This window comes from Diplotaxodon limnothrissa, linkage group LG12, assembly GCF_057381915.1.
Source record: "Diplotaxodon limnothrissa isolate DT_005_m linkage group LG12, D_limnothrissa_male_GT1.1, whole genome shotgun sequence".
Classification (NCBI taxonomy): domain Eukaryota; kingdom Metazoa; phylum Chordata; class Actinopteri; order Cichliformes; family Cichlidae; genus Diplotaxodon; species Diplotaxodon limnothrissa.
In genome coordinates, this window is record NC_140607.1 from 3174927 (window position 1) to 3241360 (window position 66434).

The 66434-nt window shown below is 41.8% G+C and overlaps 3 protein-coding genes across 5 annotated transcripts; all 3 read right to left on the reverse strand.

Moving 5' to 3' along the window:
• Positions 1 to 217: 217 nt before the first annotated feature.
• On the reverse strand, positions 218 to 3754 carry ccn1l2 (cellular communication network factor 1, like 2). 2 transcript variants are annotated; one of them, XM_085367779.1, is made up of 5 exons: positions 3457 to 3754; positions 3107 to 3316; positions 1539 to 1886; positions 1166 to 1368; positions 218 to 1072 (listed from the first exon to the last, which is right to left on the reverse strand). In XM_085367779.1, exons 1-5 carry the CDS (start codon positions 3752 to 3754, stop codon positions 782 to 784), a joined length of 1350 nt encoding a protein of 449 aa, XP_085223905.1. In that variant the 3' UTR covers positions 218 to 781. The 2 variants fall into 2 exon arrangements, with proteins under 2 accessions (XP_085223905.1, XP_085223906.1); XM_085367780.1 differs by having other exon boundaries at positions 3107 to 3320; positions 3457 to 3578.
• An 11653-nt stretch (positions 3755 to 15407) lies between these two features.
• Positions 15408 to 45218, reverse strand: fkbp15b (FKBP prolyl isomerase family member 15b). 2 transcript variants are annotated; one of them, XM_085367030.1, is made up of 29 exons: positions 45074 to 45218; positions 32033 to 32136; positions 31866 to 31944; positions 31605 to 31674; positions 31438 to 31512; positions 31140 to 31238; positions 30781 to 30930; positions 30597 to 30665; positions 28236 to 28379; positions 27968 to 28110; positions 27837 to 27885; positions 27634 to 27750; positions 25914 to 25998; positions 25738 to 25838; positions 25552 to 25606; positions 25330 to 25439; positions 25134 to 25232; positions 24952 to 25046; positions 24298 to 24400; positions 23040 to 23211; positions 21310 to 21446; positions 21049 to 21204; positions 20796 to 20948; positions 20299 to 20391; positions 19420 to 19533; positions 17840 to 17947; positions 16691 to 17355; positions 16038 to 16146; positions 15408 to 15867 (listed from the first exon to the last, which is right to left on the reverse strand). In XM_085367030.1, exons 1-29 carry the CDS (start codon positions 45121 to 45123, stop codon positions 15790 to 15792), a joined length of 3582 nt encoding a protein of 1193 aa, XP_085223156.1. In that variant the 5' UTR covers positions 45124 to 45218; the 3' UTR covers positions 15408 to 15789. The 2 variants fall into 2 exon arrangements, with proteins under 2 accessions (XP_085223156.1, XP_085223157.1); XM_085367031.1 differs by lacking the exon at positions 16038 to 16146 and having other exon boundaries at positions 15819 to 15867.
• Positions 45219 to 49452: 4234 nt separating this feature from the next.
• On the reverse strand, positions 49453 to 54021 carry fgf17 (fibroblast growth factor 17). The gene is made up of 5 exons (XM_085367781.1): positions 53990 to 54021; positions 53868 to 53904; positions 53450 to 53627; positions 51523 to 51629; positions 49453 to 49734 (listed from the first exon to the last, which is right to left on the reverse strand). Exons 1-5 carry the CDS (start codon positions 54019 to 54021, stop codon positions 49453 to 49455), a joined length of 636 nt encoding a protein of 211 aa, XP_085223907.1.
• Between the last annotated feature and the right edge of the window lie 12413 nt (positions 54022 to 66434).

Here is a 66434-nt window from a genome sequence, read left to right on the forward strand (position 1 = left end):
TAAGTTTTTATTTGACGTACAGGAGTTTACAACCAATAAACTTCTAATACACAAGTGACAGGTGTCAAATATGAAGCTTTAAGAACCAAACATGTATTTATTATATGTACACAGTGATAGACACACGTTAAAAAACACAACGGTATCACACCTCGAAAAATGAGGTGATCCTCGAATATTCTCACTCCACAACTAAGAGTGAAGTCTGTATAGCCTGTAGGATTTTAATCAATATACCAAAGTAGCATAATAAGCACAGTCTGTAAACTCCTTTCTGAAAGCCTGTCGCTGTAAAACAGACACATCTCACACATTTCCCCGTCAGTACTTGTACGGGGAACAGGTGGACTGTATCAAGCACAATCCATGTGAACCAACAATCGATGCCACTGCTCCTCAGCATTTTAAAATGTGGTGAAGAACAAAGATGCATGTCTTTGATAACCATTACTTCCTGTTAATATGCCTGTTAAAAAGCCTTCTTTATGTTTGACAAGTTGTCGTGTCACCCTCTGTGGAAAAGAAAACAAAGTTGAAAATAAATTAAAGTTTCAGTTAAAGCTCTCGGCCTACACTGTGGCATAGCAGTCACACTGTTTTGTGTCGTCCTCGAGACTGCATAGGACGCTGGAGAGGCACCGCCTGTAGCGTGGACAAAGTGACATCATCATGACAGCAAGCTTAAAGTGCAAGCGAGCGGACTCCTTTCCCACCCAGCGGACAGACATTGAGGCAGTGAGTTTAGCGAGGGGGAGGTGCAGAGTCCGCTGATAAGTCAGCATCAGTCTCTGAAAGTGTGGATGTCATTGTAGAGGTTGACGGAGGTGCTGGAGTGATAGGTGTGTTTACCACAGCTCGTACCGCAGCTGCAGCGCTGGATCCACATTACATTGTAGAGGATGTCTCCACTGGGGCAGTGGAAGCGGAGCTGCACGGTGCGAGAGAGAGACGGGGCGCAGCAGCGGCCGTCAGTGCAAGTCCCACAGGTCCGAGGCCGATATCGCTGAGCTGTAGAGCATCCACCAAAGGTGATGCTGACTGGCTCGTGTGGGCGGAAGGTTCGCTGACATTTCTTCCAGGATGACAGAGACAGCCACAGTTAAATAACAAATCTCAGATGTTCCTATCGGCATTCTACATCCATCTCCATTTGAGTATACACTACCTTCTTAGTTATGGGAAGCTGCAGGTCACAGTGCTGGATCTGGCACAGTCTGGTTTCTCTGACTAGCTGACAGTCTGGGTTGTGATTGGTCACACGACTTGAAATGCCCATCCCACATGTGGCAGAGCACTGGGTCCACTCAGTGGTCTGTGGGAAACACTGGGGCTCATGTAAGACCTCAGAGAGGGGGAACGATGCGATCTCTGCGTGAGAGCACAATACAGCAATGAAGTCATGGATGCCAGCAGACAATTAGTCACCTTGTGAGTCACTTCTTGGAGTTCTTGAGGGTTTTGTGAATATTTCACATCAATAAAGTCATCAACTTATTTGAGAGTGCTGCTCTGATGATTTACAGTATTTTCAACTTTACCTCTGAATGTATCTGCTCCGCTGGCAGCTGGGAGGGGATTCTGTCGCTGGACTGGCAGCAAAGGACTGATGTGGTTTGGGTGCAGCTGGCTCTCTGTTGGCTCACTCAGCTCCTCGCTGATGCTGTTGTCATCATCACACACCCATTCTTCACAACAGCCACCCTCGGGCTGCGCCAGCCGGGGCTTTGAGCATCGCCACCGAGGCAGGGGCACTTGGTAGGGACAGAGGGGCATGCAGCCCACCACACCATTCATGCAGGTGCACTGGTGCTGGCAAACGGGCTGGAAGTCCTCACCATGCTGGTACACTCGCCCATTGAATGCACAGGGTACGCCATGAGCTTCAGCTGACATAGAAAACAGGAAACTGAGCTGTTAGCAGACACTTTTGAACTTCATGGAAGGATACGGCAAAAACTTAATGAGTCTGTTTGCTGCGTTTTTGTGTTTTTACCTCTCACTTTGTATGTTGTATAGCTTTTTACGTCTCGCTCACAGGAAACACTGCTGATGAACTACCATTTTGGCTTTTCCATGCTTTCCCTCTGTTGTTTATCTATGTAACATGTGTTGAGGCCATCCTCTAAACACAGATGCTGTCAGCTGCCTCATAGTTCACCATTTTCCATTTTCGTTTCCATGCTAAAGCCACTTTTCTAGCTGAAGACTCAGAGTGTTGCTTTGAGTGTATTATAGTGGCAGCAGCTTCACAACAGGAAAACTGTTAGCGTTATCACGTCTGCAGCTTTGATGCTAACATCAACCAATAATCAAGCATCGTCTGTGTGTTAATGTGCTGCTGTGTCACTTTTTCTGCTTTAGTGCAAATCAAACTGACTTTTTATTTCCCTGAAGGTACATGTGTGAAGGTCAAGATCCATGGAATCAAAAAAAACACATACTCATAAAATCTGTAAAATCTGCTCAACCTTTTACTTTTCTTCACACCAGGCCAGCTGAGCAGTCAAAGAAAAGGTTTCTTATGGAGGACGAGCTAAAACAAAACATTTCTGACTGGAGGTCAAAAGAGATGCTGAAGCAATGTATTGCAAAAAAAGAATAATAAATAAGCATGTAAACATTATCTAGTAAAGTTAACCTGAGTAACCTGTAAGTGAGCCTAATATTGGCCCTTCAGCTAAGACGTCATACTCTAGAGAAATACACCAAGAAATCAAATGGATTTCCTATCAGGGAGATTTCATGCTTTTTGAACAGTTTAATGCTCCCTTGTGATCTGTAATGATCCCACAGATTCATAGCACCTTTTATTTCAAATAAATGTTTGCATTCCTGCTTTTTCATTTATTTATTTTCCAGCTAGACCTTAAGCAGCTCCTCCAGAGCCATTAGAGTCATTACATAAAAGTGTCCAGAGTTCCTTTGAAATGCATCTGCAGGGTGTTTGTGGACAGTTGCTCTGTAATTTCAACAGTGTGCATCTACCCTTGCTGTCTGATTCTCGGTACAGGAGCTGTGTTTTTGTTTGTAGCTTTTGTTCCAACATCAGAATAATTATTCCTTTAATGATTTGAAGCTGTGAGCTTTCAATAAACTCCTTGCTCACCTTGACACAGTCCTCTCTCTGGGTTTCCTCCAGCCCCCAGATGGCAGTGCAGCCCCTTGATGTGATCACAAGGTTCTGTCGTGCTGCAGTCCTCATTAAACTGCCGAGCACAAACTTTGCAGCAGCCACAGTCGTCAGTTACATGACTGACGCCGGGCAGGCACAGTGGAGGCGAGGGGGGGCAGGAACATTCAGCTGGGCATGCACTGTCTACCTAAATACCAGGGTCAGAGGTCAGCTCAGACTGATTTTTATTTATTTATTTTTTAAAATGGTAATCAAAATGTTATCTAAAATAACTATATGGAAGATCACAGAAATAAAAAGCATTTAAAGCCACAGAAACTCACCATTACTGCAGCTCTGCCCAGCATAAACAGGGTGAAGGAGATCCGCTGCAAAGCAACAGGACAAAGCATCCTGATCCCAGCAAATAAAGCAAGCAAACAAAAAGTAGGCTTTCACATCCAGATTCCCAAGAGGAAAGAAGTTATTTTTGCAGCTCCAGGATGAAAAGTATCCAGAGGTGAGTTTGGCACCCAGAGGTAAATTTGCCTGTGCCTCTCCAGCAGCGTGGCTCAGCTCTACTTCAGTCAGAGGTTTCTCTCTGCACTTATAGACACACATGCCCCTGCCCTGTGACATCATTACCGCGCCTCTCAGCAGAGCGTCCAGAGAGAGGAGGAGGAGGTGTGAAACACTTACAGATGTGTTAACGTCACAGTGTAATTATGGATGAGTCAAGGTGTCATTAAAGGTGTCACCAGGAAAACCCTGGTTTACAAGAGCTGCTAAATCCTGGTTAAACTGCTTGTAGTTTTCAGACTGTGTGTGAAAATCGTTAGTTTTCTATGCATGAACACGCTAGAAAGGAAACAGCAGAGGACATACTTAGCACATGAAAAAAAGAAGCCAGTGGTTGGACAGGTGTAATGGAAAACTTAAGGAGGGAATCCCGCTCAGTGAGGCTCAGAATGATTAACTGTGAGAATGGAGAAACTCCCTGTAAACAGCTCTCTTCTACACTGAAGGACAATGTGCTCAGAACATCCTGTGTTCCCTCCGTCTCTTTCCTAATGGGCAGCATTCCAGGAAACACAGGCTTATCCTCGTGTTCCCATGATTGGCAGGAAAAACTCTGCATTCCCATTGTCACCGTGGTGGCACGTAAAGAGTGTTTTGCTGGAGAGCAGGAAAGTCCTTGCATTAAGTTGGCCTAGGCTGTCAAGAAACATGGGAAACTTAATTTGGCTTTCGATAAGGCTGCTGAAGTTTCTCTGGCCTGTTCCTTAAAAGCAGCACTGTGCAAAAGTCCACGATCGTCCCCTTAACGCTTTACATTTTGCACCTCACAGTTTAGTTTGTGAAGCCACTTAACACTGAGCTATGAATGTTTCAAGCCTTACAAAGACACTTAACTCAAGGGATGAACCGGTGTTGTGTCTACACGTAACAGACTATTTTAAATTGTATATACTTTGGACGGTGGGAGGAAGACTCCGGCTTCCTCCCACCGTCCAAAGACATGCAGTTAGTGGGGATAGGTTAATTGGTTAATCCAAATTGCCACTAGGTGTGAATGTGAGTGCGAATGGTTGTCTGTCTCTGTGTGTTGGCCGTGTGACAGACTGGCGACCTGTATACCCCGCCTCTCGCCCTATGACAGCTGGGATAGGCTCCAGCGCCCCCCGCGACCCTGAAAAGGATAAGCGGAAGCGAACGGACAGACGGACAGATCTATACTTTGTTACTTGCAGCCTGTGACAAAAGCACGTCTACAAATAACATGACAAGGATAACACAATTCTGAAATAGCATATACATATCTTGGCATGGTGTGCAGTGTGTCCTTACAAAACTTGAGGAAACTGGACACGCGGAGGACAAAAGAAGAAGCAGGTAAAAAGATAAGCTATAACAAAAACTTGAAATCCTTGGCAGAGCCTCGACTATTGTGATTAGCCTGTTCCATTGATTCCTGTCGTGCATTTACAGCTACACTTTTTTTGAGAGTGAGAGAAAAACACTCATCCCCTGAACATAAAGAATAATGACGAAGAAGAAAAATGTCTCAGCATTTAATTTTTTTCTATTTCTAGGCACCACATTGTAATTCACATGTAATTCACCACACAATAGCATAAATGTGAGCAACGTCAGCCACTTATGTAGGTTGTGTTCTAGGCTCTACAAGAGTTCCCCACAGAACTCTGATTCAGTCCTGAGACATAGAACATGGATGAATGGGTGAATGAGACATATCACATCTATCACATCTATCACTCCCAGCATGTAAAGCGCCTTGAGCATCATTAGACCCGGTTTACTTGCAATATTTAACATGGAGAAGAAAGGCTGCTGAAACATCCACAAAGACTCCTTTCATTCCTGCAGTGGACTATTTTCACTCCTGCTCTCAGGAAGGAGGTCCAGGTGTCTCAGGACCAGCTTTGACCCTGGTGCCAGACACCTGAACTGTGACCCAGCCTGATCACATCCACATGAAACAGCCATGAACTGTCACTCAGTGCAGCTGCTTGCTGGCAGTTATCACTTTTCCATCTGCTAATACTCCACATGCCTATGAAGTTTATGTCATCTTTGGAGGATGCTTTCATTCTTAAACTAGCACAGTCCACTGCAGCTCCTATATTATAGTTATACATGCAAATATATTTTACTGCTTCACTTATCTTGTAATTCTGTTTACCGAAATGACCAAGACATTTCAAGGTGTCAAAGATTTCACATTCAGACGTGATTTGAAGACTCACCCAAGCCTCCCACAGCCCACCCTGAGAGCTTCATCAAATCTGAGCATGCTGCAGTGAGCCAGCCTGTGGCCTTCAGCTCTCTTCCTAACAGCAGGCATTGCAGCTTCAGACTGAAGCAGTCATGTTACTGTGTGCAACATCAAATCAAACACAGTGTCCCGACTTATGCAAGCAGCCACCCAGACAGCCCGGCCAGCTGGCTTGTAAAACAACTGGGACGCTGAGCAGCAATGGGAAAGAGGGGGGGGGGAAGCACCTTGCTGGGCAGCAGCAGGGAGGTGAGCAGTAGTCTGGATTCTTGGCATTCCTGGCCCACAAAGCCAGGATGTGTGCACTGGCCACGATGTGCATCGGACACTGATGCAGGAGCAGGAGGAGTTGAGGGTGGAGAGGTTGCCAGTTTGGCAGCCTGCTGCCCTGACTGTGTGCCAACCATTGTTTGTCAGCCAGGCAAACTTTTCCAGACCACATGGAGGTCAGGAGGCATCAGGGATTTGTTTGTTTTCTCAGTTCAATATCTGACACCAACCACCAGCCTAACTTCCTATCAACTCCTCCAACAAGTCAGTTTTCCTGCATGAATCAAGCAAGGCAGCACGAATGAATCCATGTCCAGCTGTCATTTTCTATCCTGATATTTTTAGATTCTTTCAATGTGAGACTTCCTGGAAATCTGGCAAACCAAATGGCACAGAAAGAGTGGGGATCACAGTTTCGAAGCAAACAGGAAGTATGTGCAGGATACGTGTGGAGGTGCTGTTGCTTCTGACCACAGCGAAACAAGAAAGACACAACAGGGACCCAGACAGGACCCACAGCAGTGAGTGGATTAGACAGAATTTATATATGTGAAAACTCTGCCCCTCCCACCTGGTGAGGGGCGATATGTATATGGTCTCAGTTTTCTGAGAATTTAATTTTAATTGAGCATTACAGAATATTAACCAAAAATATTAAACCCCCCCCCCCCCCCCCCCCCCCATAAAAGCCTCAGGATGCAGGATGCAAGTTTTCACATAACTCCACCATTAAATAGAATATTTGCAATGATTTCTGCAGATGGGTTGTCACTGTTGTTCCCACTTCTTCTTTTTCAGATGTCTGGGTTCAACGTAACCGTTCACATTTTGTGCTACAACATGAAAATGGTAAGAAAAGAGCACACATGAATTTTACATTTTCCCTCAACATGTGGTAGCTGGTAAGTGGCTGAAGGACACTAGAGACATTGTTTGAGACATTGATGGTCATTAAGTGAAACACAGAAGTTTAGTGGAGGTGACCAATGTGAAATGTCTTTATAACCTAAAGCTAGCATTTTATGTCTGGTGCCTGTCTTATCAATATAATCTTCCAGTTCAAAACATATGAAACGTTTTTTTTCATTAATCCAAAAGCCTAAGTGAAGTGGTTCCATAGTGTTGTGGTCTACACAACAACATTTGCCCAACATGTAAAAGGTTCCTGTTTCAAAACTGAGACGAGACACAAATCCCCTGGGGGTTGCATCAGAAAGAGCAGTCAGTGTAAAGGGGAAAGAAGATCATCTGATGTGGTGAACCATGAGGGAGCAGCTGAAAGAACTTCAGTCCTAAAGCCTGAAGAAAAACCCACTGGCTGTTTTGTTGAGGGGCTAACTTGTGGAATTGGGATCTTCATCCCGATCTCACATTTGTAGCAGTTTATTCTGCCCCTAACTACCTTTCATGAACTGGTGTACGCTTTTATAGTGCCAAAGTACTATATAAGTTATATAATATAGTGCCAAAAAAAACCCACATTATTATTTTGGGCAATTTATATATAATTTCTTAGTTTTTACCTCCTTAATTTCTTTTTACATTCATTCATTACAGGCTACAGGATTTAGAAGCTGCTGGATCATGATTTAATAGAAGTTAAACTCTTCATCTAACAGCGTTTGATAAAACAGGAAATGACCATTAAAGTAACTGAATAAAAGTTAGTGAAAATATGGGCTACTCCTCCATGTGGTGTCTGCAGGTGTGACTGTCCTGCAGCTGTATACAAAAGACAGTCATGGTTCAGCTGGCAGCTGCCCAGGAACCAGGACAGAGGGAAGCTGTGGTCTGCACATTCCTCCTCAGCATCTAATAGCAGTGATGACAGCGGGGAGCACAGAGCACTAGCAATAACCTGGCCATTGTGCGTCTGACATGAGCAGGTGTGCTGCAGCTCCTGATGGTCCCACCCCTTCCTCATGGTGCATAGAGAATGCAGCGAGTGGATTTAATCAATTAGTTTTCCTGGGTGCTGTGACTCAACAGCTTCTCTGTGGGCTGTATGTGTAGTCTCCGATGTCTTTAAATTGAGTAACTTACCCTTTTATTAGGTTATATAAACTGGGCAAAAATGAGTGCTTCTCATCGTATCAATGCATAAATAATAAAGAGCATCACCAGGAGCAAATAAGCCCAGAGGGAACTGCTTTTTTTTGTACTGCATTCATGCTATTGACTCATTTAAACCTAGTGATCAGGTTCAAAACCTGAACTTCACAATATAAAAACAAATTAATCAATAAAAATATTATTATCTGTTAAAAATCCATGAGTGTTATTATCGCTCCCACTGCACGTTATGTACACATAACCAAAAAAATTTTCCTACATCGTCATTATTCCATCCACTGTGCAATGCACCAGTACCACTGGCAGCAAAACAGCCCCACAGCATTATGCTGTCACCACCATCCTTGACTGTTGGTGTTCTCACCTTTATTCCTGCAAACATACCTCTTGTTATTGTGGCCAAACAGCTCAATCTTTGTCTTGTCTGATCCTTTGGCTTGTCCATGTGGGCAGATGAAAATTTTAGACAAGTTCGAAGGTGCTGATTTTGGAGAAGGGACTACTTTTTTGGTCGGCACCCTCTCAGTCCATGGCACTGTGGGTCTTGGTGGTTCCTGGGTTGTTCACCTTAACCAGTTTCCTCTTATCTGACAGTCTGGGTCTTCTTCCAGACCTTGGGAAAATGTTGAAACTGATTTTTTAATAAGTGTGGGAGTGTGTTATTTGAGCTTGTATGTATACTTTTAACTATGTGCAAGAAAATCCTAAATACATTTCAAATTTCAAATTATACGCCTTTGACGTGGTATATCAAAGGTGTACGCCATAATTCAACCCTGGAAAAGGAACAATTCAAAGAAATAATCAAAAGCCCAAAATTACATGACATTCATGCCCAAGATGAAAACGTATGTAAACTTTGGATCACAACTGCATGTGAAGCTGAGCACTAACTAAAGAAGGAAAAAAGAACTTTTATCAACTGGCGAGGCAGAGAAATAAAGCTGGAAAGGATGTGCAGCAGGTTAGGGTGTTTACAGATGTACTAACAAACATTTCTTGTTGAGACTGAGAAGAGAGGCCCCGATCAATGAGCAGCAGAATGACTTCTTGAGAATCAGTAAGAGCTCTTACAGATACAACGTTTGCTTTGTGCGTGTCAACAGATAAGTACAGAGAAGTCAGAAGGAGGTGCATAATGTCTGTGAATCTAATGACAGGATATGATCAGGTGAATCAGTAGAAGCAAGACAGAATGCATGTGTGTGAATGAGACAGAGACAAGAGTGAAGCTACAAACAGTAGAGTGAAATGTGGACACGTTTAAATACTCAGAGTCAACTATCCAAAGCAATGGACAGTGCACAGAGAGGTGAAGAAGAGATCGTAGGTAGGTTGGAGTAAATGGAGGCGATTATTAGAAAAACTTTCCTTTACGTTTGGTGTGAACAAACTCCGTAACACACTTCCACTTTTGTTTGTCAGCACTTGGGGAGCTCCAACCGCTTGGGTCTGGAATCCCAGAAAGCACTGTGCCATCCCTGCAACAGGTTTCAGGAGATACAGACAAAAAGGACTCTGGAGGAGTCACGATTCATAATGTCACAGGAGGATAGAAAAAGCCAAGCCAACCAAGTAGCAGCGTGAAAACAGAACTGAAGACACTTGCAGGATTTAGCTAAAAATGACTGAGGCCAGAACATCAAAAAATGCTGCCTCTCCCTACAGCAAACCTGAGGTTATTTGACCTGCACACTGCATATTTAGTACGCTAGAATAAACAAACTGGTATTTCAAAGGAACTTTAGTGTGGGAGCTGGCAAAGTAGCCGACTGACAGACAGTGTCCTGTTAGTGGGCAGGGGAAAGGTGGCACCACCACACAGCACTGCCTGTGATTCAGAGGGGAAAATGTTATCGCAGTAAAGCTGTAAACACAAAATGTTCCAGAACTCCCCTACGGGAACTGGGGCACTAACACATAAAGCTCATTGTGCCCGAGGAAGCTGGAAAACCATGTACACTAAAAGAAATCAAGTCATTTTTAATGAAATGACAGCACATAAGGTATTGTACATGTGAAAAAAACAGGCCTGGCTGTATTTTGTTTCCTTTGGTGAACTAGCAGCATTACTTGTTTACTTAGTAGCTAGCAGCACGCACTAATACCCAGTGACAAATACTCAGTGTTACTGGGAACTAAAATTAGGCATAGGTGTTTGTGCTGATATTCAACTGAACTGAGGTCATTTATTCAAAGGGCTCTTTGAAAGTCTTCAAGGTTTAGGGTGTGAACATTTGGGACCAACCTGAATGGACAGCATGCGTTTGAAATCTGGGTTTGTGTAGCTTTAAAATACAATTTATACAATCAAACCAAGCCAAGGAAACTCACTTGTAAACAAAACAATGTTAGTATTAAAGCTATTCTTGCTTCTGCTGTTGTTGGTCCTTAAACCAGCCGTGGAGAAGAGCAAAGCTATGACACACACTGAGGAGAAACTGAGCTTTAAAAACAATCAAAGTTTTCACTGCAGCCGCTTCCTGTGTTTTTACCTTTTTTTTCACATTTCTCCCACTTCCAGCGTCTCCCAAACACCACCATCACTCCCTTCCCCGTATGCTGTGGCTCTGTACAGGGGCCCATGTGCCACAAACAACCACTCTGGGACACTCTGGTTCTTTTTTGTTGTTGTCAGCCTGAGCCACAGAGAAGGCCTAAGTCATGATATGAAATGGATTTCTTCTTAATGAAATGAAAGCTAATGTTTAAAAACAGTACAAGTGTCCACTAACTGTTTTTCTGACTTGAGCAAGTTTGACTTTGAGTTGAGGCCTCCTTGCCTCCTGCTCTGTCCCACATTTGTCATCTGCATTTATGAAGTGAGAAACAAAGGAAATTGTTACCTTTGACAACTTACTTAGCTCAGGTGGTAGAGCGGGTGACCTACTTACTGGAAGGTTGGTGGTTTGATCCCATTCTGCTCTAGTCTGCGTGCCAAATATCCTTGGGCAAGGGTCCATGTTGCCCACCGATGCATCCATCAGAGTATGAATGTGAGTGAATGTTAGATAGAAGCATGAAAAACCTTAGATAAAGTGCTTGTATGATTGGGTGAATGCACGAGTTGTATAAAGTGCTTTGACTGCTCAGTGAGAGTAGAAAAGCGCTATATACGGTAAGAATCAGTCCATTTACCATGATGAAGCAATGTGATGACAAAGTTCAGTGAAACCTCATGTTGACACCTGGCATAAACCTAAATCTTGTTGCAGTCCACATGGACCATTTCGTACAAAGACCTACTCTGCAGAAGAATGTTTTATGCTGGTTTTTTGCAGAGTTTTATTTTATGATTAAAAGGTCTTAGAGGATGTAATCTTTAAAAAACATTCAAGTCGTAGTTTAACTGTACAAACCTCTCAGATTTCAACTTGAGTGCTTCCAGGACTTTTGGGTCAGTGCTGCACCATAGTGACTCGTACTATATTAGATAGTTTATATTAGGTTGGTTTTCCTGTTGTACCTGATGTGGCTGGATGACAGGAAATGACTTGACAATAACAAGTATGTCCTTTTACAAGTATCCTTGGCATACATGAGAAGCTTATGAGGAGTTGAGACAGAATTCATTTCCAGCCTTCCTGCATGGAGGCCAGGGGAATCAGGAAAATACGTGATCAACAAGCACTCTCTACACACGACACTGAAGACTAAACCCAGCAGTTGTGTTTGTATTAGCACTTTGATCTTATTCCCACTCTCACTGTGCAGTTCCTGCGAGTTGTCCAACTGAATCCCACGTAAAAGACAGTCCTAGGGAGGGTCAGAGACCTCTTTGTGTCTGTGTCAGCCTCTGATTTCTGGGTCAATATAGACTTCAAATGAGGCACTCTTAAGTTGGTTTTTTTTGATAAATATGGTTTTATGCTTTTGATAACATAACAGGATATTAGTGGTGTAGTGCTGTTTTGTTATCTAAGTTTACTGTGGCTTCCCAACTTGTGCAGATTTGGGTTCTTTCACATATTGTCAAATTCCCAGGTGCAGTGTTTTGGTTGGCTTTATGTTTTTTTCACAACCTCACCAGTTGCAGTCCGGAGATGGGTCATTTCTTTCCCTCTACAAGTTTGGCTTACAGTTTTCCATGTACATGTTGCCTGGAAGGAGGCGCTGCTCTAAAGACAGTGTCAGTGCAGCATAAAAAAGATCGCCCAAAAAGACTGTAAAATGAGTGAATGTAACCCTGATCTTTAAGATATGCAATGATTCATCACTACAAGTCCAAAAGTAACACTGTGAGAAATCATGAAGTTGTTTTTGACCAGAACATATCATTCAAAGTGCAAATTAAACAAATATGTTTAATATTTGTGCATATATGCATTTGTGCAACATCTCTAAAATTAGAAAAATCCTGTCTCAGAGTGACGCTGAAAAACTAGTTCATGCGTTTCTTACTTCTAGGCTGGACGACTGTAATTCACTATTATTGAGATGTCCTAACAACTCTCTAAAAATCCTTCAGTTGATCCAAACTGCTGCAGCAAGAGTCCTGACAGGGACTAGAAAGAGACGGAAGATTTCTTCCATATTGTCTTGTCTTCATTGGCTACCTGTTAAATCCAGAATCGAATATGAAATCCTGCTCCTCTTGAATAATCAGGCCCCATCTTCTCTTAAAGACCACATAGGATCGTATCCCTCCAATAGAGCCGTTCAGGCTCATCTTCTGTGCAACCAGCTCCCAGTTTGGATTCGCGAGACAGACACCACCTCCACCAAGTTAGCGCTCCACCTGAACTGTGGACAACCTTATTCCAAAGTGGGTTGAATTCATTTTTCTCCATGAACACCCAGAACACCCCATAATGACAAAGTGAAAGAAATTAGCTTCAAATTCATCAAAATTTATCAAAAAAATAAAAAAAATAAAAAAAATACATGTACATAAGTATTCACAGCCTTTACACAATAATATGTTGAAGCATCTTTGGCAGCAGTTACAGTCTTACGCCTTTTTGAGGATGACACTACAAGCACAGCTTGGTGTATTTTTACTCCCATTCCTCTTTACAGAACTTGAAGCTCCGTCAGATTGGATGGGAGCATCACAACCACGTGCTTCGCCCCAATCCAAGGTCCTGAGGAGGTTATCATCAAAGAGGTCTTAGGTCATTGCTGCATTCATCATTCCTGTACTTCAAATATAATCCACTTTCAATGTATGAGAATAAAATAAAGCAGGATACTTTCTCCTTGCTTCCTGCAGTAAAGCCACTTGGCTAATGGCAGTGCTAGTAGCAGCTTCTAAGAAATATTCTCCATTCCAGTGAGAGAAAATCCCAATGAGCCACTCATCATCAGCCCACCCTGACACATTAACCACAGTGATGGATGGAAACACATCATCTGGTAACACATATATGCTAAAATTAGCCATCAGCCTGCATGAAACACATTATTTCAAAGTGCTGCGGCGGGTTGAGAGATGTCCCCACCTTCATAACCTGTTGCTGTGGCCCTGCTGGAGGAAAAGATTTCACCAGTCCAGCCAAAACGAATACATAACAAGTGCATGTAAACATAAAAGAGGTTGTTGGCAATTTCAATTTTTAGACAACACAAGCAATATACAACCGAAAGTGAGCATATTTTCTGCCAAGGTGTGACATGGTGAGGCGACTTCCCTGGATTCATCCGCCAGTGTTTTAACACATTATGGTCTCAACACGTGCATTAATTTCAGTTCCGAGTCACAGTTTGGTAACGATTAAGAACCAAAAGATACTCGTTTAGGTTTCAGATCACGTTTTGGGTTTAAATGCCACTTTCTCAAAAGACCCCATCTGGCAGAAAGCCATGAAGGCTAACTTCTCTCCCATATGCAGTTATTTGTTTTTTATGACAACTCTTATAAAGAATAGTAAAAAGACAGTTACCTAGTGAGTGGCTACGTAAGAAAAATCCAACAAAAAGTGGAAAAAGTTCGCTGATCCTCGCAGGTCTGAGACGATCAGGTGATTTTTGTACCATCATAGTACGAAAATTTAGTTACAGGCCCTCTGAGGGCATCAGGGTGGATAAATGTTGCTTTTATTCACTTTATTATCACAATCATCTTTGAGACCCAGATTCATTTTCCAGGGCCAAAAAATGCATCTAAGATCTGTTAAAAACTGCAGCCTTGTCAAGTGTCATATTCTAAAGCTAAAAAAATAATAAATCACATACTGGCACCTATTTGAGTATGAAGGTAAAATTATTACTTCATTAATTACCAAATATGGTGTTCACTGTATGTATGTAAATAAAGGTATTTTCGGCATTAATTGATACAAAGTAACTATGAGTTGGTGAATAAAAACTGACCTGGAGTAAATTGCCTGATGCTTAACATTTCATGGGAAAGCAAGGCTGAGAAATGCTTTTTCTGAGGACTTGCAACATAAAAGCTAGGTTCAGTTTATTAGTCCCACATGTTTTTATGCTGGGACAAATCAGAATGTTAGCCTTGAAAAAATACCAAGTCACTAACTGTACTTAAAACCATGAGCCAATGAAAATTTGACAGCTATAACCCATTGGAAAGGACTACTCAGAAGTCATTTATATATGTTTATGTTTGTGTGTGTATATATATATATATTTTTTTCTTTCCATATTTTTATAGAATTTAAAGGTACTAGATTTAAATGTAAGTTGCTGGGCCACTGAAAACACTGCACAGGGTAACATTAACCCCCCTAACAGACTAAATGTATTAAAGGCTCACTTCATGCCAACTAAAACTAGGAAAAAGGAAAAGTAGGAAATTTTGGCTTTTCTCACATTTGAATTGAATTCACTAATTACAGAAACCTTTCATCTGACGCCGAGCGTACATTTTCCTACAGGTTGCTCGTCAGCTTGATGGCGCTTACTCAGCAGCAGTGTAGCTTTCCTTTGGTCTAGAGCTCCCTCTCCTGGTCATTGGCAGACATGCCACTAAAGAGGCAATCATGCTTTGTGCTTTAACTTATAACCAATCAATAGTTTTTATATGTAAATAAAAGGATGATGTTCACTTCAGTGAATGTTCCTGAAATAGCCAGGACTGAACTTACACAGTTACAGTAAAACACATAACACTGAACCAGGAGAGTCAATAAAGGCCACGTGTCTCTGATCATTTATTTTTTGAAATTAATATCAGCTTAACAAAAGTACGTAAAAGTTCAGTTTTTAAAACTGTGATTAAAAACTTAGCGAGTACAGTCTGAAATCATTTATTCCTGCATGTGAATCTGCTACACTGCATGTTAAAATCTGGGCCTGAACTGATTGCATCATCAACTGTTATTAAACAAGTACAGAAAGGCATTTCATTAGATTCCTCTAATTACAGGCTTTCAAGGCTGAAGCTTTGCTTTGTCTGCAGCAGCCGATCAATGAGCAGGATCACACGGAGCTGCAGAGCTAGACTGACCATCCTCTGTTCAGTCAGTTCATCTCTTTCACCTTCACGGCTCTACCGTGGAGACACAGCTGGTACACCTTGCAGTGTTTGTAGCTTTGGAAATTAAAAGACGCAGACTAATAGTGCTCTGGTTCCATGTCAGTTCATCCAGTCCAGATCATCATCATCCTCGTCATCACCAAACAGGGGAGCAGGTGGTGGACGCCCCTTTAGGCTCTGGACACAAAGCAGAGGCAAAAAGAAGAAGAAGAAAATCACAAATAGTGTCCAAGTGCTAAAACATCTCCGACACAACACACAGGGGAAGGGCTGGGTTTAGTGGGATGAGGTAAAAGCGCTCAATCAAATCTGAGAGCTTTGCCTGAACTCTACAGATCCTTCCTTACCATCTCCTCTTCCTCTTCCTCCTCGCTGGGTGCTGCGGGGGGATTGGCAGGAGTTGTGTTCTGGAAAAATGGCTCCTCTCCATTTTCCTCATCAATTCTCCCAGTCAGACTGAGAGAATAGCAGAAAGAGGTGGGGCGAGGCAATAAAGCCAGCAGGATAGCGTTTATGCAAGCGGTTAGTTAGCAGGAGGGTATGTCAGTAGTAATGTAGACATAAATATGTTGCAAGTTACAAGTCTTTTCTTAACACTCTCTATGCGCTTAAGGTTACATTATTCATTGGCTCCACTGGTAAACTTTTCAGTATTACTGACAGCTGTTTGCCACGACAGTCTAAGAAAGAATACTTGAAACGTGATGCGTTCAAGGACGCATTTATAAGCACGAATTATAAGTCCTCACATGACGAAGTACATGAGCCCCAATTAAAGCAACCATGTAACAGACCAATGTTCACTCTGTCCTGTGTGTATAATTTTATACTGAAACATTGTTGTGATTGGCTGGAATAACATTAACCATAAAGTGTATATGAAAAGTGGACGCAGCTTCCCAGTCTATAGGGAGGCCAATGAGGCTTTTTGTTTTTTGACCAGCAGAGCCACAAAATCAAACTCGTAACTTTACCACCAGCCGTTATGACCTGTGCTCACCCTGTGTTCTCTCCCGAGGTGTCCTGAAGTTCGCTCGGTGGTGGAGGCGGGTTGGATGGGGGTCCAAAGGCTTTATGAGAAGCAGCATTTTTTTCTCCTACATCCTCTCCATCATCTTCCACGCTGTCCACGCATGCCTCACTGGTCACTGCAGCGTTCGTTTCTGACACAGCATCTTGCCCATCGTCAGGTGAACGCTCATCTGGATCCAAAGACTTGCTGGTGTCTTTATCTTCTGCAGAGCTTTCAGGAGCAGGTTGCTGCCCCTCCTCCTCCTGTACCTCGCACTCTGCTCCTGGTGCTGCCGTTATTGTCAGCTCTTCTGATTCGAGTTCAGTCGTTGAAACTGGATGGATATCTGTGCTTTGTGAATGTTCTGCCTGAGTTGTTGTGTTTGACTCACACACCGTCTCCTCAGCTGCTTCTTCCTGATCCTCACGAGTCTCCCTGACTTGATGAGAATCTGAATCAGCCACATGTTCCTCCTCCTCCTCTTCCTTTCTGACCTCTGTCTCTCCATTTATGTGCACATTCTGGTGAGGTTCTTCTTCCTGTTTCACATTTTCAACCTCTTCTTTCTCCTCTTCCTCCGCTGTTTCCTCCTCTTTTGTAATTGGTCTTGTTGCAGCCCCGCCTTTGGCACTAAGGAGCTGCAGAGTTACATTCTAGAAGAAAAGAAAACCACATTAATGGCTGGTTCTAGAATTCTGTGATTCAAAACCAAATGCCAGTCAAACACTTCCATTATCATGAGATGAGTGCTGTGATTGTACAATATGGATAAATGAACAATGCCTTTCCACCTGTGGTGATGTAAGACAAAAGATGTGTCGATTAGTCCAAACATTTAAGAACTCTGAATTTGTGCACAAAGGCTGCATATAAAAAAGAAAGGTGTGGTCTGTGGCTCTGCTGCAGTGGAGGGGTGGTACAGTAAGCTCACAGGGGGCGGTGCCAGGAGGTCTGAGGGGACAGGTGAAAGGAACTGGAACTAATGAACTCTTGGCGTGTGTGGTGTGGCAAGGAGCTGCAAAGCTGGCTTCCTGGTTGAACATAAGGTGCCGAAGCAGTGGAAGTGTTTTAGAATAAAGGCGCTACGACTGACACTCGAATGCTGTGAGGCTCCTGATCGCTTCAAAAGGATTTTACCTTAATGGTAGAGACAATGACCCCCAGCACAGCCTGGCCGGTGTAGGATTCAGTGCGATCGAACTCCCCTCGCAGTGAGTGGAACACTCCGTTCATCACACGCTTCACCTACAAGAACACAAATGGTGAGTTATGTCCCAGCATGCACTGGCCTTAGACTTCACACAGCATCACACTAATGCGCGTACCAATAAGCAAACTTTTACTTCAGCTTATTGATAAGCGCTTTGAGTGCTCAGAGTAGAAAAGCGCTATATAAGAACCAGTCCATTCACCAGCTGTGATCCATGATGCGTACCCACACTAGGAAACCCACTGATTATGAGTGAGAACACGTGTTTGGTATTTTTAGGACTAAATCATAGAAGAAGAAACTCTACGTCCCAAAATCAGACCTACTGTTGATGTACTACAAAGGCTATGATGGTGATCGGTCATGCTGTCTCAGTTTAAAGGAGCGTGAACATAATCCTGTATTTCATGCTCCTCACTCGATTTTTCTATATTATTCATTATATTCACTCATTACATTTCATCTAATGATGTTTGATTTTACAGGAGCTGCAGAGCCATCACTCCTCTGACCTAAGCTTTAAGCAACCATGACTATGGTGCAAATCAGCACTTTGACTTCCTGTTGAACCTGATGTCTCAGATATGTCTGAAGGTTCTCAGTCATCTAGGTCATGGATGAAAAGAGACTTAAAAAGAAGAAACTTCAGGAATGTTTTTCTGTCTCAGCTCCTTGGACTGATTTCTCAGAGAAACCTGTTGTCCTAACTGTTGGCTTCTCATAAAAAGATGGAGATATTCGTACCGTTCTACATAGAAAACAAAATGAGAAAATGAATTTACTGAAGCATTATTTACGATACAAACCCTCTGTGAAAAACTGTGCTCTCAAGATATTAAACATTATACAAAGTGTCTCTTCAAACAATACATCAGTCATTTAAATCAAATTAGGTTAATATTAGGCCTCTGGAAATATATAAGAGATTTTGTTAAATATAAATGTCAACTTCATGCCAGGAAGATTTTAATAATTTTATTTTGCCAGGACAGATTTCACCTGCTCAGCAGCTTAAAGCTTTTCATAATGGCCAAAATGTTTCTATATAAGCACATCATCTTAGTCTTTGCTGTGTGATGCCGTGTTCTCCACAGCAGAATCGTGTACGTTTTCAATGCAGTCCTGTGTCAGGATCTGAACATCTTCAATGTTCGATACAGGTTTTACGTACAGACAATACTCAAGATTCTCTGATTCTTTTACTGATATTCTGTAACATATATTATAAAATCAGCCAATACTTTACAGCTGTGCATGTAGAAATATTATTTTTAAACTGTTGAACTATGTGCCCACACAGCCTCTCAAAGTCTGGGACGCTTCCCCAACTTTACTTCTAGAAGACTCTGTTCTCTCAGACTGTAGGAAGCTCGTTTCATATGCAATCATGATTTTCATTCTGTGATTTCTATCAGCTAAACAGCTTCTTAAAGTGACAGATGAAGACAAAGGCTGCACTGCACCTTCTATTAATTGTTCTGTTTGAAAGGTTTCATGTACTTCTCACCTCTGCTGCAGTGTCTCCAGAAGCCTCCTGCTCTTCCAGTTTGCTCTCCAGTTCTGCCACTCGTCTTCGCAGCTTCTGTCTTACAGTCGCTCCCTGCTGCTCCAAGGCTGTGTACTTGAAGAGAATAACATGACATAAATATATGTAATGTAAATCACAACGGTATGGTTGTAACCCCTCCCACCCCATGCACGCCTCCATGATGGACCATCGGAGCACACGCAGCAAAAGACTGGAAATGCAGAACTGATCCTTACAACTCCTCCTCACTCTGTAGGTGATTTTCCTGAGGATTAATAACAAAGCTATTCTGTCATTCAGACCGTGCACCAACAGTTTTTCATTGAATGTTTGTTTCATCTCCCCATCATAGCACAATACTATGTCACTTTAGAATCACCTGCACTGATAAGCTTCAGGATTTAGTTATATTGTTACTTGTTACAGTTATTTGATCTTATATTTTGCACTATCCTACTGTATACTTGTATTCTGTTGTACATATTGTATCTTATTCCTCTGCTCCTCTGCCTCTCTCGCTGCACTGAACATGTGTACAAAAGAATTTCCCTCAGGATAAATAAAGTTCTTCTTATCTTATTTTAATCAGTCATAACAGGCATTTAACAGCTACTTCCCAGAGAAACAGAGGAGTCCCCGCCACACTTATTACCATCACTTTTAAGATCAGGATTCTGTGTAGCTCTGCTTTTTGTTCAGGTGAAAATGTCAAGATTTGGCTACAGCTTAGGCACAGTCTCCGTGCTAAAGGGCTAAATATTCCTGGGTAGTGAAGTCGCTGAAAAAATGCATTCCCAGCTAATAATAAATATTTAATCTTGTTAGACAAGATGAGTCAAATGCAGTCATCCATCTTACTTTTTCCTGAAGAGCGTGCAACTCCTCATGATGCTTGTGTTGCTGCAGCAGACTATGTTCTTCTGAGTCTCTCAGCTGCTTCAGAGCTGTAAACTATTGACAGCAAACATGATTCAACAACACACCATGTAACGTGTACGTGTCCCAATATAAACTTTTCTCAACTTTAAACTGAACAATTGAAGAAACTACTGCTGAGTGGCACAGGACACCGCAGTAATGAAACGTGTGGTAGTATTATATTATATATGTGGAATGTTTGCTAGTTACTAAATGAATGGTGAGTTAAAATGATTATTATTGTTATAATAATCATCTAGAAAAGGTCAGTGTACTTCTCACATTTCTACGTTAATTAAGAGATTCATTTAAAAGTAAGTTTTTTTGTTTTTTTAAAACACGTTTCAGTGACAAAGCAACTCAAAGTGCTTTACATGAAGTGCCAAAGGGCGTAAAATGAACATCATAAGACGATATGAGAGCACGAGCTCATGCACCTTTTCCTGCAGCTGGGTTAACTTGTCCTGCAGACCCTCTCTCTGCTCTGTTAGTTCAGCCACCTCTCTGCTGTGCTGCCCTTTAGCTGAAGCCAACATCTGGGAACACTTGCCCTTCCATTCCTGCTCAAGCTCTGCCTGCAGCTGAGACAGCTTCAATAAGCATGTAAAGCAACGTTAATGTTCACAAAACACTGTTGATCTTTCCATTTAGAAGACGTGATCGCCCTTGGGCTGGATGCAGAGATGTGACCTGTTCTGATGCAGCGTTGTCACTGCTGGTCCTGGCCTTGCGAAGTTGAGCTCGGAGGTTGTCGAGCTCCTGCTGGCTGCTCTTGCGGAGCTCCTCCACCTCCTCATCCCGACGCTGACGCTCCACCTGCCATTTCTTCTTTCTTTCTGAAAGTGCCTAAATGTGAGGCACACCTTTTTGTCAGACATCCCTTTTTGATTTTGTTTCCATGGTGACTGTGTATTGCTGTAATTCATTCACAAAAGAATGAAATCTGCTTACTCGTTCTAGGCTCTCCTTGTCAGTCTTCAGGTCCTGCAGCTCCTCTTCCATGGTGTTCACTTTCAGCTCCGTCTCTTTGCGTCTTTGTTTCTCTGAGCGGTACTGAGTCTGAACCCTCTCTGCCTCCTCCTTCAGCTCTGAAACACATGAACACACAGATGGTTAGTCCGGTCCATTTTTCAAAAAAAATAGTCTGACATCTTCTCCTTTGCTCTTTATGTACCAGGCACTAGATGTTCTTACACAGGGTTGCCTTGATTTTCTTGTTGCTGATGTCACACATGCATATTTTTTAAAATCAAACGTTTCTGTTAAAGTAACATTCGTAGCTCAGATGTTGGAAGGGAAAATATCTGTGTGGTCGGTAGCTCTGGCCGTAAGTTTACAGGGAAAGACAAAAGATTTAAGGCATGGACAGAACTTTCCAAATCACTACAAGGACACTGAGGCTGCTCTCCATTTCAGCAAAAAGGGAAAGCGTGAGCTCCCTGCATGGTCGAGAGTAGAGAGAGCATACATTAAGGCATTCGTTGAGAATGAAGAATTCAAAGAGAATTCAAATATTCAAATCTATCCATGCATGGATAGGGGGAGGGGGGGAGAAGTCAGATACACCCTGGACAGGTCAGCCTCCTTCCACCCCCATGACATCTGTCTGTGCAGGCCACAGAGACAGCCAGATTTAACGATTAGCCTAACCCCATTAGCTGCGCGTCTTTGGACTGTAGGAGGAAGCCCGAGTACCCGGAGAGAACCCACACAAACAGGGAACATCCAAACACCCCACAGAAGGGATTCTAACCCAGTCTCTTCTTATTGTGGGGCAACAAAAGTGCTAAGCACTAAACTTCTGGTGCTAAACGTTATGAGGATACGGGACAGGCTTCCTTCTGTGTGGCTGCTGTATGTTTTGCAGTAAAACACAGTTTTGATTTCCTTTTCTAACAATCCGATTTCAGCTTCTGTGTGACCTCAACTAGTCCTGTTAACTGTCATAATAATGTGAAGGAACAGTTATGTTAAAGAAAGAAAATCTTCTGCTTTAAGTCAGACAATTTCAGATTCAGACAGATTGTTAGGAAAACGTTTGGGGAATGTTTAACAGTGGACCTAATGATGACTATGAACCAGCCAAAGTACAAGCTCGTTACACATTTAGTCAAATTTATGAGTTTGTTCGCTCTCTCGAGGCGCTCAAAACCTTTGGGTGTTTTTGCTTCTTCACTTGTATGAAATGTATTCATCTGATAAAAGGATTTGTACATTCTATAAATAAAATGAGTCTTATCCTTCCATGTTATGTCTAATATGTCCAACATGTCTTGCTTCAGCATCAGCTGCTCTAAGTTTAAACAACAGGACAAAGAAGCAGTTAAACCTGCGTAAACCATCGCTGTGTTTTTCTGTTGGAGATGTTTTAGAGAGACATGAATAAAACTTTAATTCTTTAGTCCCTGTGTGTTGGTCCTGTGACAGACTGGCGACCTGTGCAGGGTGTACCCCGCCTCTCGCCCTATGAAGGCTGGGATAGGGTTCAGCGCCCCCCGCGACCCTGAAAAGGATAAGCGGAAGCGAATGGATGGATATAATATCTGCGGAGGTAGACTCTGTATTGAATGCACCTCTCTGATTGCAGCACCAAAAATTCTGATATTCATAAAAAGGCACAATTTTTATAATGTTTTTTATACTTATCGGGCACAGTGTATTTAAATCGAGCACACAAGCACCTTCCAGCTGTGCTTCCAGGGCAGCGACGCGTTGGCAGCGGCTCTCACCGTCCTGCAGCGCTGTGCTCAGTTTACCCTGCAGCTCCGCGGCCTTCTGCTGGTGAGCTGAAGCTTCGAGCTGCAGCTGAGACACCCGCGCTGCCGCTGAAGCCAGGTCCTCTGTTAGACGAACCTGGGGGAGTTGGCGAGAGGTGAGAGGGGAAGATGTACTGGTGGCACTATATCAAAATAAAAGCCACAGAGATGGTGGAACAACATAGAAACAAGCCTGGATGAGTGTCTGCTGGTGCTAGCAGTGTGTCCCTGTGGAAGGAAAATGGTGAGTGCTGATTGATGAAAAGGAAGCAGAAGGACAAAAACAGAAATAAGGTTAGTTGAGGTGCCAGTGAAGGATGATGAAAAAGGGTGATCCAGTGGCTGCAGTCAGACTGGGATCAAATAGGAGCTTCTCACAGTTCTTTGTGCTAAATTTTGTGCTTTCTGGTCTGCAATGACCTGGAAATGACTATTTAGAGTCTCTGGATTTTTTTCAGCTGCGCTCTCTTACAGCATAACAACAAAACTGCTTTAGGCAGCATTGTCTTCCTGTAATTTAAACATCGATTATAATTCTAGATGCTTTTTCTTATTTTACAGATTCTAGCTGACCCCAGTCTGATGGCACTACACAGAGGAAACAGGCTCACCTGGCCAGAGCCCAGGTCCAAAGGCAGAGGATGCTGAGAAGAGAGAGCAGTGAATAGGAGTTTTTCCTCAGAGCAGCACTGCAGCTTGAATACAATGAAAAGAGCATTTGGAAAAGAGTGGAATCAGCAGACAGCAAACCTTTAACCAAGTCCAAACTACAAACTGGCGACACACAAGTGTACAAACTATAGGAGCACAATAAGAAGGCAGGCTGGAATCACCAAATACACCACGTCATTAAACCTTACACCACACCCTTTGTACACTTAATAAGCAATTCAATTACAAAATCACAAATAAATCCAAAACAGTTTAACCAACATTTATTCTCAGGTTTTAAGAACAAAAAAAAAAAACAAAAAAAACATTAAATCTCAATTGTGAAGACCCGCAGCCGCCTGCCACAAAATCAGCAGACTGTAATATGCTGCATGTGACCACTAAGTCCAACACATGTCCTGTTAAGTTCTTAGTCCTTTCACTAAAAGGGAAGTCTGTCACCACAAACATCCAAAACTCAGCCAACAGCCTTATTTGATTCATTAAAGACCAAAAATACCAAACGACTCACTTTGTCCTGCTCAGCCTGCAGCAGTCTCGCCTGGTTCTGTTCACTGGACGACTTGAGGGAGTCATTCCTCTGTTCCAGCATCAGGTGACTCTGCTCCATGTACCTGAAAAATCACACGTCTGCATCAAGCACACTCAGGCTCAAAGACTCCCTCGTGCTTTCATTAGGCTATGTGGGACTGCTTGGTTACTGTTAAGATCAAATTACAACGTGACAGAGAGACAGACAATTAAACATTAGAACTAGAAGCAACCCATTCTGAACTGTTAAAAACTGCATCACACTAAAACTCGCTGGTACTGACAGAACATCCAGGCTTATGTCATTAAAAAGTCTGAATTACAGCCTGGTACAAAAAAATGTTTTAAACTGTTAATGTTTCTGCTGTTTCTATAAAGTTTCATAACAACTGCAGCATCAAGGAATTCATCTTCACGTTAGCATTTCAGCTGCTTCCACATTGTGCCTGTATTAACAAACAAGCAGCCACACACTTAACAAACAGGCTTCAAAAGTCAGAGTCTATAAATCTCTGAATTTTACTGCCAAGATCCCTGATGGCACTGTGCAAGGAATAAGAATCTGAACATCTAAAGAGACTTAAGCTTTAGGCTGCCCCGTATCTGTGCGTAATTCTTAATTCTTTCAACTCACCTCTGGTTCTGGTTGATGAGATCTCCGATCTTACGGTTTTGCTCCTCGATGCGAGAACTTTTCTCAAACACTTCTTTTTTTAAACACTCATTTTCCTGAAAGCAAAATAAGTGCTCAGAACAGCTGCAGATGGGGGGATTTAACAATGCCTCTATAAAGCACTGCGCTGCTGATGCATGTACCTGAACAATTCTTTGGATATTGTGCAAGATCATGGAGGTTTCCATCGACACAGTAGACAAACCCGTGGAAAGGCCCCCCTGCTTTTGAAGATCATCGATCTGTTAAGATTTTGAGGAAAGAAGAAAAAAAACGAAATCAAATGTTTCTGCTTTGCATTAAAGCTGCTTCATGATTTTGTACCATTTCAGAGTGTACCTTTGAAGCCAGCTGATCCACTTTATCGCCTACTTTTCCAACAGCTAAGCGAATCTCTGTGTTATGCTGTCTGGCCTCAGTCATCAAGAAGGAAGTCACATCCCCAGAGCCTTGAGAAACAACAGGAGCACACAAGGGTGTGTAATTTGAAACCATTGCATCCAGCATTATTATCATGAGGTCATCAAATGAACTAGTGGCTTCCTGGTGGTTGAATCCTACCCATGTATGGGACAGCTGGTGCAGGGTAGACCTGGCCCACAGGCTGCAGTGGAGTCTGTGTGTAGGAGCAAGGCTTTGAAATGATGTAATGCACTGACATAAACACACATTTTCCATCTCTGCCACTACTTCTTCCAACATGTATTAGAAAATATTAAGTTAGTACAAACAGTGGCGATGCTACACCTGGAACGCGTGGCTGCTGGTTGGCAGTCCAGGCTGTGCTGTCACAGTGCTCATAACAGGAAGTAAGGCGGAGGTGGGAGGAGCATGAGGATGAGGATGTACTGCAAAAAAAAACACTGCAATTTTACAGATGCAGGAAGAGAGAACTGACGGATGAGTAAGGACAAGAAGTTTACCGTGTGCAGCAGCTGCAGGAGCAGTGGTGATCGGCACTGGAGATGAAACTACGGGATGATCCTTTGCTCTGCTGCCACTGGTGTCCTGGAGATAAACGCACAGCAGTGTGAACTCACCAATGATGATGCCAGAAAACATTTTGTGCGTCATATTTTCATGTGAAAGAGATGCATTAATCTCATCATTTTTCTTTTAGACTTAGATTAGATTTAAGGACATGGCGAGCACCACTGCAATTTAAATTTTTCCTCTTCGGCTCTGCTGTCTGGTAATGTCCACAGTTTTGAAATCAAAATGCAATGCTAGTTTCCTGTTTAACTAAAATTAATCTAAGAGCATAAGACAGTGTAATAATCCCACACACCTCTACAGCCACAGACCATATTTATCAACAAGATGACTTAAAAATCAATAAAGACAAAGTGTTAAGAGCATTCTAAATGTATGAACATACACACACACACACACACACACACACACACACACACACACACACATATATATACACAAAGATACTTATTATTAGTTATTCATTATTAGTCATATTAAAAAATATGGTTACAATCGCAGTTTTGTAAAATCAAACTAACCTGAAATTTAATGACTCATACACACTGTCTTCTATTGCTAAAGACAAACATAAAACACTATTTTAACCATATGTTTTAAATATCATTAATAAAAGGGAAAAAAGTAAAACATGTAAATGTTTTACAAACAGAAAAACATCCAAACATTTGTGTTTGTGCACATCCATGGAGACACACAGACACACAACAGTATGAAGTACAGTTGTGTTTGGGACAGTGTGGCTAAGTGCCAGCTGATCCACATTTCACTCAGATGCCACTTTAAATGTAACAAGAAATAACATACAATATAAAACAGTTTCATCTTTTGTGAAAACATAAGCAAGGAGCCATTTTATTCCATATACGGCGTTTGTGGGTTTTGTACAGACAAAGTTAAGCAATTAAAGCACTGGACTAATTTTCCTTTGTTTTTTTTACAGAAAATAGCCTCCTAATCTAGATCAGCTGTGAGAGCCAAGGAACAATCTCAGGGACTTCCTGACATGAAGTTTTTACCATAAATTTGTCCTGTGAAGCTTAAACACCAAGTCTTTTGAAGCAGGTACTGCAGATAACACTAATAACGCTAATACTTCTAATAACAACCCTAATAATAGTTAAAGTGCAAACGACAGTCAGGACCCATTCCATGACCTGAAAACATGAAGAAGCAACGCTCCCATCCACCAGTAAGAACCCCAGCATACTGGCAGCAAGTGTTTTCTATCTAACATTCATACGCGTATTCATGACGCATCCATTGCAGAGCACTGGGTTAGTATCTTGTCCAGCGGTGTTTGGTATGGAGACTGGAGCAGGCAGGGATTTAAACACCAACTTTCCAATTAGTGGATGACCTGCTCTACCTCGTGGACTACAGCTACAAACAGTACACTGGCCCTACAGGAGGGCGGTGGTCATTTCCAAAGATAGAAATCTTTTTAAAGAAATGCCTAAAAATACACTAAACCAGGCTTAGCTGCAGGATTCAGGTACATTTTCTGGAGAGTATTTTAAGCACCTGTGGGTTTAAAATGATCTACAGGTACAGGAATAAAGTTTATCAGGCTTTGGATACAAGGGCAGTAATATTTAGGTTACTGACAACAGGAAAATGCTAAACCAGTACACATGACAAGATACTGACCTCAAGCTCAGAGTCACTGGATTCAGGCTGGCTGGCCGCCCCTGTCAGAAACGGCAGCATGGGCTGGCCCATTTTTGCCATCCGAGAAATCAGTTTGGCTTTAGTAGCATCTGGGTTCTGAAATTGGAGAAGAATAGCAGCTCCAATCTTCACAGCACCAAAACAAATGAATACCAAAAACACAAAATGAGGTGCTTGCTTACAGCCAGCTGCTCACTCAGAGAGTTTGACTTTGCACGAAGTGGTGGCTCCCTGGGAAGACAAATCAGCTACTGTGAGGGAAAAAAAAGTTTAGAATAATAGTGCTAACTATTTTATCAGGTTTAAATCTTACCCTGGTCTTCCTGAACCTGAAGAGGGGGCCTGTGCTGAGGGCTCTGGGACCAGATTTTCAATACTGAGGGCTGGGGAAGGAGCAGCAGAGTCTCTGGAGCCAGCACTTGCCCGATCAGAGCCACTGTCCTTTGAGAACTTGACCTAAACCACAAAACAAGCTCAATAAGCTTCTAATATTTCAGAAAGTGGTTGAACGGTAGACTATAGTTGCTAAAACAGATACAAGCAGATGAGGGAGATGTCGAGGACTGTACAGCGGATGTTACCCGTCGAAGCTCTGCTTCAAAGATAAGAGTGCTGTTAGCCGGGACACGGTTAGGGACACCCTTAGATCCGTAAGCTAAATCGGGTGGGATGACAATGAGACGACGGCCTGCTTTCTTCATCCCCAGCATCCCTTCCTCCCAGCCCTGTGCATACAGCGAAGGAGAGGAAAGAGATGAGGTAATAACATAATAGCAACAGAAGAGTGATAAACGGCACAATCTCAGTGCTCACACACTAATTTAAAGCTATGCTAGAACCTTTCAAAAGGAACTGTAGCATTTTTGGATGATTAGAAATGCAGGACAGACCCAACACAAGAGCAAATATAAATAAGTGATGATTTAATAAACTGAAAATTATATTTATTTAATCGACAACATCATAAGTTAAGGTGAGCCTAAAAGCAGCTGGCTAATCCACTGGTCTCATTTACGACCCCAGCATTGTAAAACAAATTAATATCAAACCTAATGTGAGAATGTAATATTGGCTTTTTTTGTCATTTAAGCAGGCAGTAGCTAAGCCGTTTCATGTATTATGTGCTTTTTATTTTTAATGAGTGAATGAACTGTAACATATCTTTAAAAATGAGGCATTCTCCAACTTTCTTGGTTGACTAACAGTCTGTGGACAGTGAAGAATGTGGGCTGTAGTCTCTCTAAGTGAGAAACAAACGGCTCTAAGCACAGTGCAGGTTACAATCTATAACATAAGAATAGAACCCTCTAGTGTTTTGTTAGCTTGTCAAATTACATCACAAGCTAGCATGAGGCATGTCAGACAATGATGATTATTCCCATCACCAAGTCTTGTACAAAGAAAAGAAAAAAAAAAAGAAAAGCACAAAGATTTCTGCAACATCAGTACTGATAGGGATGAGTTTTCTCTCTTCACTGGCTGTACTGTAATTCATTATAATCATCAGGATGTCTTAAAAACTCCCTGAAAAGTCTTCAGTAGCAAGAGTCCTGACAGGGACTAGAAAGAGAGAGCACATTTCTCCTGTATTGGCTTCCCTTCATTGGTTCCCTGTTAAATCCAAAAACCTGCTCCTCACATACAAGGTCTTAAATAATCAGGCCCCATCTTCTCTTAATGACCTTGTAGTACCATATCACCCTATTAGAGCACTTCGCTCTCGCTCTGCAGGCCTAATGGGAGGCAGAGCCTTCAGTTTTCAGGCCCCTCTTCTGTTGAACCAGCTCCCAGTTTGGCCCAGGGAGACAGAGCTCCCCTCTACGTGTAAGATTAGTCTTAAAATTGTCCTTTTTCATAAAGCCTAAAAAAAGGATATAGTTAAGGCTGGATCAGGTGATTCTGAATCCCCCTCTACTTATGCTGCAATAGGCTTAGCTGCTGGGGGCTTACCATGATGCTCTATTTCACTCACCATCATAATCATTATTCATTATTAATATCTGACTCCCTTCCACAGTGTGTATTGTATGCCGTCTTCCTCCCATCAACCCAACTGGTCATGGCAGATGACCGCCCTCCCCAAGAGGTTTCTTCCTCTTTTAAGGCAGTTTCTCTTTACCACTGTCGCCAAGTGCTTGCTCAAAGGAGGTTTGATTGTTGAGGTTTTGTCTGTATTATTGCAGGGTCTTTACCTTATAATTTAAAGAGACTTGAGGTGACAGTTTTTGTCATTTGGTGCTATACAAATAAAACTGAATTTTAAATACTGAATGTAGAACTAAATCTTTTCCAAGAACAGTCAAGATGGGAAGATTAGGCAGCTCTCTGCAATATGGAGAGCATAATGTTTCGAGCTTAGTCCTTTTACAACAAGCTACTTAGTCATGGTAACAGGAACTCTGATCATCATACCTAAAATATGCTAGTTGATGTACATACCGTACATATAATATTACAACATCGTAGTGAAGGACAGTCTGGTCACACAGTGTGTTAACATGAACGACACACAAACTTCAGTTCACTTAAATCCTGTGTGCATCAGTGAGTTTATCAAGTTGCACAGAGCTCCATAAAAATGTAGCTGGAATTACTGTGTTTAGCTATGACAGCTACATTATTCATTCACGTTTTACTTGATTCAATGAATCCACACAGAAAGCAATTAGCTCAGCATGCATTATCTTGCTGCTGAAGGTTGGTTGCTAACACACATTCAATGCTCAGGCTGCCTAGATAATCCTCCGATGTATTTAGCACCCTGCCATGCCAATCAGCAACCACCTCATTTAGTTTCACTCGAACCACCAACTTCATATCACCCGCACTTATTTCACCCATTCTTTTTATGGTGTTGGGTTGCCACATCACTGCATGTCACTTCCTGTGTGGACAGCCCTTTGAGCTACTATTCACAGTCACTGCAGTATACTTTCACTCACTCTGATCACTTTCCCAGCTCCAATCTTCAGTCGCAGCAACTTGTCTTTGTTTTGGTTGGAGTCAAACATCTGTAGCAATACAAATAAGATTCAAAGACTTGTTCGTCATCATAACCAGAAAATCCACAAGAGAAAAAACAAAAAACACTGATACTTGTTAAAATGAATGATGTGAGTGTTTGACCTGTCCACAAGTGTGGTTCTCCAAAAGCCAGCCCGTGTACACCACCTCCACAGAGTCTCCATTCTCCACTGACTGGCCCTCACCAAGACTGAGGTCCTGGAGTACCACTACATCTACAGTCGCAGCGCTGTTCACTTTTGCTAAACATACCTGATGATAAAAGATAAGATAACCTTTATTAGTCCCACACATGAGAAATTTGTGAAGACTTCTTCATCATGCTTGTACATAATGTAGACTACACACATCGTTTTTTGAAGATCGCCTGATACTTTTGGACTTTGTGCTGTCAATAAACAAAGTCTGTTTGTTTTGTGTTGGCCCAACTGTAATCACAGTATTTATTATTTGAGGCTCACCTCTTTGCAGAAGTCTGAAGCTGATTTCTCTGACTCAAACATAAGGGACCAGTTCTGCCTCTGGTCATCATAAAAAGTGCAATAATTGTTTTGCTGTACCTGCAGAGGAAGAAGAGCATGTAGCCATGAAAACAGTCAGTGGGGGAAACAGCTATTCTTTACAGCTGCTACAAGCTTTTCAAAAGAAAAACTATCTAAAGAACAGGGTTTAAACAGGTATCGCAATGATTATCGGAAATATATAACTAACATTTTCAGATGGTGCATCTACTTTTGTATCCTTCATGACTATACTCACCGTGAAAGCAAAGCCCACGTGAATCTTGGCAGAGGTTACTTGTTTCTGTTGGCTTAAATACAGAAGCAGCTTGTACTGAAGAAAAGAAGAGCTGAGCTCATTATTAAAAACCAAACAAAAGTCAAACCAGGAGCATAAAGTAAGAGACTAAATAACAAAGCTCCAACCTCTTTTGTTGTATGGTTGCCCAGCACAGCAGCTCCCAGCTTTCCCTGCTTCATGTACTGTCCATTAATACTACATGAGACAACACAGCTGTTCAGTGAACAGAGAGAGAACTTTGGGGGAGTAAAGAGTTTAATTTGTGTAAAGAAAAGGGGGATAATGCTCCAAACAGATGTAAAAAACAAATAAACATGAAAACTGACATTTAGAATATAGCACCTGACATATTTAGATGAGTGCTTAAAAATGGTTTTCAAACTCACTATCTGAAGGCTTGGACTGCTGTTGCAAATAATACTGCTGGAGCTCCAGGTTGTAGAGCTGGCTTCTGATTGGATGGAGCTGCAATAATATTAAAGAAATGATCAGTGGTGGCTCTGCACGACAACTGGATGTAAATTCAGCAATGCTGCAGTTCTGAGACTGTTACCTTGGTTGGAGCTCTTTCTAGGCTGTTTGGGGGCTGTGTACTGGAATGACTCGTTCCCCTGACTGGTTTCCTGGTCTAATCCAAACAGGGAAGCCAGCTTGGCCCTAAAAAACACAAAAGATTATGTACATGTGGTTGTATTTGCATTGCTATATGGTGCTTTAAAAAAAAAAAAAAAAAAAAAAAACCATGCTGGACATCTATACTGATACTGGGTAATGTGTTGGGAATGAAAGTATGCAAAATAATGTCATGGAAATTAAAATGATTAAATAAAAATTATTATATTGTATGCATGTCTGAAACATCAAACCATGATCCCAAATAGATGACAGATGGTTTCCTGGGGGATCTCCCCTCAAACAGAATCTTGACCAGCTGAAGTGACACCAACACGGCAGCATGGCAGAATGCACCAGTAGATGTGACATTGTTCCGGGGAAGGGCCTCTGTGCCACAGGGGCTGAGCAGTGAGCCGAACTCTTCAGCCCAACTGTTTACCACACATTGGTAGAAGGTTATTGCTACGGTGATAATACTGTATACGTTTATACGTCTGATAGGCATGCTTGACTAAAATCTGTTCCCTTATGTCATTGCATTTTACTGTATTAAGTAATTAAAAATAGCTACAAAAGAAATAACAATGCTTGCTTGTTTTTATTATTATTTTTATTATTATTTTTATTATTATTTTTATTAGTAGTAGTAGTATTAGTAGTAGTAGTAGTAGTAGTACTACAACAGCCAGAGACATACCAATTATAGCTAGTAACACTGACTACTGAGCTAACCAAAAACAGCCTGGGTTTCTATTTCTTACTAGGGTTGGGGGGGGGGGGGGGGGAAATCGATTCTGTAGTATCGTGATATTTTGTTTGCTAATAATGTATCGATACAGGGACAGCAGAAATCGATATTTTGTTACAAAAAAGGGTTTTTGTGCTCTGACTTCAGAGCATGTTGATCCTTTTTCTGAGCAAGAATCCTGACATTCCTTCACTGTCCAAATGTGTTTAACTTTATTTTGGCAGCAATAAACATGACAGTTTACTTATTTTAATTTAAGACACGTTTTATTTTAATTAAGTTTAAAACTTTTTTATTTAATGTAAAATTATATTTTGTTTTAATTTACTTTTAAATTCTTCAGTTGCTGAAGGGGCTGCATAGTTTTCATAAATTGCATAGTTCAGAATAGCTGTAATTGTACCAGGTGGTTGCATTCAGTTAAGTTGGACTAGACTGTAATACAAACCGTTCAGTTTGTCAACAATAAAACTGAACTGAGAGAAAGACTGAGTATGAGACTTTGATATTAGATAAAATGAATATTGATAAAGTTTACCTTTATGTACAGAATCTGAATATCGCAAAATATTTTTAAAAAATTGCAATAATATCGTATTGTGATAATATCGTATCGTGGGATGTATGGTGATTCCCACCTCTATTTCTTATACAGGTAGACTACAAAGACAGTTGTCAGGCACAGGCTACATCCACACTAGCCCGGATAGATTTGAAAACGGCGTTTTCGTCTGAAAGCGAAAGCGAGTGAGAATTAAAGAATTTGAAGAAAAGCTATCTGCAGCATGTACAAACTGATATTAATCTTTAATAGGACTGTCAAAATTGAGAGCAAACAAAACAACTGCCGTATAATGCCTTCTATCTTAGTTTAATTGGTCACATGACTGCATCACATGACTAAAATGTAATTGTTTTCAAAAAGTCTTTTCGCTGTCCACACCGCGACGTGAAAGCACTGTTTTTAAATGTATGCATTTCGAGAGCGTTTTCAAAACGCTGCATTTTCCTTCAGTGAAAACGCCGTCTCAGTGTGAACAGGAGGCCAAAACGGAGAGAAAACGAGGTGTGGACGTAGCCACAGTGTCATGGTGCTGCCCCCACCACCCACCCCTCTTTACTGAAATCCCACCTACTCTTATGTGTGATGGCAAGTCTTCAAGAGACAAAGACCAGGAAGGAACCAGGTCCAGACAGTGTGTCACCCTCCTGCCTCAAAGTATGCTCTGACCAGCTGGTTCCCATCTTCACACTGATCTTCAACAGATCCCTGAAACTGTGTGAAGTCCCCTCCCATTTCAAGCACTCCACAATCATCTTGGTCACTGGGTTAAATGACTACAGACCTGTCACCCTGATATACTTTGAAAGACTGATGCTGGCCTGCTGGTGCTGGTTGTGAATCTTAGCTTGGCAATTCACCAGGCCTCGAGTATGGACAGCTTGTTGTACTTCTTAGGCACCAGTTTCTTCATCACACCTTCCTGCAGTTCTGACAGATGGCTAACTTCCCTCCATGCTGCCTTTATGGGCATTATTCAGACATATGCAGCAGCACAGCGCTCCCAACTACTGTACACCTTTTTTGTGTTTTTGTCCTCTAATGCAGCGGTCCCCAACACCCGGGCCGCGGACCGGTACTGGTCCGTGAGTCGTTTGGTGCCGGGCCGCAAGAGTTGAGGCTCGGGTGTGAAATGTATGGTTTTCAGGGTTTTTATCGTTAAGTCGGTTTCCCTGGGTCTTTTTCCGTGTTGTAGTCGTATGTCTTATTTTGAAAGAACTATTTACGCATTGCCATAGCGATCAGAGAGCATCAAGAAGCAGAGAGGAGGATCTCCAAAGGTTGATTCTGTTCGTCTGGACGTAGCGTTTTGTGGGAGAAACGTTTCGTCACTCATCCAAGTGACTTCTTCAGTCTCAGCTGACTGCAGGTTTCCCCAAACGCTACGTCCAGAGGAACAGAATCAACCTTTGGAGATTTACTCACTGAGCATGCATCAAGACAGAGAGGATGTTACTCTCAATGTTGTTGGCGCATTTCAGGAGGTGGCTGCTAATAAAGTTACACAATTACACAGTGAATTCGGTTTATTATTATATTTGCAAAATACCACAGTTTGTCTTTGTCTGTATCATTTTATTTTGTTGTATTTGTCCGCGACACCTTAAAGGCTGGTCCGTGAAAATATTGTCTGATATTAAACTGGTCCGTGGTGCAAAAGGTTGGAGACCGCCGCTCTAATGTGTGCCTTTCTCTTGTTTTGTATACATGTCTCATATTTGTTATTTATTCCTGCTGTCTTTATATTTTATGACCCAACTTCCTCACTCCCCCTTGCCATAGCATTTGTGTAGAGATTAAGGAGTCAGCTGAACAAGAAAAACACGATTCAGGGAGTTGCCACATATGTCCTGTCAGTCATCAGATACTTTACTGGGATAATAAGACAGTCAAAGGAGGAGACTGGTCCCACTGACATCAGGGCAAGAAAGTTCCCTAGCATGCATGGAAGGTTTCACCACAAAAGTCCAGCACTCTGACACTTTACGCTAAGTGGAAGGAAAGAAGCTTGGGACTAGTGAGTGCCAGAACCACTGTTCAGGATGAAACAAAGATCCGCCAGTATGTCGGAAAGATGACACAACTCAGTGGTTCCCAAACTTTTTTTGCTGGGCCCCCTTTGTTTTACAAGAAAAATGTTCGCGCGCACACATCCTCCAACCACACACACACCCATATTTTGCTCCATTGCGGTTTATTTCAAACATTTAGTAAATAATTAAGCAAATACAAGTAATCTGCAATAAATTACAGGTAGTAAGAAAATAAACGACTAACTCTTTTACGCTACGTCCGCACCTACACGAGTATTTTTGAACACGCAGCTGTTTCGTCCACATGGAAACGGCGTTTCGAATCACTGAAAACTGAGATTTTTAAAACTCCTTTTTTGAGTTTAGTGTGGACGAGGAATACAGAGTTCGTCACACAACATCAAAGGTATGTGCCTTTTTCCACGTCACGCTGTACGCCACGTTATTGTTTACATGAGATGAACTGCAGAATGGCAGACACAAAATACTGTTAATCTGACTGACTGCAGGTTTTACACACAGTTACTGTCCCTCCATTTACAAAGGCAGAGGCATCACAGTGTGATTATTTTACGTGTAGTTGTTTTTTTCCCCGTGTAATAATATTCAACATTGCTTTTTCAAAAAATGCCTCTCTGTGCAAAATGGGTTTAAAAACATAAACAGCTGTGGGATACTGTTTGTCCATGATTTGAACCGGGGAACAAATCGTGGCAGGATCAGCCTGATGTTATTTGTATCCCGCTGTAACTTTACTGTATAAAGTATAGTATAGTATGTACAGTGGGGTAAAAAAGTATTTAGTCAGCCACCGATTGTGCAAGTTCCCCCACTTAAAATGATGACAGAGGTCAGTAATTTGCACCAGAGGTACACTTCAACTGTGAGAGACAGAATGTGAAAAAAAAAAAAAAAAAAATCCATGAATCCACATGGTAGGATTTGTAAAGAATTTATTCGTAAATCAGGGTGGAAAATAAGTATTTGGTCACCTCAAACAAGGAAAATCTCTGGCTCTCACAGACCTGTAACGTCTTCTGTAAGAAGCTTTTCTGTCCCCCACTCGTTACCTGTATGAATGGCACCTGTTTGAACTCATCATCTGTATAAAAGACACCTGTCCACAGCCTCAAACAGTCAGACTCCAAACTCCGCCATGGCCAAGACCAAAGAGCTTTCGAAGGACACCAGGAAAAGTATTGTAGACCTGCACCAGACTGGGAAGAGTGAATCTACAATAGGCAAGCAGCTTGGTGTGAAAAAATCAACTGTGGGAGCAATCATCAGAAAATGGAAGACATACAAGACCACTGATAATCTCCCTCGATCTGGGGCTCCACGCAAGATCTCATCCCGTGGGGTCAAAATAATCATGAGAACGGTGAGCAAAGATCCCAGAACCACACGGGGGGACCTGGTGAATGACCTGCAGAGAGCTGGGACCAAAGTAACAAAGGTCACCATCAGTAACACACTACAACGGCAGGGAATCAAATCCCGCAGTGCCAGACGTGTTCCGCTGCTGAAGCCAGTGCATGTCCAGGCCCGTCTGAAGTTTGCCAGAGAGCACATGGATGATACAGCAGAGGATTGGGAGAATGTCATGTGGTCAGATGAAACCAAAGTAGAACTTTTTGGTATAAACTCAACTCGTCGTGTTTGGAGGAAGAAGAATACTGAGTTGCATCCCAAGAACACCATACCTACTGTGAAGCATGGGGGTGGAAACATCATGCTATGGGGCTGTTTTTCTGCCAAGGGGACAGGACGACTGATCCGTGTTAAGGACAGAATGAATGGGGCCATGTATCGTGAGATTTTGAGCCAAAACCTCCTTCCATCAGTGAGAACTTTGAAGATGAAACGAGGCTGGGTCTTCCAACATGACAATGATCCAAAACACACCGCCCGGGCAACAAAGGAGTGGCTCCGTAAGAAGCATTTGAAAGTCCTGGAGTGGCCTAGCCAGTCTCCAGACCTCAACCCCATAGAAAATCTGTGGCGGGAGTTGAAAGTCCGTGTTGCTCGGCGACAGCCCCAAAACATCACTGCTCTCGAGAAGATCTGCATGGAGGAATGGGCCAAAATACCAGCTACTGTGTGTGCAAACCTGGTAAAGACCTATAGTAAACGTTTGACCTCTGTTATTGCCAACAAAGGTTATGTTTTTTTTTTGTTTTTTTTTTTGTTTTTTTTCTTAAATGACATCAGAAACAGCAGTATGCGACATTACGTGATGGCAGAGCTTCAGTTCATCCTTTGTCATTTTTTTTTTTTTTTTTTTTTTTTTTTTTAATAAATAGGACAGGGGGAATGAATGAGAGAGAGAGGGGGAGAGAAAGAAAGAAAACCCAAGGGGAGAAGAGACGGTGAGAAGGGGGGGGAAGAGAGACAAAAAAAAAAAAAAAAAAAAAAAAAAAAAAACTCCTGGGTCACCTGTATGGAGAAAAAAAAAACAAACAAACAAACAGAGGAGACAGCAAACAACAAAGAGCAACATAATAATAGAGAAAACAAAGCACCATCACAATAAACTAGCTAGTCATAGATATCAGTATTTACTAAGTAATAAACGATATTGTGCAGCACGCAAGATAGACAGCGCACAGTGTGCTTTGAGGCAGCAGCCAAGAAAGCTTTAGTCCGCGTCTGTGAATACCCATGTGTGCATACCTGTGTGGATCAGCATGCTTGCATTCCAAAGGTTTCTCCATGTAATGATCTGCTAGGGAGTGTGGGGGGGCCACAGCCCCGTCCTCCAGGGTGTGAAGCGGGTATGGAGGAGATCAAAACTCCAGACATCCAGAGGCCCCCAGAACACAAGAGACCATGGAAGACCAACAGAGGGGCAGCCGCGCCACTGTTCCAGTAAGAGCTGAGGAGAGTCCCAGATGAGGGCTCACTCAGCAGCCGCGGAGCAGAAGCCAGGGGGGGTTGCAGTGACGCGCCCGTGAGCTCCGCCGGCCCCCAGCTGCGCCTGAGTGACCGAGCCCTAGGCCGAGAGGCCGGGGGCACCCCACCTCCAAAGGGGCCCGAGCGAGCCCCAGGCCCCAGGCCCCGACAAGCGGCCGCCAAGGAGTGAGCCGGTGTGTACCCGGACGCCCACCCCCAGACACAAAGAACCACCAACACACCGACACCTGAGGGAGTCCGCCACCGGCAGGGGAAGTGGTGGTGGGTGGAGATAGGCCTCCAAACCTTGGAGGGCCTGAGGTGTCCCCAGAGAGGTGGCGTCTGATACCCAACCTGACATATAGACACAGACATACAGGCACACACAGACACAAACGTCCATTCCCACCCTCATGCTCTCATATGCACTCACTCCACACTCAACCAACGTGGAGACAGACATAAAGAGACGCTGTACACACAATCACACTCCCCAAGCGTACTCTACAAACCGGGTCTAGGTACCCTTGCCCCTGGAGGGGGGAATTGCACCCAGACCCAGGTGGTGTTACCCTTTTCCCTGCGGTGGGGAGAGGCAGACCACCCCGACTCCGCAGCAGCAGGGAGGCCCCACACCCCAGACCGCAGTCGGACGGCCAACTCCTCCTACTAGCCCTCCCGCTCCAGCAGGCCGCAGAGAATGGGGGTGGGAGAAGACTCCAAACCTCCCTCCACCCGCTCATTGTAGTGTTGATGCATATGTGTTCTAAGGTGCAATTAAAACCCAGGAGGGCATGGAGCTACCTGCCAAGGAGCAGCAGGTAAGCGCATAGTCCCTCCTGCTAACCCTCAATGACTAAGTGTATTTAAAATTGAGAGGTGGGCAACGACGTCAGGGGTGAGGTATACACCCTGATGGTGATTTGGACTCCGTGATTGTGCCCACCCCCAAGATCCTATATGTATGTGTAATGAGAGTGTGAATAATGTGAATGTCTAAGTTGTGGGATAAAATTGAGGCAGAGGCAGCCAGAAGGGGACAGGGGGGGGGGGGGGGTAGCCTCCTCTGCACCCTGGTGACATACCCCCACTCCAAGGCCCTGCATGTGTGGGTGGTTGTGGAGGAGCGGGAAGAGGGAGGCAGCTGGAGATGGGGAGGGAAGGAAGGGAGGGGCAGGTAACCCCTCCCTGGGGCCAGCTCCCCCGCTGACCCCAGTAGGCACTCCCACCCTCCGCGACCCGCCAGGGAAGGGGGGCCCAGGCCCATCAGACCGGGGCCCAGTGCAGTAGCGCCCCCCGGCTCCACAGAGCCCTGGACAGTCCACCCAACCCCACCACAGAGAAAACTGCACCCACCCCACCAACCACACATCTTCCAGACTACATAAGACGGTAAACGCCCAGGCTGAGATCTTCCTCCACCTCTCCTGTATCTCCCCCTCCTGCAGAGAGTTCCTGAGAGAAGAAAGCTCCTGCCAGATGTGACCATCCCCCCCACCAGTTGAAGAGCCCCCCAGGCGGCTCGATGCACCGGCGGCACCCTGCTCCAGGGCCGGGCCCCCATGCACCCACCCGCCCACAACCCCGGCAACACACCAACCAGGACCCGAGCCCCCGAGGCCCGGCCCGGGCCCCCGCCCAGAGACGGAGCACCCCCAGAACCTCACGCCCATCCCGGACCCACCCAGGGGCAGCCAGGTTGCCAGGTCAGTAACCCACGTCCGTCAGCACAGACCCTCCCCTAGCCCCGCTGCACGCAGCTGCGAGGAAACAGTCACCTGAGAGCCAACAGAGCCCTCAACCGGACGTGACCGCTACCCCGGGTTGAGCCCCCCAAGGAAGATGCCTCCGGGGAACCCCCCGACGCCCTAAGCCTGTCCCTACCCCCTCACCAATCACAACAGTGAAGGCGGGACCAAACTATGACCCCCCACCCCCACTAGGTGATGGAGCTGATAAAAGGGGCCCAGAGCAATTGATCTGATGTGGTGGCAGAGGCTGTGTCAAGACTAATGTAATCTAATAGATAATTTCTATATTGGTTAGAATTAAGATTATTTTTATTTTTCCAGTTCATGAGGACTGTTTTCTTGGCTATGCATAGGGCATAACAAAGGTTATGTTACAAAGTATTGAGTTGTATTTTTGTTATTGACCAAATACTTATTTTCCACCCTGATTTACCAATAAATTCTTTACAAATCCTACCATGTGGATTCATGGATTTTTTTTTCACATTCTGTCTCTCACAGTTGAAGTGTACCTCTGGTGCAAATTACTGACCTCTGTCATCATTTTAGGTGGGGGAACTTGCACAATCGGTGGCTGACTAAATACTTTTTTGCCCCACTGTATATCTCCAAAATGTCAGAAGTAGTTAGTCATTACAAGAAGTGTTTGTGAACAAAAAATCACGAATGTGGGATACTGTTTGTCTCTGCAGGGAGACCTACCTCGGCACTTGTGCAGGTGAAGCCAAAGGGCAGATTTGCTTCACCATATTTTCTAGTCTTTGGCTTAGAATGAAGTTGGTTTGGAAACATATTCAGCGATGCTTCATCTCCTGCTTTGCGTTTCTGTAGGTGCCCGTGCTAGCAGTGTCCAAGCGTTTTGTTTTTTTTCCCCCTTTCCATCCCGCGCCCCCCCGCCATGGCTCTGCGCCCCCCACACTTTGGGAAGGTCTGACACAACTGATCCTACAAATGGCTGGACAAAGCTGGACTAAAATACAGCACAGAGGCACTAATCATGGCAGCACAGGAATATGCACAAGACTGACAGAGGCTGGGTCTACAACACTAGGCACGAGCCCAGGTGCAGGCTGAAATGGTGGTTGTGGTTGAGAATGACCAGGCCAAGACTTCCAGATACTGATGGACAAATTGGTGGCAGCTAACCAACCACATGTAGTAGTGGTGGGCAAGAAGCGGAAGAAGTCTGTAGTAACAGATATAGCCATCGCAAGTGATAGCAAAGAACACAAAAGCTTGAGGAATACCAAGAGCTAGAGATGTGGAAGGTGAAGGCAACAGTGAGCCCTGTGATCATCAGAATACTGTTGACCACAGGCAGTACCCGCCAGACGGCGGTAACAGCACCAACATTTTATTTTATAGTCAAGTTCCCAGGTATAAACTGTATATATAGCAACCAGACATGTGTAAACAAGAAAGTGTCACAAAACCACACATCATCGAGCTGGCATCAAGATGTCATTATTGTAACCATTTTAACCACTACCAGCTGATGTTTGTTTTTTTTTTAAAATTCAAATATACTATTTTGTCCACAGTCATAATACCCATATGGAAGAGATATTTATAAATCTTCTGACGTTTGTATCTGTCTTGTGTGAAACTTGTATGAAAAGCATACAAGAGTGAAAACACATATAAGATCCCTTGAAAAATTATATAAATGAAACTTGTATCTTTTGGATATTTACTAAAACAATATATGAAAGTGGCCACTTTCATGAGTGAATCATATCAGCCTTATATGATTCACTATATGAAGAAGGCCACATCTGATGCAAGTCTTTTATAAGTTTATTCTATTTCTTTTCCATATGGGGGGTAAATTATGTGGGACAGTAAGTAAACTGTCTGTCACATATTTCACATGACATCAAGATTCTTTCTCTAATCACATATTTTATAAGCAAATGGCTGAAATGATTAGTTCGTTATCCAATTACTTGCCAAGTAATTTTTAGTCACTGGTGGCAGCCTGATACTGACCCCTGGAACTCCTTCCACTGGTAATCACTGGCATCTCCCAGAACAGACATGTTGAAAGCCTTAATGCATTCATCTCCGACGGTAAGGAACTGGGCTGAGGAGGGGCAGCCAGTTTGCATGTGTGAGTCAGAATCCTTTTAATGCTTGTTCCAATGCTCGTCTCGCTTGCTATGCTGACCACTCAACCCCCAGTGCTATCACACTTGTGTGACAAATTCAACAGCGTAGCAGAAAAAGAAGAAAAGCGCAGCGCTCTGGCTTTAGTGCTGCACGGGTCTTTGGAGGGAAGAGATGGGCTGTAGCAGAAGCCTTCAACTCCAGTCTACTCTAACAAGCAGCATGTGAGAGGAATTAGATTCCATAACACTTGTCCCTCCTCAACAACAGGCTCTACGCTTGCCACTGATCCCAAACGCTCACACACACACTGCACTACAGTCACACAGAACTCGTGCAGAGGGAGGAGGCATGAGAAAAGTGGCAAAGATTAAAAAGTCAGCTGGAAGCTTTCCTAATACTCAGTGAGTCTGTCCCATGACAAAAGTGCACCAAGTTTGGGTCTTTCAACACACAGATCCCTTTTTTCTTTAAAGAAGAAGAAATAATTCAAGCTTCTGGAACTACTTTTCCAATGACACTAAGAAAGCTGCAAAACGCTGCATTTTGAAAATAGTGTCAAATTAATTGTTTTAATTGTTATGCAAAGGTTCGAATTTACACACAGCTGCTTTAAGCTACCACATTCTAAGGCCAGGCTTTGGCTGAAAAATGTAAAAGAATAAATAAATGAATGACTAAATTTATTCATAGGTTTGATAGTGTGCTTGGCATCATTGTCCTGTTACATGGCTGTCTCAGCCAACCTTTAGCCCTCGATAGATGGCCTTTTACTCCACAATACATCTCCCAGATGCTCTATGAGTGTCACCTGGTCCAGCTCGAGACATGATTATCAGATAATGAGTTCATGGTTTTTAGAAATTTAGAGAGAACATAAAAATTTAACAATAAAATACATCACTGTTGCAAGAAAGAAAAAAATTAGATTAATACTTTATAAAATTGTTAATCTAGTGATTTAGTATGCAGTGGTAAAATACACAATTCAAAACAGGTTAACTGTTTTATTGCTGCGAGCGCTCTTTATAGTGCTGCACATTAGAGCTCTGAAGCTTAGTGGATACAGTCAACATAAAATATAACGTCCCATAGCGCAGTAAAGGTGAAGCGAAAATGATTTGGTTTTTTGGCATATCAATGTGAAACTGCTCTTACTGATTGAATGGGTATTTGTGGCACGTGTCCTATGCTCTAACTGCATTTCCAGTAGTGTAAAACAGACTAAGAAGCTAAGTCAAAATCAAGTATAAATATGTTTACACATTTTGTGAATGGTTAAATGAATACACACACATTCCCATGACAACGTGACACACAGTTTGCATTAACAACCGGGATTACATCATGTATTCCCCAGTACAAACTCTATAGTACTCTTAAAACACTGGTTTTTATTTTTCCATTGGTAGTATTTTAAAACACGTCCAAACGTCCAAAACTTGCTTCTACGGACATACGTCCCCATTCTTATCAATGACCGTTTACCTTCCTAATTCCTATGGAAGCAGTAAACTCTATAGAGTCATGTGAACTCTTTTTCACATAACTGTATACCACAGTTAAATGTAGTATAGCCATCAAAGTGTCTATATCACTGTGAATCAGCCTGCAGTGTTCTCATTGTATTCATTTTATTATTATTTTTAAACTGTGTGTCACAGTTTTAGACGTCCCATATCATGCTGCTTTTGTGGCTTTAGTTTCTAGAAGTAACCTCTTTATATGCACATGCACGCTTCCATAGTAAATACATTCATTTTCATTTACCAGTTAGATGTTAATAGTCAGAATGTGGTTCAGTAAGTTGGCTTGAGGAATCCTGTACTGCTTACATTGAGGGCAGGATGGGTTAAATGTTTTTCAAGAACACTTTGAAGCTCAAACAACAGTCCAGTATCTCACAATTTACTTGGCTTTCATTTTTTCTGAAAAGAAAATATCCCGATGTCAGATCTTGTTGTGCTCATTCACCCTGTGTGCAAAGCATCTCTCCTCACTCACACACATTTTTAAACAAGAAAGTCTGTGGCCAGTTCACGCATGAAAAAACATCACGCACCAACTAATTTTCACGCACCTGTCCATAAAATAAGTTAATAACTTCAGTAAATGAAAATAATGAAACTCTTTAATTTGCAGTAGCGTCCTTCTGAACGCGATGACGTTTACTGTGAAAAGGGGTAAACGTCATCGCGCTGTTTAAAAAAACAAAAAGCCCCGAAGTTTTGCAGGTTTTTGCCTGATAAAATCATCTACTTCTTTTATGCTTTTATTGCGGGCGACAGATAAACACGAAAGAAAAATTACATTTGATGAAGGCTTGAACAGTCTGAGAAGCTACATTCATGAATGCTACTTGGAAAATGAGCCACAGAATCATGTGAGCAGGCAGAACCAACACCGGAGTGTTTGATATAAGCAATCATACTGCCGCAAACCTATAAGAGGTCACACTTTGCATGACAAAACGATTCAAACCCGCTCATACCTGTTAACTTTACACTGCATTAATAGTCCTGAACTTCACTTAAATGCCGTTTTATTTTCTTCATTGTGTATATGAGGTCACTTTGAAATTCGGCACAGATATGTTGCTTTGACAAAACTTCACATCACTTCACCGGGATTCTCTTGATATTCCGGTAAAACACGTAACAAAGGGAATTAAAACCATAACTGAAATATGTACTACATGTTAGAAAGGGGCTTAAAATGATCCGCCTGCTCTTTAGACTTTTTTAATGGTGGTGGACTCCATTTAATCACGATTAATACAAAGATTAAAATGAAAGCTGGGTCAACGGCTAGAACATGGGCTAAATCCTGGTGAGCTAGTTAGCTTATAGCCTAAAGAGCATTAGCTCGGAGTACAAAACCAACTCACCCTCCTGTGGGAGACAAGAAGTCTCCGTCCTCATCGTCCCCAACGAACATTTTTTTAAAAGTTTGAAGCCTTCGTCTATTAAATAAAAGAAACGCACAAAAATGTATTAACTGTTTGACATGACTAGTCTGCGACTTCCCCTTCCTGCTTGTGCAAAAGTCAGCTGACTGTCCACCTGATCCGAGTTCAATTGACCGCAACTACCACTAGAGGGGGCCAAAGACCATATATAATCCCTGAAACACGACCAGGACAGGTGAGGTAGGCAAACCGCACAAGGTCATCAGGAGTTGAGTGTTGCTCAGGCTGTGTCCCAATCCAGGGTCTGCAGCCTTAAAGGCCGCATTTTAAGGCCGATTACATTACAGCGGCGCGACGAAGGCTGTCCCAATTCAAAGGCTGCTCGAAATGCGGCCCTCAAATGTGGCCTTCATTTCCCTGAATTTTAAGGCTGTGGCGGTGTACATATCCCACAATTCATAGCGCGGCAGTCGGTGTGGATAATTTTGCCGCAGACGACAGAAGCGGAGCGGTCAAAGGGTAAACTGTCAAAAGTAAGTACTGAATATGATGTCACTTATTTATGTGCAAATGTTTAATAATGAAGAACATTAAAACATTACTGTTGGCCACATGTCGGCAAAGTTATGTGACATCAGTGATGTTTGTACTTTCAGCGTTTACTTTGTTTTAAACCCTTTAAAATATAATAATACAATAGTCGACCTTAATCTTACAGAGATTGTGATGATTTTGTGGATAATTAAAGTCAGTCATATATCCACAAACACAACAAGCTGAAAGTCAGTGATGCTGCTCGGTTTGCAGTCCTGAATATCACGGCACAAGCAGGATTCACTGCACTGTTAATGTTAGCTATGTTATATTGCTGCCTCTGTTCGGTCACACATGTGTCCACTGTACCATCTGGGAACTCTTCTTGTTTCGTAATAACACAAACACTAAATCCTGCTTCTCTGGTGCTGTTGTGTAGCAGTGTCTACACCTGAGACTGCCACCTGTCTGTCTCTCCTGCACTCTCTCTCTGTTTCTTTCTCTCTGATTGTGGAATAAAAGTATGAACATGTGTTTATAAGTTACACTTGTGTTTGAATCCTGCAGCTTATCACACATTTGATTTCCATGTGTGACACCTGCAAGTGTCCAGAGTGAGGACAGACTGAGGGACACACTGCTGCACATTATCTGTGAGGCTTTGCAGCCCTGATGATCCACCAGGACAAACTCAGCAGTGTGTGAGGAAGAGGAGGAGGAAGAGCCAGCAGCAGCTGACAGATGGAGAGAATAGACAGACTGTTCCCTGTTTGTGAAGGACTGCTAGGAAAGTTTAACATAACTGTCTGTGCTGAATCAGTCTTATTAGGTAATGTTCAAATAATGTTATCATCCCAGTGTTTCCAGTGTGGGAGAAAGTACTCAGGGCCTTCAAGTTACACACTATGAAAGGCAGCAACAAGTTTAATGTTCAGAAACCTAAAGTATGTATCAGCAGCAGAATGGAGCTAAAATAAATGTTGGTTTCAGTTCTATGAAGCTTTGAGTATTTTGGATCAGTAGCTGCTGTGTTTGTTGCATCATATTGCTGTAATTGTTTATATGCTTTATATATTCTGAGCTAAGTTGATCTATAGTGTTACATCATATTCTATAAGGATGTTATGTGTTTGTTTACTTTCTGCTCAGTTTGACCCATTTAGCAGACGTCAGCCTGTTTAAGGCTCTGATATCTATTCTGTATGACTTAAAGCAGTTATGACATGGTCTGATTTTCTCACCCAATAAAGGAATATTTCATATATCAGTCTACTCTTCATTCTATCAGAAACAGTTATCACAGCTCGAACATTTTCTTTTTACACATATAAGTAAGCATTGAGCCAAATTTAGTAATGCCAACATATTAAAAGAACAATATTTGCCTCTTATATATAATACATCTATAGATACACTGTCACAGACACTTGTCTTTGAGTGAAGATTTAAGGTGATAGGAAATATAAATAAACGCAACTTGAATCTTTACTGAAGCTCAGTGTTTGACACAGAGTTCAAGTTCACTGCTGTAATATAATAATCTGACAATAACTATAATATTGGCCATATTATATTTACATTACCAAAGTGAGATGATTTTAGTCTCACGACCAACATTAGCTAATTGTTATTTACTAGCTAATCTTAAAATGACTGTTCAGTACAGAAAAGCCCAACAATCATGTTTTACAGTCACGTGGTCTCAGCCTCAGATACTCAACTAATCAAAGTGATCTCATTGGAAAAAAAACGAATTTACAAAAAAACATTGTTCTCCTTCATTTCTGTCAAACAAACTGTATGAAACGTTTCGCGCGGTTAGTATCATGGTTGCTAGGCAACCTGAGGAAGGCTACACCGTCCCATTTCACAAGCCTCGCACTTCCGCACTTCTCGTGCTTCCTAGCACGCGCCGTACCTAGGCGAACTGCGCGTACTCCGAAGCATGGGTCGCTGGATTGGGACACAGCCATTCAGGGGACGCTGTCCTTTAGTCAACTCTGACCTTCGACCTTACAAGAAAAAGAAGAGAAAGAGCAGAGAATAATTTCAAAGATAAAATAAAAGTAGTAAAATACATTAAATTCTGCTGAGCTTCCATTGTTATTCCTGATTTTTAAAAAAGACAAATGTGAAATTCATAATCAATGAGGGCTATGATCCCTACACATGCGACTGAAATGACTGCTGCTGTACTTTTGGGAGCACTAATTATTACAAATAATTGTTATTGCTTTGTGGTTATTATATATGTAGTACATTTCATATATTATATCAATATTTTTTTTTAATGAGGTGAAGATACTATACATACATATTCACATCTGGTTTATCAATATTTAATGAAATCATTTGAATGTTATAAAATTATTTCTATAAATTTACTGTGAAAAACATTCTGAAGCCACACATCTGATTTAAATGGGATTATTAAATACTCGTGTGCTTCCTCCATCTTTTTTTTAAGTGTTTTCCTACCATTGTTTTAAAAATAGATCTCATTATATTCACATAAATGCAAGCACATTTCCCTCCATCAGTGTTAATACTGAGTAAGACTCAAACCTTCCTTGTTTGCCAAGTTCATTAAAAGAGCTACATTCACTGGCTCAACTCCAAACAGCATAGGTCAGTCCTGACCGACAGCAACACAGTTTAATGTGATATGAGCACTGGTGTTTGTATGTAAATGTATTTGCAGACACTAACAACACTCCATCCTTTCTGTGAAAGTATAAGTGGACCACTTGCAAGCACAGATTGGTAAACTGTTAAATGCAGACTGAGTTATCTCAAATAACTTATTTTTATGATGAGATGTCTGTTTGCCTGCGTCAGGCTGGCGACCTGTCCAGGGTGTACCCCGTCTCTTGCCCTATAGTAGCTGGGATAGGCTCCAGGCCCCCCGGGACCCTGATAAGGATAAGTTGAAGAGAATGGATGGATGTTCACGGCGTACACAGAACAAATCTTGCTGACACTGATAATGTACAGATTTCACCCTTGGCATTCCCATGAGGTTGAGTAGTGTCCTAAAATCCAAAACATTCCCTTTAGTTCATGCATGTTGATACATGAAATATCTTTGCCACTAGGCTAGGAGAAAATGTGGTATGTCATTGATCCGATTACAAAGTCAGAGCAAATATCTAGACAGTGATTGTGTAATACAGCTAAACATTTAATGTCATTTTATTAGGAAAAATTAGATTTTACATCAAAGTAAAATATGTTTCTCCATTCTTTCTTTTTTAATTGAAGTGGCAACCCCCCTTCTGATCTCTCTGGATAGATTACCCCTTCATAACAATGTAGGGCTGAATCCAGCCAGCATGTTTGGGCCAAAAATTCAAATTTATTTTAAATCTAACTGTCCAACTGTCTCCAATATGACCTTATTGGAACTCTTTGTTTGTTACCTGCTGCTTTAAAAATGTTTCCTTGTGGTATGAATGGTAGTATTGTGTCGACCCACTGGGATATAAAGAAAAACATCCTTTAAAGCACAACTGAATGTATTTTATGATTGATTTGAAATGTGAAAGTGTAGTATCTAATGGTGTCGTGGGCTGTTTCATAGGCTTCCTCAGATTTCTTGCTAGCCACCCTATGCATCGTGTCACTTCATCCCTCAACACTCGCACAGACGTAATAGACAATTTAATACAATCCACTTGCTTTACTCTCTTTCAGTATTTACAGCAATATTATGGCATCTAAGGCATTTTTCACTTGTCAAAAAATATACAAAAATAAAGTTGCATCTGTTTCTTCCCATGTCACAACTGTCATCAGTCCATCACTTTTGCTGCGCCTAGGAAGAGCTAGGTGATTTTCCTGTTCCGCTTCGCTCTACGTGTGGACGGAAATCTGATGAACTCAAATGGTTTACTTTGGTCCGTGTTGGGGAAGGGAGGTAATCCTGTGTGCAGCCTCTTGATGAAATGGACCTCTCTCTGATTCTCCCTCGTTCTGGAGGCTTTGATGGGCCTCCCTTTCCGGGTGAAAGCCACATACCAGCCCTCATACTTGGCATTCTGGAAGGCTGTGTAATTGTTCTCCAGTACAATCTCAGTGAAGATACAATCTTTGCTCCGGCCATTTGGCTGTGTGAGAAGACAGAAAGGTTTCTTGTGTTACACCTGGACAAAAACTGATTCATCTATATATAAAATTATTGCCTGAACTCATGGAATAAATGGCTTTATACAGTGTCAAAAAATGTCAGTGCAAACAGCTTAAAATAAGACTAACATTTGGAAGACAAAACCAAATTCTGATATAAATGAGATGCTGAGAGAACGAGCAATAACCCAGAACAATAACCCTTCTTATTTCAGTTTACTCAACAGTGAGCTTCTGCTGACTCACTTATGCAAATAGCTTCTGATGTGTGTCAGGTAGAATTATTATTTTCTTTCTTCACTAATTGCAAAAACAAAACGTATTCAGATTGCCTAAGGTGAGGGTTAGGGCTGGAACTGGCTGGAGCCTTTATGACTTGTATTCATGGATTTCAGTTGGAATTATTGTTCTATTTGTTCCCTTATTGCCAAGATTTGGAAGAAAAATGGAAAACCAAAACGTTCATATTATCATTGCCTACGATTAGTTAGGGTTAAAGTTGTGATCGTCAATGATAACGACTTAAGCCTCACGTGGTTAAATGCTGGCAAATATTGTTACCTTTGCACAGAGATGTGCTAGCTGTCTTTATGCTGCGCTAAGCTTCTGATTTTAGATTATGTTAAAACAGTTGATGTAATCACCCCTTTCCCCAATGATCAAAGGAAACTAATGTGATTTAATCATTTGTTGTCATCTTCTGATATGTTGATAACAGGTACAATCTATAATACTAGAAAAATGTAACAGAAAATGTGTGATGGTTACATTCAAGTTTGTTGCAACTTTGTACACAGAATTATTGAAAAGAACTGTTCTTTTTATCTTCACCTACAGACTGTGTCACTGAACTTCTTATCTCTGTACAGATATCACAGCAGCCACAATTTCAACACCTCTGAATCGTGATGAGAACGAGATTTATGACTTGTCATGTCAGCCAGATATGTGATTCCATCTTTTCCATTTCCGTGAAGGAAGTGGAGAGTTGACTTATGACCAAACACACAGGGTGTGCATGATGGGAGGGTACTTCCCCCAGTCATTGTCAACCATGGCCAATAGGACTGAGTGATATCACTCAGTCCTGAGAGGATCCCTTTTTTCCAGTACTACATCATGTCCTGAAGTGACTGACAAGGTATGAGAATTCAGTAACAATGGACTGGAGCTTTAGCATCTGAGCTACAGTGTATGTTTTATTGGATATGCAGTGTGTTAAAGTAAAGTCTGTATTTCCTCTGAGGAAAAGTTTTCTCATCAGTGGTAAGTTTTCTTATGGGAAGATGGTTACGCTAACTTTACATGCTACAGACGGAACAATAGCACTGATGTGTTCTACCTGATGTGTTCATTTTCAAGATGTTCAAGGTGTTCATTTTGCCTTAACCTCTCAGTATCCACCAGCATCCACCAGATCATTGGGAACCTAGGGTTACAGTTAGGGTTAGGAGTGGGGTTTGCGTTCAGTTAATATCTACCCCAAATAAAAGTTTTGGAAAAAAAATATATACTGCATTGGCAAAGTGTGCTTCATTTAAAATATAAAATATTGTAGTTTCTGAAAACCTTCCTGTTTAGAGTGTAGCTAAAACAAAACCCAACACTAACCCTAGATGGGTTGACCTGGTGGATGTCTACTATAACACAGTTTGACTGCTTTTTTGTTTCTTTATTTCTTTTTGCTTCACCACATTTGTCCCCTACTTTGCTCACTAAAGTCAGCATAGGTGTAGTTTCTGTGTTAACACATACTCCTCAACACATACCTTTCCAACAAGCTTCCCCTTCCGGTTCATACAGAGGTAGCGCCCACTTTCTGCACCTCTTATCCTAACTCGACTGCCAAAGGTGTCTGTCTCAACAAACAGGCGAGCTGCGGGAAAGACACAAGACTGTCAGGGGGCTGAAGACAAAAGGAGCCTAGGACACAGCCACAGACTCACTTTTGTCTTGTGTGTGTAATAAGTCATGTACAAAATGTCTTTATGGGAATCAGGTATTATTGAAAACACACAGTGACACTGAAATATAAAGCCCAATTTCTGCTGTACCATGTATGACCAGCATTTAGTGTCTGCTATTCACTACAGATATAAAACCTGCAGGGATAATGAGTTAATGCTGTTAGTATAAGAATCTGCACTTCTTTGCTCTGTGGACTCTGTTGAGCTGAAACTCCTTAGTGATAACAACCTGATGAAAGTCAAAACACCAACTGATTAAACAAATGTTATGTCTGGTCATTAAAGACCTAGATCTTGCAAGCTGAATATACATTCTCACTTATTATTCTGCAGTTAATCATGGCCATTACAACAGTCTTGTGTATTGGGACTACAGAAACAAAGGGCTTGTCCTAATCAGCCACTAAATTCATCAGACGATGGTTTCATGGATGCAGCAGGGAGGCTGAATTAACATACAGGACTGAAAACACCTCAAAGTGGGAGGGACGGGCAGGCTGGATGTGAAACTGCTGGCTTTGCCTGAGGACATCAGTGCCCAGCAGGGGCTAAATAGCTGCGCTGTGGGGAACCACAAAACTCCAGATTGTCACTAATTCCTCGGAAGAGTCTCTTTAACAAGGCATTGTCACTGATTGCAGACTAGTGTACTGCATTCTGCCAAACTATGCAAAACCCTTAACCTCTTAACCTCCACCAAGTCATTTGTGACTTATTGGGACAGGAGTACGGTTTCGGTTCAGCTGACGTCTCAGTGGATTTCAACTGAATCTCTACTGAATATAGAATTTTCTCCTATTTGGAAGATCGAAATGTTAAAGCTTTTAACAGAAAAATATGTATGACACTTTATTAACATGTTCAGCTACTTTGTGGAAAATGGCCCTTTTTTAGTATGTGGCTAGCATCATTTTGTGCCTTTTGATAATGCAACTATTACAATATATAGAAATCTTGGAATGAACAAACTTCTTCAATTGGATTTTGGAAAAATAAATTAATACTCAAAGCCTACTGATGATATCCATGATTTTTAAATATCAAATATATTGTGAATGTAATACACATTTGAGATATGGTAAATAAGTATGCAATTGCTCTTTTCAAGGTTTCTGTACAGGTATAGTTACATAGTCACAAAATGTACTGTCATTATTATCATTATTATTGTTATTATTATTATTGTTATTATTCTTATTATTATTATTGTTGTTGTTGTTATTATTAATTTATTATTATTATTATTATTATTATTATTTCCTAAGGAAACATTAATAATAATATCAGTATTATTTTACATGAATATTCAGCCATAATATTAATGTAGAGAAAAGTTCATATTGTGGCAGCTCTATTCAAAATAAAAATACAATCCGGTGGTGAGTCTGTCAATATAAATGTATTAAATTATATCTAAATGTATAAAACCAGTTTGTGATCATTACATATTTATCCCGACACGTTTTAAATGATGTTAATTGCCCAAATGTTAACTGTACTTCACAGTATGCGTGTTTGAACAAAAATGTACCTTTACATTAAGAAAAAGAAGAACATAAAACAAATCAGTTGAAAATCTTTTTCACGTAAATGTTTTTGTATTATTTTTTCGAGGGATGGGCTGCTGGAAAGAAAATTGACAACTTAATGCTTTCTCATGAAATATCTACCGGTAGGCCTTAGTGATCGTAATCCTTGGTTATTCTTAAAGTAACTTGTTAGCTCTTACCGTACAGATTTCCATCCTCGGCGGTGGCGGTGACCCTTTTGCCGTGAATCTGGACGTGTTTCCCGCTAGTGCGACTGTAGAGCTGGTAAACTCTGACCTGTCTTCGGCTGAGCTGGTCCGTCACTGCGCCCTGCGTCCTCACATACTGGTTAAAATTAGGAGACGGGTGATTCTCCCCCTTTTTTATGCAAAGGGAAAAATGAAATACATAATGTTGTCTTTCTAATCTGGGATAAAGAAACGATAGCCAATTTTAGAAGCACCAAAATGCGTCAGATTTTTTCACAAATGAATAGGCTATTCTTTTGCACACTAACATCGGCACTCATATTCAAATGTCGTTTGGATCGTAGCCTTGTAATTGTTCCTTCTTTCAGCTATTCCTTATTGTTAACAGGTTTAAGTTTTAGTGGCTTACCTGAGCCTGACACCACAGCACGAAAAAATGAAACGATCTGCAGGAGTAACAAAAAATGAATGAGCAACAAAGAAGTGATTTTTTTGTGGCTATCATACAATCAGAGTGTGTGGCCCGCTTACATGTAAATACAGTGTTGGTTTATTCCATACATTCTCTCTCTTATTTTAACCGGTCAAGGAGCAGAGTTCTTTCGGCAGTAAATCCCAGAAGGATGCGGTAAATAAATCCAAGCGTTCCCACAGTGTCGCATATGCACTCCTGACCTGTCCATCCACACCGACAAAGTCTGCAGCAGTTATTTCCTGTCACATTTATCAGAAAACTGATCCAGCTGATTGGGTAGTGAAAAATTCTTCGAAACATCAAAAGCGGACGCATCCATTATAAAGCAGAAAGGCTGTAATGCTGCTCTTTACATGACTAGGATGGAAACGTGAGGGGATCCCCAGCTCGCTGCGCTGCTGCTTGGTTTGATTCCAGCTTTTGAAAAGCCCTCTGTGTCACTGGGACCCGGCTACTCACTGGTTAAATGGTGAAAGGCTCAAGTCCCTCCTTGAAATCTTGTGGGTGGGGACAGCAGCGGGACCAATAATTTACAGTTTGTCAGAAGTGCTAAGACAGATTTCTCGAAACTTTCTGAGCTTTTCTTGAAACTGTAAATGCAAAATACAGTTTTCACAGCACATTTGCATCACACACAGTTTCAGTACAACGAAAAACACGTTTGCCCCGAACAAAGGTTCAGTCAGCCTGTTTGTTGCAGATGTTGATGATTACGCTTCAATTCTTTAAAAATACCCACAGGATCTATTTTTCAATTTACCCCTGCAATTCACTGCTGTCGTGGATTAGTGATATATAAATAACTGAAGCGAATACTGCTGTCAGTGTTGTGTTTAAGAAATGACATCTGTGCTTTAGTTATTTAACTTGTCCTTCCAGAGGGAAACACCTGGGACAGGTCGCCTGTCTGTCAGGGTTTAATCTACTTTCAACATTAATTACAGCACTGTGTTTGAAAATGAGAAGCCTATTAGCAATTTATGGGAAATGTTGGGAGGTGTTAATGAAACTACAGCAACCTCCCACAACACTTCTGCTTGTGTTACCTGGTCACACTTTGGGCTCATGTAGAGCAAATCATTTAGACAAAAAGTGTGTTTTTTCTTCACATGAGCAATCAGCATCCCGAGAGAAGCTCCCGAGCTGCGCTAACAGTGGAGTTCAGAACAGCCTTTTCTTAATCCGGCCAAAACAGTGTAAGAAATCTACGCAAGCCAATTTTGGATGTTGTCCTTAGGTTTTTTTTTCTGTTCCGATTTAATGTTGAAAACCACTCTAGTTTGTAAAAGCTCTCTGTTCAAGATAAACGACCTTTTGTTTTCCTACCCCACATAAAGCTTTATAACGTGAAAACAGGAGTGCAACTGGACACAATACCAGTGCAAGATTGTTGAAACCCAGCAGATAAACATCAGTCACCAGCTCTGCTATGTTTGCTACAAGTGTGAGACGGACAGCACATGAGTTTTCTGAAAAAATAGCAGTTTCTGCCTTACCTGAAGGCTCTTCCTGGAGCACTCACCTCACCTGTGGAAAAGCAGACCAGTCACCTCTTCCTCAGGAGTCCAAGTAAGCTACCTCACTTTCACTCACTAATTGGACTTTCCTTACAGAACTTATTTGGACTTCTCAGACTAATAGCTCTCTGTTCACCCAGAGTCACACCTGTCATGTTCATATCAGCTAAGAAGAGTCACCTCCGTCCTTGCTGCCTAAGTTCAGCCCATGTGGCCCATTAACAAAAAGTGGTTTGGGGTTCAGTGGTTGAAGCACTGATCTTCCACTCAGCAGATGCCCAGTAGACATTAAAGCAATAGTCAGTGGTTTTGAGACTGCATACTGGCCTCTGTGTTCCCGTATTACATTCCCTATGGGCTGTTTTAACTGCATGCAATCAACGTATGGTCAGATACACGATATTGCCAAAGGTAGTCTCTTTCCCATGTAAATCACTGAATTCGGGAGTTCCAATCATTTCCATGGCCACAGGTGTATAAAATCAGTGACCTAGTCATGCAGACTGCTGCTACAAACATTTGTGAAAGAACGAGTCTCTCTCAGGAGCCCCCTGGGGAACAAGTCCAGTCATGAAAAGGCCTCGCTACTAAATATTCCACAGTCAACTTTTAATGGTACTATAACTATGTGAAAGCGACTGGTAATGACAGAAACTCAGACAAGAAGTGGTAGGGCTGAATAAAATCACTTAGTGTGGTCGGTGGATGCTGAGGCAGAAGGTCTTCATCTTTCTGCATAGTCAATTGTTACAGACCTCCCCACCTCATGTGGCCTTCGGATTAGCTCAAGAGCAGCGCATGGAGAGCTGCATCCAAACCTTATATCACTGAGCACAATGCAAATCCAGGGATACAGTGGTGTAAAGCACATCTCCACTGGACTGTAGGTGTAGACAGGTTCTCTGGAGCGATTAATCACGCTTCTCCATCTGGCAATCTGACGGATGAGTCTGATCTGCGGTTGTTTTTCAGGAGTTGGGCTCAGATCCTTAACTCCAGTGAAAGAAACTCTTAATGCTTCAGCATACCAAGACAGCTCTGGACAATTTCATATTCCCAACTTTCTGGGAACAGTTTTGGCATGAACGTTACGGTTCCAATCTGACCGTGCACTAGCGCACAAAGCAAGGGCCATAAAAGCATGAATGAGCGAGTTTGGTGTGAAAGAACTAGACTGGCCTACAGAGAGTCATGAGCTCAAACAGATGGAATACATTTGGGGTGAATTAGTATCATCAGTATCTGACCTCAGCTGACCTGGAAACTTCTGTCCAGGTACCCTCTCCTCCAACAAAATGGGAAACCCCGAACAAACCTTAATTCTGTGTTGCGTTGTCAGGATTTAGAAATTTGATTTAGAGCAGTAAAATGTTACCTGCACGCAAAATGCTCAAAAACAATAAACAACAAGAAGAAAACAGAAAATCAAACAGAAATGAAAAAAGACGAATGAGACAAAATGAAAGAGAAAATAAAGGAAGGTAAAAAAGAGGAGCCAGAAAGGACAAGGAAAAGAAAGATGATGGGGAGAATTAGAACAGGGGAATATGAGAGGTGAAAAAGAACAGAAAAGGCAAGTGGAGAAAAACTAAAGAGGGGAATAGGAACGAGAGAAAAGGTAGAGAAGAAAAATGATCAAAGAAGATCTGAGAAGACAGCAGAGCTGGTAGATGGGCGTGTATTTTGTTAGCTGCTGGGTCCAGATGAGGTGTATTTTGTGAACAACAGTGTAACATGAAGCTTCAAGTGCCTTCACGTCTTGGCCTTCTCACGTTCTCTTGACCTCACTACTACAATCATCCCCACCGAGGGCAATAAAGCAGTAAAATGCAGCAGTTAGGCATCTCTGACATGTTGATCTGTTTTTAACTGCTTGACAGGAGTCACTGTTACTGACTGCTGATGTCACCTTTACTGTAAGCCCATCAACTCATCCATCAGTTCTCCTCTAGTGGAACAACAATTAGTATTGTCTTAGTAAGAAAACACACACTTAGTAATGTGAGTGATGATTTAACAGCATGATGCAGGCTGCAGCAAGTGTGTTTTTGTTTGCCTGGGGAAATAACTTGGCCCGTGCCAGCTTATAATGCTGCAGTGACAGTTCCACATCATCCATGCGATGAGAACGCTCTCTCCGATTCATCGTAAACTGTCTGAAAGAAAAAATAAACTGACAACAAAATTCTTACAAACAGCATAAATTCAGTGACTGAGTGAATGATTTGTTCATGTGATAAATGAAATGATAAAACCTGGATTTCAGACAATAAGAAAACTAAGACTAGGAAAATTATATTAGAGATTATATGGTTAGAAATAAAAAGTAAATACAAATATATGTTTATTTTTAACTGTGAAAGAAATACTTTGATCAAACTGGAAGCATCACTGCTGAACTGCAAATTTCTCAGAAGAAAATTTGTTAGTGTGTCTGTGCAGCGTTCCCTGATTCTCAGGGACATCTGAGGTGAAACGAGTTTGAAATGATTATTTTTCCAAAATAATTTCTATTAAAAAAATGAAAAGAACTTGGAGCACCATCCCTACAAATTACTTTGGAAACGGTGCACACCAAGGTCGCTGACCTACGCTATAACTTAAATAAGTTTTGTGCTCCAAATCAGTGTTGAAATTGTGACTTAGCATCCTAAGAATACTGTAGCTATCATGGTTGTTAGGTTGAGGGTATAAGATAAATGCCTGACCACTAATCTTTTCCTTAAGCCGAATCTGTGATTGAAATGCATCTTATCTAAAATCCATATACATAGTTGGGGTAGTGAATGGTGCCCTTTCATTGTATGTTAGTTTTTGGTTTTTATTATAATTTGGTTGAGTTTAGTGATACAAAATCTGGTTAATTTCTTTTATAAAACAGGTTTAGATGTCAAAAATTAATGGCTGGGTTTGGATTAAAAAAACAAACAAAAAAACAACAACCTAGTTCTAGTCTTGTTGTAGCCCTGATGAACAATCAATATGTAGCATGAGAACAGGTTGGGCATTAGCATTGTGCTGACCATTGCGTACTTGCATTCTGTTTATGGATCCTTACTCATCCCAAATACTTTGTATATCCCAGAAACACTTTTCACAAAGTGTCTGTGAAGGTTCTCAGTCATCCAGGTCATCGTAGTCAAAGGAGCTTGTCTATACGTACAAAGATTAAACATTCATAAAGATATTCTGTCAGCAGGTCTGCAGATTGCATTACCGTCAGTTAAGCTGCTTTATACCAGCTCAGAATATGTTATGGAACTGATTTCAAGACTTTTGGTCCCAGTTAAATTAATGACCTACTGGTACCACACAAGGCAGTTATAGTGCTTTAGAGCCTCAGACCTCGGGCCTCAGTGTGTGGACAAGTCTTTATCTCCTTTTCTGACTGCGTGCCAGCTGTTCCTTTGATGTGCTCTTGATAGTGCCTGACGTTGTTTTTTACGTTGTGAATGGAGATCATTTTTCAAAACAGTTCTAGAGTGGACAAAATTTTCTTTTTAACAAGTGTGTTGAAAAATCGCATTAAAAAAAAAAACTACATACATGTTCGTATAGACAAAACTTAAATCAAGAAAGGGAATAGAGTATTGGCAGTCAGGGCCACTAAAGCCCTGGAATAACTTAGCAGGAGAAAACCAGGCAGTCTAAGTCAACAATGTATTTCAATCCCACCTTTCGAGGCTGTCTCTTCATTCATAGTATTTCAAAGACTCTTAAGCACTGTGCTGCAGCCCACACATGATGCAAAGCTCTGAAGCTGTTCAGATGTTTTTCTAGAACAAAGCGCTTTTTGTTTCAATGTTAGTATTTCTTTTGCTCCTGACATTAGCTGACACAAACTGGACTTACTTTACAAGTCACATTAACAATTCACCTCATAGGTAGCATTCTGCAAGCTTAAGAAACATGACCCACAGTTACACAAGCTAGCAGGAATTATTCTGTACTTGATGTATGATGGCTGTTGCAGGACTTGCTGTCATCACTTTGGAACTCACTGTTTTCTCTGTTGTCAGCAAGATGTTTATGTAATGGGATACAGAATGAAGATTCAGAGGAGATGGCCCTCATGTAGCTTGCCCTGCTCCTCTACATCGCCAACTTCCAATACATATGTCAAACACATTACTGCAGGGCAGAAGATACAGAAAATATTTAATGCCACATGCAAAAACTCTGTATAATACACCTGCAAGGCCCTTTATAATTCTTCTTAAATCCCGTTTGTTTTATCTGATAGTTATATCTTATTATTAGTAATAGCAGACAAGTGCTGCAACAAAGGAATACTCCAAATCTGGGGTAAATAAGACATTTAATATCTTTATCTTTACCCCCAAACGGTTGATTCTGTTCATCTGGCCGTTTTCAATTGGAGAAATGTTTGGTCACTCATCCAAGTGACTTTGGTGTCACCTGGACCTGGTGCACCTAAATGTATAATGAGGGTATGCTGGGAATGCCTAACAAAGGCCGTGGTCCACGAGATCTTCAACTCTCACCAAAGCATTTCAGCAGAAGGATCATCATCAGCACCTCTGTTGCTGAGGCTGCTGCACTGAGCGGTGGCTGCAAGGTTGTTGGTGCCTGTCATGGGGATAACCCTGGAACCAGCTGGTGGACACCAGAGGTTGAAGCAAAAACTTGGATCTGGGGGGAGTTCAGTGAGGCTGTGGAAAAAGAATTACAGACTGCCTTGAAGTGATTCTGGCAAACCCTCGGGGAACACAGGACGGGAAAGCAGTGTTTTACTGACACAGTGTACAGTGTGGTTAGTGCTGCTGATTTCGACTGAGGGCGGTGGAAGGAATACTTCAAGGACCTCCTTAATCCCACTGACACATCTTCCATAGAGGAGGCAGAGTGTGTGGACGAGGGGGGCGACTCAGGTTCTCCCCTCACGCTCACCAGACTTGAGAATGTGCTCCAACTATAGGGAAATCACACTCCTCAGCCTCACCATGAAAGTCCATGCCAGGGTGCTGAAAAGGAGAGTCCATTGGTTTTTCGAATCTCAGATACAGTAGGAACAATTTTTGTTTCACTCTGGTCGCAGGACACATATTTGAGGGTTCATGTGAATTCATTCAAACAGTCTAAATGTATTTTGTAGACTCGGAGAAGGCATTTGTCCCTTGGAGTATTCTGTGGGAGGTGCATCAAGGGAGTGATGGATCGCCAAGGGTACAATTTTTCACAGCCTCCTGCACCTCTTGGGTGAGGTGTTCCTCCATCAGGAGGAGACCCTGGGGCAAACCCTGAAGAGATTATATATCTCGACTGGTCTGAGAATGCCAAACCCAGCCATTAATGTTGTTCTCCTCGACAAGCTGGGTGAGATGGCTGAGGAGAGGGAGTTCTGGGCTTTTCGGCTTATATAAAAAAGAAAGAAAGAGAAAACTGATGAATGGATGCATCTTTAAATCCAGCACTATATTGTACACTTTACTGTCTGGACTATTGATTTGGCAGCTGTTTAACTGAAAGTTAATTCGACTTTACCTATAAGTTTTAAAAAGTTTGGACGTTTCTGTGACTTCTATAATGTATGATTTGTACTCACCCTCACTTTAACCCCCATTTGTACTGTTTTGCTGAACACACTGCTCAGGGGTGCTTCCCCCTTCAAACTCCCCAATTTTTATGAAAAAAGCGAAGAGAACATGGACCAGGGGTCCTCTCGTGTCGACCTGTTTGTCCTCCCTGGTTTTCCCTCTCTCTCACCTGTCAGCGTGCATGTGGTCTCTTTATCTGTTTCATAGGCAGGGTTCCTCGAGGGTTTTATAATACGAGGCTTGTTCAACATAGGTAACTTTCTGTTATCTGAATTCACTTACACTAACAATGGCGATCAGGATAAATGCCACACGAAGCTGGCTGTCAGCTCATTAAGTTAACTCTGAGTTTCCCCTGCACATTCACATTAAAGGGAGAATCTAACCAATCTCTACATGGATCATACAACTTTTCTTTCACAGAAACTGATGCTTATTAGTGCTGCCTACTCCAGAGATGTTATCAAACGGTGATTAAACATCTGCAAAGGACATAAAAATACAACAGTTAACTAGAACACAAGAGAACGTAATTAATGCTGCAGAAAATGATTAATCTGGTGAGTTAGCGCTCAGAGCAGTAAAATAAACATTTTAACGCCAGTTAATTATTTTACCATGATGGCTACACATTAGAGCTCTGAAACAGTTTGATGCAATTACACATAGAAGCTTACCAACCTAATAAAGGAGAAATTAGTTCAGTTTATCGCAGAACAAAGTGACATTAATTTGACTGATTGAACAGGTATTCTTAGTATGTGCTCTGCTATTTATTAGCTGCCGTGCCAAGTTAATTTCAGCAGCAGCCTTTTCAACTGCACCATATTTGCATAAAAGTCAATAATATTTGTTTAGGAAATTTAATGATATGTGGATACAAATGACAGCATTGTGTCGCCTGCAAGTTTTGGTTTCATCAGACTTTTTTCTTTTGCAAACTCCCACACAACTCCGGCCTTTCTCAGGGCTACTGTAGCTCCAGTGACAAACCAAAGGGGAGCTGGTGGTCTCCAAACAGCTCTGACCACATCGTAAAAATCTCAGCCATAAAGAGCAACTGGCAACTCTTTCTGACCCTGCAAAAATAGAGGCAAAGGTTCAGAAAGTGGGTGGTCCCCTTATGAATGATCAAAAGAAGAGAAAATTTTAAAAAGAAAAGAATGGAGGATTCACTTGGGCGAGCAGTGGGGGTCTTCTTGTCCTTCACAATCAGATCAATCTTCACTGCTCCCAGTCAACTGATTCTGCATCCTAGGAATGTTCTATTCAGAATGTGTGTCATTAGTTTTTATTTTGATGACGGCTCACAGGCAGAGAGAGATGAAAATGTACAACTTCGTGCTTATTACAAAGGCTGCTGACCCTTAGGTATTGCCCTGCCATTTGGAAGCTGACCATTTGAGCTTGCCAAATTTGACACAGCTGACGCAGGCAATAAATTTGAACTAGTTTCCCCACCCCCTATATCTATAATGAGTATTCCTCTTCAAGGTCTTTGTACACACACGTATTCAAGCAATCATAATGGAAATCCTAATGTGATAATCATGGGATAAAAGTTGCCTTAATGAAGAACAATGCCAGCACTGCAGAATTATGAATCTGCACATGTGAAAACAATGTTTAAAATGTAGCATCTGCAAGTCAGAATAAGGTGTGTGAATAACTAAAGCGGATATGTAAGAGGTAATGGGTGACAGACAACATTGTTAAAGTGACCAGACTGTGCAAATCCCTCCCAGTCCTGCAGCGCTCCAATGTCTGACAGGTGAAACCCAAGTTGCTGATCCGTGATTAACACTTGCCAGTTGCAGACAGGCTCTGCCTGCAGATGAAGCAGTCAGAGAACTTAGGAACATGTCAGACTTCAAAACTAATAAAGTGACTCACACAACTGCAATTCTCAGGGCAACAGACACTGAGAGTATGGGAGGGTGAGGGGTTACAAGGGGTGGTGCTAATGAAAATAGCTGGACGCTGCCCAGCTACGCAGAGTCCACAGTGTCAAACGGGGCCCAGCATCTGTGTTATTTTTAAGGAGCAAAACGTCACTGAGCAATGAACATGCTCAAGGCGCATATCTAACAGGGTTAGATGCAAGGTCATACCCGAGCCAGATCGCTTTCTGAAGACAGACGCTGTCGCTAATAGTAGTGACACACGTGCTGTTGCTTTGAAGCAGTAACTGAAGAGAGGGCTCGAGAAATTCATTGTTGCCTTTTAATTGATGGTATTGGCGTGAAGCTTTCTGTAGTGTAGTTTAAGAACTAACTGATATATACCCACAGACCAGAGCACAGATCCACAGGTGGGACTCTCACAGCTGCTTCTAAAATCTTGACCAAGACTAAATGAGTAAACAAACAATTAGCCAGAGCCTTTCAATTCTAGAGAATCTCTTCATACTACTCAAATCTCTTTTAAAGCCTTATACAAAAAAACATTTCTCTTTGTTCTCACTTTTGTTTTATATCTTTTAAGTATAATTTTGATCCTATTTATCTGTATTTTAAAATGCTTACAAATAATTTTATTGATCTTTTATTATCAAAATGTACCTATACAAAGCACTCAGCTGGTCATCCTGACTTCTACCATTATCAATTTAAATCTCATATTTAAATAAAACTCTGCAGGTATCTTTTTATGAAATTAAAAAAAACCTGTCACTTGTCAATTTCATGTTCACGTGTACAAACAGGATTTATAATTACTGGGTTGCATACATCTGCTGGCCACCATACTACTGCATCTGACAAAACACTGAACACTTGGGGATTTCTGGGCTGACTGAATCGTATCTTATCAGCTTACTCCACAATCAGGGTGGTGACCGTTGGTTCATGTTCACGGCGGATGCTTTATTGCCAAGCGGAAGAGCCTCTAGTGTTTCAATGTTTCAAATCGTTCACATTTGTTAAAGTGCTTTTCACTCACCGTGAAAAGCACTTTAGACTTTTGGCACAACTTATGGTTTTAGTCACCACTGATAATGAGCAGTGTCTGTAAACTCTTTTAATGACTCAATGGAAGAAATACATGTCGGCTTCTCATTTGGAACTGTCTTCATCCACAAGCAATTTCCACTCATTCTTTTTCTTCCTAGTCAAAGTCTAGCCTTTTTTTTTTATAGTTCATTTATCCAGAATGCATTGCACACACAATGTAATGGTAGCACAAGTTATGGGAAAAAATCTATATTAAACAAACTGACGTTCAAAGCTAATTAATAATTTATTTTTGTAGTTTTGTAATGATGTGCTTTAGCAGGGAAAGGCATCGTATCATATAGCACATTATGGTCAACAAACTGGAAATATAGCAGTTCCTTTTACTGACTGTGTTTACAGCCAATATTTTTGTTTACAACTTTTATATGGACTTTTTTTGGAAAGAAAAAGCCGGCTACATGAACTGAAGACCAAAAAACTACATTTAGTCACGTGGTTAAATCATCACAGTGTTTGTGGTGAAATAACTAGCTCTCTTTAAACAAATGATATTGCCAATATTTAAAAGGTTTAGGTGAGTTTCTTTTAATTTATTATGGAACAATTCAAGTCAAAGTTTTTTTTAAACAACCTCCGTGGACCAAAGTGCTGTAAATGTTATACAAAAACAATCACTAAATTAGTAAAGTGAAGCAACAGAATAAAGAGCTGTCATTTCAGCATGTAGCTAATTTTCATTTTAACATTTGATAACCTCACAAAATTACTGAATCCGACCAGAGAGGAAAAAAAGCATCCAAACAATGTGACCTCTGAACACCAGCTCAGGGAAACTGGACATTTATTAGAAATTAGTTATGGATGGAGAAACATGTGACCTCTTGCTCCGGGAGGACACATCAGGCCATTCTATTTGGCTGGTTTGGGATTTCAAGGACTAATTGATGGCCATTTTCAAGATTCATTCTGTCATCAGTTGACGGTAAAGCTACAGACATATGCCACGGATGTCACTGGGCCTCGCAGTCAAAATACAACACCCCCCCCCCCCCCCCCCCCACACACACACACACACACACACACACACACACACACACACACACACACACTAGCCCTGAGGAATTCTTCAGAGTAATCCTTTTGAGTCAAAGACTTAGGTGTTCTTCAGTTCACAGAAGAAGCCGACAAAAACATTTGTAATCAAAGACAGAGAATCAACTTTATATATGTATATATTTGTGTGTATATAAATCAATTTAACAAACAGGTTTCATAGTTGTAGGCCACTGGCATTTTCTTCCCCTCCTCGTCTTTTCTGGGGGGTGGGGGTTTCACTAGTTCACTACTGGTACCATGAGATCATAGCTGGACTCCACAGAGCATACACAGCCTCTCCTCTAGGATGGCACATCAACATGTGCCAATGGCAGAAAATTTGCTCTGTCTTCCAGCACAGTCTCAAGAGCATAGAGCAGATTCCAGGAGATAAACAGTTATTCTTGGAGAGCTCGACAGGGCTGTAGAAGTTCCTTAACGTATCAGCAGGACCCAGTGAGGATGGGTACCGCTGTATTAGGGTCCTTTGATGGGTCTTTTGTATTAGGAGAAACTGGATAAGCAGTGCCAGAACCCTACAAAATGACCTCCAGCAGGCTACTGGTGTAAATGTCTCTGGCCAAACGATCAGAAATTGACTTGATGAGGGTGAGGCTTGACATCCTCTAGTGGGCCCTGTGCTCATTGCCTGGCACCTTGCAGCCTGAGGTCCACCAGTGGGAACCTTTTTGCTTTTCACAAATGAGAGTATGTTCACCCTGAGCACGTGTCACAGACCTCAAAGGGTCTATTTAAGCCATGGAGAACATTATACTACCAATGTTCAGCATGACCACTATGGGTTGGGTCTGGATACAAGGCCAGCTGAGATCTTCACTCTTTGCTAGGTGCTTTCCTTTACCTGCCCTTGCTCTGTTGTGTTCCCTCCTAGTTTATTCTGGTACACAAGCTTTGGTTGTATTCAAGAGTTGCTATGACAACAACCACGCCCATTAGGTAGTACTGGATTGTAATGGAAAATCAGTCAATCCTAGTCAAGTCGTGGCGATCCATGATGAGTCAATCTGAGTAGGTACTAATGGAAAAGATGCTCATGCTGCATGGACCCCTGTGCTGTAAATACCTGTTATACTTACTCGTATCCAGGCAATATTGTTTTCTTATTTCAGTGAAAGAGTTAAACTTGCATTGACCTCCTGGGTCTTGTACATACATACATTTCTATGTATGTATGTATGTAAAAAAAAATATCAATAATTAGAGAAGCTGTTCAGTTATTCATTATTATTGTTATAATTATTATTATTTGGAACTTATAGGCCAAAGATATATGATTGCACGAGTGTTCCTAGGATACAAACTGTATGAAATATGTGGAGGAAAAACATGTAGTTCCCATCTGTGCACAGTTCTCCT

What these genes read in the sequence shown, in the direction of transcription:
- ccn1l2 (XM_085367779.1), bottom strand. Translation starts at nt 3,754, where the DNA reads ATGATGTCACAGGGCAGGGGCATGTGTGTCTATAAGTGCAGAGAGAAA. An exon ending in TGGGCAGAGCTGCAGTAATG is followed by an intron (nt 3,317 to 3,456) that starts GTGAGTTTCTGT and finishes GTATTTAGGTAG; the next exon opens with ACAGTGCATGCCCAGCTGAA. An exon ending in AGCTTCCCATAACTAAGAAG is followed by an intron (nt 1,073 to 1,165) that starts GTAGTGTATACT and finishes TCATCCTGGAAG; the next exon opens with AAATGTCAGCGAACCTTCCG.
- fkbp15b (XM_085367030.1), bottom strand. Translation starts at nt 45,123, where the DNA reads ATGTTCGTTGGGGACGATGAGGACGGAGACTTCTTGTCTCCCACAGGA. An exon ending in AGAACCACACTTGTGGACAG is followed by an intron (nt 30,666 to 30,780) that starts GTCAAACACTCA and finishes GTATTGCTACAG; the next exon opens with ATGTTTGACTCCAACCAAAA. An exon ending in TAACCCAGCTGCAGGAAAAG is followed by an intron (nt 20,392 to 20,795) that starts GTGCATGAGCTC and finishes TGCTGTCAATAG; the next exon opens with TTTACAGCTCTGAAGCAGCT.
- fgf17 (XM_085367781.1), bottom strand. Translation starts at nt 54,021, where the DNA reads ATGTATGGAATAAACCAACACTGTATTTACAT. An exon ending in AACCAACACTGTATTTACAT is followed by an intron (nt 53,905 to 53,989) that starts GTAAGCGGGCCA and finishes TTACTCCTGCAG; the next exon opens with ATCGTTTCATTTTTTCGTGC. An exon ending in AGGGGAAGCTTGTTGGAAAG is followed by an intron (nt 49,735 to 51,522) that starts GTATGTGTTGAG and finishes CTTCTCACACAG; the next exon opens with CCAAATGGCCGGAGCAAAGA.